The sequence below is a fragment of the Henckelia pumila genome, chromosome 3 (genome assembly GCF_033568475.1).
Source record: "Henckelia pumila isolate YLH828 chromosome 3, ASM3356847v2, whole genome shotgun sequence".
Classification (NCBI taxonomy): domain Eukaryota; kingdom Viridiplantae; phylum Streptophyta; class Magnoliopsida; order Lamiales; family Gesneriaceae; genus Henckelia; species Henckelia pumila.
The window spans coordinates 40,747,531-40,811,007 of NC_133122.1; the positions used below are offsets into that span (position 1 = coordinate 40,747,531).

Consider the following 63,477-nt stretch of genomic DNA (forward strand, 5'->3'; position numbering starts at 1 on the left):
GCGGCGGGTACAACGGTGGTGGAGGTGGATACGGGGGTAGAGATAGCGGCGGGTACGGAGGGAGCCGAGGTGGGAGTCGTGGAGGAGATCGTGGCGGAGGCGGAGGCGGTGGTTGCTACAAGTGTGGTGAGAGTGGGCATATGGCCAGAGACTGCTCGCAGGGAGGCGGCGGTGGAGGCGGCGGGGGTAGGTATGGAGGCGGTGGGGGAGGTGGAAGATATGGAGGAGGAGGCGGCGGCGGCGGAGGAGGAGGAGGTGCTGGTTGCTATTCCTGCGGTGAAGAAGGGCATTTTTCTCGTGAATGCCCCAACTCCAACCGTTGATCTCCCCCTTTTCTCTGTCATATCCACCATGGTTTAACTAGCTAGACTTGTGGTTAGGGATCTTTGCTATTTGTGTTCCTTTTCTTTTGCCCAAAACTATTATTAGATGCTTTAATCAGATTTATATACATCTGGTGACCTACATCTGCTATGGGATCGTTTTGTTTCATTTTTGGTTTCAATGTCTGGTTTGTTTTTGTTCTCATATGAATGAATACACATGTTGTTTGATTCGAATGATCGGTGTCTGGATCCTTTATTTTTGGTTTTGACTTATGATCCTCTTGCTGTGTTTTTACTTGGTGCGATTACATTACCTGAATTAAATATTTAATACACTGAAACAGTCGCCAACCAATACATTTGGTCTCCTCTCTAATTGATTTAGAGGAAGGGGATAAATCTGGTAACCTGGACCAATTACATGTGTACAAATCGTGTTATTTGGTTTGCCGAAAATTCGATGCTAGCACGCCGTCACTGCCTGTATGACATAGGGCCATTTGGTCTAACCCTGCGGTGTTACTACTACCCGAAGATAGCATCGAACAAACATTGATTTGTCTGCAGAACATGTTTAATCTTGGATTTGAACTTTGTTCTCCTTCGCCCATACAATTGATGGATGTTGATACTTGCATTATATATACACGAAATGAGTATAAAATATATGTCTATCCATTGATATCTATGGCGATAGTTGATGGACGATATAATATGATTGGTTATACATTTGAGAAACGTAATGTTATGTTAGTTGTGAAGCTATAATGGGCATAGCTGTTTTCTTTATTCGAAAAGAGGTCCCCAATGTGATTTGCAGCAATCCTCTGTTATGTATCCTATTCCCGATTCCTCACTTTTCGAGGAGGTGAGTCATAAATACTTTTGAACTTCCATTTCAAATTTCACTGGTCCGATGGTCATAGCTATGGTTACACAAAATACGCTTCTATTATAAATGAGCTGTGGTTACACAAAATAAACTTGTATAGTATAAATGAGAAATTCAAACTAATTAAGAGAGCTTCTTGGATTAAGAAGCTAATAGACAAATTTTATTATTGTACGTGTGTATGGATGGATATAAAGGGTTTTTTATATCACTTAATTAACTTTTATTTTATTTTACAAAAAAAAAAAACAGTTTTAAAAGTTAATTTAAAAAACACTGTTAGTACTTAGTTAGCAAAGTGCTTGTTTATCCAAGCGGGCTCTAGTTAGCTGACGAAAACATACTCATAATTTTTGAACTAGAATAATCAAAACACAATCTCTCTCAGCGTGAGACACACTCTCATTGGATCATGTTTGATGTAAAAATATTTTTTTTATTATAAATATGAGTAGAGTTATTCTTTTTATAAATGAAAATTGCAAGACCGTCTCACAAAAAACATGTTATAACTGAAATGACAAAAAAACGTTCTAAGTGTGTAATCATGAACCAAGACCTTGGAACAACGGTACTTGAATATATTGAGTCTATCTCAATGGTTTATTGAAAAAACTTAAATGTGTCTGAGATAAAGAATTTGTATAAAGCTTATGAAATATATTTTTTAAAAAGCGTTTTTAAGTAAAGTTTTTTTAAAAAGCATGAATATGTGTTTTTTTTGGTCATTACAAAAAAAAGTGTGTTAAACGAAAATTAAAATATTTTAACAAAATAGTTGTTTAAACGTCTTTTTAATTTTTTAATTATAATTTTTTTTAAAAAAAATCGTACAAACATTTATCCAGCTCTAAAGTTTTTATTGATAATTGTTCAAACATGTATTTATTTTAAACAACTTCTAAATTTTTTTTTATAGAAAACACTTTATAAAAATATTTTATAAATTCTTGTCCAAACTTATCATCACGATGAAACAAATATAAAATAATTTATAAATTATTTAAATTTTTTAAATATATGTTTTACATTTATGATAAATTTTAAAACTACTAATTCTATATGCATATTACTTTTTACAATATTTTCGTTATACTATTTTTGATAATTTTAACAATAAAAAGATATTATAATATCGTACAATAAAAAATCTGTGAGTTATTTAAAGAATTTACGACAATGATGAAAATAAAAAATTAATATTTTAAATATTAAAATATTTTTATAAAAACAATTGTCCAAACACTTATATTTTTAAAACATCTTATAAATTTTTTTTAACGCACATTTATGAAAATTGCTTACAAATACTTTCTGAAACACTGGCTTATTCAATTTACTTGTCCAATCGAATGCTAACAGTGTGTTTGGATGTCTAAAAAATGGAATTTGGAATTGGATTTGGATTTTAAAATCCATGGAATTGAAATTTCATTTTGTGTTTAACAAAAAGTTAAATATATTTTGGAATTTGATAGTATAAATTTTGAATAAATGATATTTTATAAAAAAAATTATAAAAAAAGTTAAAATTTATAAGTAAAGTATATAAATTTATTATTAAAAATAATTTTATTGCTTTATAAACTCAAATCCCATGAAATTCTGTGAAATCCGACCAATTTTGTCAAGATTTCACTTAACTAATTGAAATCCCACCAAATATCAATCACGTTTTAAAATCTCAAGTTGCCAAACATTAAAACGGTATTTCCAATTCCAAATCCCACCAAATCCCGTCCAATTTTCGTCATCCAAACACAGTGTAAATTTTTTGAAAAAAATTAATCAATTTCCATATCTAGCTAGCTGAACCCCTCAAATTCACGCCAAATCCCAAACCTAATTGGCCTTTGAAAATTTATTCGATTTACCCCTCTTCACTCCTCTGCCCCGAGAATTCTTCTTCGATGTTGGACAGATTTCTTCTGCATTCCAGATCCTACAATGTTTGGGTAGGCAATGTCTTCTCGTAATCACGGTATGTCTCTTGGCTTCGAAGCTGTTTGAGAAACTTCAATGTATGCATATTTTGTTCGACATGTTGCGTATATTTTGATAGGGACCATTTGATTCTTGCATTAAGCTTCGAACTTTTAATTTTGTTGCTCGTATTTAAGTACTGTTTTGGAAACTTTGTTGACTAATGTGATGAAATTCTGTAATTACATGATTATTTTTCCTCATGAAATCTTGATGACATACCTGAAGTCCTGAAACATTAATGAAGTACTAGTGAATTGCTTGGTTGTAAGAGTTCTGGTTATAAATGTTTTTTAAAATTTCGCAATGCAAGCATGCATAATTAAGCTAATGTATGTTTATAATGGAATTTTAGTGTAGTGGATACGGAAGATGTCAATTCTTGAGTTTGTAAACAGGGTAAAATCTTGCTATATTTATTGGAATTCTGATGATTCTTTTCTCGGCTTGATCGAGTGCAAATAAACACCAAGTATGTAGCTATAATCTAGATTCTATGGTGAATCAGAATAGTTCATCCAATTTAAATTCCCGGTCCCAAATCATGACTAATCAAGGTGAATTAATAACTTTGAGGGAAACAAAATTGGATTAGAGAAAAAGTTCAGCAAAGTGAAGTTTTTGATGAAAGATAAAAGCATTGAAAGTTCGAAAGTTACCTTGGAGTCGTCCAAGGAAAATGAGAGAAAATCGCTTTTAATCTTTTTTGGACTTGTCTTGGTGTTGTTCTGAAGACATCTTATCGACTATATTGTAAGATGGAATAGTGAGTTAGTGACTTGTTTGATTTGAAGTGATTATGTACTGAGGTTATTTTGAAATGCACCATTGACTTGTTTATTATCTTATATAATTGTTTTTCGAAATCATATCACCGGTTGAGAAAGAATTTTTTGTGGTATATTCTTATTTTTCCTATTTTAATTTCAAAGTTTCAATCATTCCAAATTCATTCAATTTTCTTGATTTTAGAAATTATTCAAAGAATAGTTTACAATAAATTAAGGACAATATAAATTCAATATTTGAATGAAATGGTGAATAATGGAGGGGTTTTGGTTGATTGGAGTTTAGGTTGAAACTTGAGGTTGAAATCGTTTGCTCATATAGTTCTCACTACACCTTCCTTAACTCAGTTGTGCGGTTGTTCCCTTAAAAAGTTGTCAATAACTCCCGAAACTTAATGGATTTTTTCAAAATATCAGAAGAGTTTGGAAGAAACTAACACAGAGCTGGAATACCTTGGAAGAAGCTGTAGCATTTGATTTCCTCCAACAATCTCCTACGAACGTTAATAGGCAAGTAATCCCCCCTTCAAATCAAATTGTATTTCCATATTTATTTGCATGAAATAGTGATTTTTAATCTTTTTGCTTTTCCTCTTAGATGTATATAAATTTGACAAGTACTTTTTATGGCTTGATCATCGACATTTATTTGCATTACTCATCTTGAAAGTGCTCTCAAATTGCTTGATGAAATGTGCCAGAGAAATCAGTTTATCATGTTAGCAAATTTGTAAGTAACAACTTTTATTTCATATCTTACATGTTTACAGTGGATTCTATCATCAAATTCTGCATTTTACTTTTTAGAAAAAAATTAGGCTTCATTTGTTGGATTTCTATCATCAAATTCTGCATTTAATATGCTAAACTTTTATGGTTACAAGCGGTTATTCTTTTGGTGTGTGTGTGAGTGGAGAGAGAGTCAATTTGTTACAATTTTTATTATTATGCAAATTATGCATTTTTTTTGTAGTTGATATTTGTCAACTTCTTTGTTTCACTGTCTTCTTTGTGATTTTTTTTAATCTTATCATTTCAGATAAGTATAAACTATTGCAAAATTTTAAAACAAAACAAATTAACCTACTTAATTTTTAAGATATGAAGTTAATAAAAAATGTTATATGCTAGCATATATATATATATGATCAAAGTTATAACTGGATTTGAATAATTTCTGCCTTTTATATTCAAATCGCTTTCTATGAATCATGGCTTAAAGGTGCATTTGTTGCCTACTTAACACACCGAGTGGTGGGGGGGTTCTTACACGCAGCGAGGCATGGCGGCCAGGCCGAGCAAAAGGAAGAGGAAGAGCGGTGGAGAGACGCGAGGTATTCACCCAAGAAACAAGTGCTCCAATAATCCACCAGATTTCTGCTTGTTGGCGTCTCTCTACCCCAGTTTCCAGCCCTATGTTTTCTACTCTCATGAAGGTAAACCCAAAATCGACTGGACGGATTTTAATGCCACCCGAGAGTTGACCAGGGTTTTACTACTACATGATCATGGACTCAACTGGTAAGCTGATTTATGTTTAGTTTGGGGAAAAGTTTGCCGCTATTCCTGTTTCTCTGTTTATGCATAGGGTCTTCAACGTCAGTATAGCGCCTTTCATGTTTTGCAACCCATCGAATCCTTTCTATTTATTTTCAAGTATTTTCAATTTATTTTCTCTGATTTTGACCATGTCTTTAGGTGAATAATAATCATTCAAATACACAAATCACTGCTTCGAGGGAACAATGTGATGCAATTTTGAAGATAGATAAAGGTTATAAGAAGGGAGACGATAGTTTCCCATGAGTTGGAAACGAACAATCCTTCAGATGATCACCATTCACCACATTCAATCAGATGCCTTGCGCTTTCGGATTTCGGTAATTTTATTCAGCCTGTGGCCCTGTGCATGCATTTTATTGTTATTCTTTTCTATAAAAAAAACAAAAAATTCATTTGCAAAATCTTGAATTTAACACTTATCAATTCCATTTGTAGGTATTTCAGCAAATCCCTGGAACACTTTTGATTAAGGGAACATTGCACGAAAAAGAGAGCTCCAACTCAGGTATTATCACATTGCTTGAAGTGAAGGAAGCCCTCTCCCAACTTCGGATTTCCTGCTCGAATTGTTACTTTTTCACCATTTCAGTTTCTACCACTCTTCAGTATCCATTTTACTCTCTTTCTCATGGAACGGATGCCATTTTCTGAAAATCTTATTTATTCAAAATTGAGAATCAGAAACATAAATCTATATTTTCTGGATGTAACCAATGACATACTTTACTTTTTTGATTAAAAAAAGTTAAAGCTCGACCCGATTATCTCTGTGTAACAAAAATGGACATACTTACATAAAACTTGTATGTGATGCTTTTTCCGGTGTAAAGTAGAATATAGATCATACATGCCAAATAAATCTTGGGTGAACAAATGAGTATGGTCACCGGCCTTTATTAATCAATAGCATCCTTTATTACCAAAACAATAGTGTAGAAGAGTGGAGTTGACCTTTGATGCGTGGAAGGTTATATATTTTTTTAAAAATAAAATTGTGGATTTTTTTTAATAGAAAAAGCATTTGTTTAGAATTTTTTTTAAATCGAATTGAGTATCGAGTTTATTGGTGGTATGTGTGTCGAAAAAAAAAAAAGAAAGATGTTTCTTGGCGTAAATTTTTTAGTATCAAAATATAGCGAGTCATAATTTCCCTAAAAAATATACACCTACATGAGAAATAACATGGAATAAACTACTAATTTCCAGAAAATATACATATAAGAGAAATATTGGTTTCAAGAATAATAAATTGGATGTCCCGAATATATTTTAATAATCTTCACAGATTAATCACACATGAATTAGTGGAAATCACGAAATCACGATTTTACAAACCCGGAATGGAAAAAACGAATGAAAACACCCGACCCGACCCGACCCATGATGTCATAATTTGTTGGGTATTCAAATTTCAAGCTTTGCCTTCAACCCTTGCATTGGTAAGCCCTACACATGCATCCACGAAATCTTCAGAAATGAAATCTGCGGAGAAAATCTGCAATCTGTCGGCCAACCCCCGCTCGAAACATTGGCGTATGAACATCCTCGCATACGGGTGGATCCTGTTCGTGACGGGTTTCACGCACAGGATCGGGTTATCCGCCTGAGGCGTCACCGTGTTCTCCACCCTGTAGAAGAATCTCCGGTCCGCCACCGGCTGCTGCTCCCCTAAATGCTTCATGTTGCTCTCGAATTTCGTCGACGGCAAATCCGTGTCGATCCAGTTATCCTTCAGGTACCCGGAGCTCCATAACGGGCTCCCGGGCTTGGGTTGCGGGCTTTTTCTTGGCTTCCAGACGCAGATGACCCGCTTCGGAAGCAGCTCCGATATCGTCTTCCCGAACACTTGTTCGTCTTGGTGGATCAGATACTCCCCCAGCTGTTCTTCCAAGTACTTGTCGAAATCAGGGGGATCTTCGTGCCCGAATTCTGTCCTGATCTCCAGGATCACCACCTCCGACTGTGTCTCCGACAGGAAATTCTTGAGGTCCCGGATCACGACATCGACGTTGTAGCTGAGGAGGATTCCGTGGCAGACCCGGCGATCTTCTTGGACCCGTATGTCCAGGACCCTGGCTCCTGTCGCCAGCTGCCGGTAGATTGAGAGGGATTGGCATTGGGCGAATGGGCGGCTGACGAATGGGATTCCGATCTTGTTGGTGGCGGAATCGTGTGTCCCCGGCCAGACTATCTGGTTGATCCGAAGCTTCTCCGGTCCGATGCACGACATCCAGTTCTTCCGGTCAGACGGGCAGTAGTCGTGGCATGGAAACTCGGTCCCGCCGGTTTGTTTCAGGTCTACCAGCACCTTCTTCTCCGATGAGATCGATTTTCGCCGCTCGACTTGCTTGGAGACGACGGCTCCCATGGCGGAGGTGGAGAAGGAGAAGGAGATGATATTTTTGTTTTGATGGTCTTTGTAATTATGGAAGTTATTAACACGTTATGTTAGTTCATTTTCGATCTCACCCATGCGTTACCATTGTATTCTTTTTATTATATTTATATATATATATATATGAATTTTGTATGAGGAAGATATCACCTACCGTGGAGTTTGTAGGCACCCACGTTATAAATAAATAAATAAAAATATATATGGAATACATGGAATAGAGTTCTTTTATGGTGCCCAACTCTATATGCCCAACTCCATGCCCACCATGTACAATATGTGATAAGTCAACTCATCAATTGTGTTGGTCAACTTACATATTGTACATGGTGGGCATGGAATTGGGCATATGAGTTGGGCACCATAAAAGAACTCACATGGAATATTCACATATTTTAGCTTATTATAAAATAAATTAATTTGTATTCCATGTACTAGCTAATGAAGTGATCAATTTTAAGATCATTAAATGTAATTGTAATTTTTACTTGTCTATATGAACACACGCGTATATATATGTGAGACAATATATAGGTTGAGAAATTAAACTAATCCGATATGGCCAAATTTTTAAAGAACGTACATTTTTTTGTCATCTTGTTGGATGAGCAACGGCAGACTCAGGATTTTCAGTCTACTCGAACTAAAGTTTTAAGCTCCCGCATCCATTAATATCTTAAATTGAATTACACAAGCTACCATCAAATTAAACCAAAATTTTAAAAAATTTTGGGCCGACCCGGACTTGGATCCGCTCTTGTGGACGAGAGGTTAATAGTTTTATAACATGCCACCAATTAGGAGCAGGAAAAATAATTAGTTGTGTTGAGGTTTGACTTTAATAATTATATTAGAGGCTTTTTTTTATTTATTACGATGACGTGAAAATACGCATTTGTTATTTTCAGTTTGGTAACCTCGAATAATAATACGATAGCCTGCAAACTGTATACAAACAAGTTTATAAATTATATACAAACTCAATTTTTTTTTTCCCTGTAAATGATTGAATTATGTCAAATTTTGTTTATATTAGGTTCATCTCTGTCGGCAACCAACTTTCGTCTCCATGTCTAAAATTATATGTAGTACTGATGATGATCATATCTTATTGGTTAAATTATTTAATTAATAAGATAAATATATGAACAATAAATCCAAGAAAAAAAAAGTCGTGTCATCTTCATTTTAATGAAGTGGTGGGACTTGTTTCCTTGAATTATTGAACATATGTTATTATTGTTATGGATAGATTTTTTTTTTTAAAAAAATCTAATATATTTCTAGGTCCACTTGCATGGCTGTCCAATGCCATACCACATGTGACTCGTTTCTTTAACGAGTTAGTTAATTAACATTCACACATTAGATATCGACATCATCTATATATTATTGGAACAAATAATTTCGTTTTGAAGATAAAAATGGGAAAATGAAATGATATTAATAGGAAAAATCACATTACAAACAGATATTTTCGAACTTAGGCAGACTGCCTTACAAAATAAGGAAAACAAAATATCAATGGAGCCTCTTCTTGATAGTATGATAACGACATTTTACTATATCATAATGATCAACTATTGTTTTCTTCGAATAATGAATTAGATTGATGAACAAATCAATGAAGATAAGTGCATGAACATTTTGGATTTTGTTAGAAATTAAAGTTAGGATATATATTTTTTCAATTACACAGATGATAAATCTGTATACATGGATAACATAATGATTTATAGCTCATTATTTGTAAAACTTGAACCAGACGTCATAAGACTAGCATCAAAATGTAAAATGCTTCGGCTCAAGTGTACCAGGAAAACAATACACTTGATATGGAATGCGAATCAGGCATGTGTAAATCATAAATGATAAATAGCATCAAGTTACCAAGAAAATGTAATACTGTGTCATTCAGATATGGAAGACCTTTCCCTGTCATCCTGAATCGTTAAAGAAACAAAATGCATCAAAAAAATTACTGCTTGAAGTTATATGCCAAGCTCTGATCATCTAATAGTTCCAAAACCGAGGTTCTTTCTTTCTCACAAGGAGGCAAATTATTAGCTATACTGTCAAAATGAAATTTTCTATCAATTTCTATCCAGCTAACCGCGGCGTCCTTTTCGATGTTTCCCTTGTTCATAAGCCGCCTCACTTCCTCGGCAGATTCCCATCTCCCAAGGGCAGAGTATATACTACACAACAGTAGGTATGCTACTGGGGACCGGGGCTCTAAATGCACAAGATGTTTTGCAGCTATTTTTGCCAACTCTAAATTTCCATGAATTCTACATACACCAAGCAAAGCATTCCAAACCCGATCATCTGGTACACATGGCATCTTCTTTAGATGATTCATCAATTCATCAAAACATCCTGATCGACCCAAAAGATCAATTACACAAGCATAATGCTCCTGATTGGGACTGACGTCATACTCTCGAGTCATGGACTCGAACAAAATAAGTCCTTCTTGGACAAGCCCCGAATGACTGCAAGCATTCAAAAGGGCAAGTAATGTGACACTGTCTGGTTTAACAGCCATTCTCGCCATATCTGCAAACAATTTTATTGCTTGTTTACCACAACCATGGCGTGCTAGTGCAGATATCATAGTGTTCCACAAGACAACATTTTGCTTGTTTTTCATAGAGTCAAAAACCCTTTTCCCGGCTTCCAAGATTCCACATTTCCAATACATGTTAATGAGAGAACTCAAAACTACAGCATTAAGCCTCAGGCCCGAGGTTATCATATGTGAATGAATTTGTCTACCGCACTCTGGTGAAATTATGCTAGCACAAGCTAACAAGCAACTGCTGAAAGTGAATTGATCAGCTTCGACATGATGCTTAATCATATCCATGAACACCTCAAGGGCTTCATTTCCCATTCCATTTTGGGCATACCCTGCGATCAAAGCAGTCCAAGAAACAGAATTTTTTTCTGGCATACTGGCAAAGAGTTCCTGAGCAGAATCCATATCACCGCGTTGAGCATAAGCAGATACCAAAGTGGTCCAAGCTAGAACATCCCTCTGTATCATCTCATCAAACAACCTCCTAGAATCCCCTAGCTCGCCACATTTTGCATATGCATCCAAAATAGAACTTGAAAGAACCAAATTTGACAAGAACCCAACAATAAGAACTTGACTGTGCAATTGCTTAGCAAGACACAACTCCCTTAACTTAACACATATTGTTACAACACCAGCAAAACTATACTCATTAAAGCCAATATCCAACCTCCTCAACTGCAAAAAAAGCTTTATAGCCTCGTGAAACTGCCCACTCTGCACATATGCCATCACCACTGTATTCCAACTGACATAATCCTTTGCAGGCATTTTGTCGAACAATCTTCTCGCCGGCTTCAGCATCCCCAATTTCGCATACCCGGAAAGCATGTTGTTCCAAGAATACAAATTTTTCACTCTCAATTTATCAAACACCTCACGAGCCATCTCATGATCACCGCATTTCGAGTACATGTTAATCAAATGGTTGGACAAAAAAGTACCGGGATGCTTTGAACCCGTCATCTTCAAATGAAGGTGAACCCATCTGCCCTCTCTCCCCAATTTCGCATTGGCGCATTGTTGAATGAGATTGGAAATAATCTTGGAGTTCAAACGGAATCCTTTGCGAGCTAAGAGAGGCAATGAATCAACTGCTTCTCGGATTTGACCCAGTGAGGTGAGATTGAGAAATTTCTGGAGAATACAAGGATGCTTGCCAGTTTTCTTGTGGGATTTTCCGAAGGAAGATGTTAATGTACGAGGTGTACGGGAAAGAGAGGGCATCGCAGTAAGGGCAACATGTGAGCTCCGGCGAGCAGCGCCGCCTGAGATCCGTCGCAGCTGTGCGGTGTGGACCGTTGAACATGAGATTCGATGGACCAAAATTGGGTACTATAGTCCATTGAAATGTAGAATAGTAACCTTTGGACTTCTTATTTGGGCTTCGACCCTGAAATCAATATCTAACTGACCTAAATTTTAATTCGGGTTGTTTGTTTTGGGCCCAAGGATAAAAGCCTCTTATTGATTTGACTGAGGCGCTTCTTCAAGCCATTTGACAAGGTATCTATATTTAAATTTTTTAAAAAAAAAACCCCAAAAAAATCAAACCAATAAACTCGTCTCACAGATAAATATTTACGATATTGTCGCAACCTATCCAATACATTTTGGATAAAATTATAGAATACAAATAAAATGTTAAAAATTTTAAATCATACAGTTTTTGAAAATGCACCTTATCCATTGCCAAGAGATATAATTTCTATTTGGATAAGCTATAAAAATAAATAGCATAAAGACGCACCAGAGATTAAAAGCCAAATAAATCCAGACTCGCACAGTACAAAAAAACATCAACTAAAACAAAGATTTTTAAATCGGATGTCTCTTTTTTAGTGTACAAGAATTGACATTGTGGCTTGGTGGAAGTTACAATCATTTTAAGTGGTTTTCTTTTTCCTATGCTTGCTTGCTATTGTATTTATTCATTTGTTGCACTTCATTGTTGGGGAAAAAAAATAAAGAAAGAAAGATAGAGAAAGAAAGAAAGTACATTAACCAAACTTTAGTCCTTGTCATATTTTAAGTTCTAATCAGTGTTGTACTTGATATTTCGAAGATGAATTAAAAAACCGAGCTTCTCAAATAATACTAATTTTTTATTATAATTTTTTTTCAAAGGATCACAATATCATCTCTTTTTGGATCATTTTTCAATAAAGAATGCCATAATATTTTATCAGCTTTTTTTTCCAATAATGCGGTCATGAATATTTAGAGAAAAATTTTCTTAATTCATTTTTTTCATATTAAACGTCTTAGGTAATATTATAATTATCTTCTTAATTCGATTTTTTCATATAGGAGTTTGATTAACTTTCTAATATCATTGTGATCATTTTAACATTGAGTTTTTTACTCACTATTTTATTATTGTTGTTACTGAAATGTTTATGTATATCTGATGTCTACTTCTCCTTGTTAGCTCTTTCCCTTTTTTACTCACTATTTTATTATTGTTCTCTCTCTAACAAAAATTTTAATTCTATCTATTATAGCTATAAAATGTATAATTTAAAATTTTGTAATGTATTTTTAAATTAATATGTATTTTTCACTTGTATAATTTATTATTCTTTTAGAAAATCTCAATATGTAATTTTAATAATTAAAAGAAAAGTATAATTTTAAAATTTAATTGCCTAAATTACCTATGAACATAAGATCATACCAAAGAAGGCGATGAACAAAGAATTCTATTAATATATATATATATATATATATATATATATATATATATGAAGGAGCTAATTGCATCCACACCCCCTGTAAAAAGTCTAAAAGGCATAAAACACCCTATGTAAAATTAATAGCATGTTAGGCCCTATGTTTTAAAAAAATTAGCATAAAAACCCCTATGATAGGGTATAAATGTGCCCGAGTTTGTATAACATAGGGGTGAAATGTGCTACATTTTAAAAAATTGAGGGATGCATTAGCCTATTAATATTTCTTAGAGGGTTTTATGACTTTTAAACTTTTCATAAGGGAGATTAATGCAATTAGCCCATATATGAAGTATGGGTAAGAAAAAAGAACTTTATTTTATTTGAAATTGTTGGTCTTATATAACACAATTAATATTGTTCTAGACATGCATGTATTATTATTATTATTATTATTATTATATATATATATATATATATATATATATATATATATATATATATATATATATATATAAAGGATTTCCCCCTTAAACATCATTTTTTCATTTATCGAAATTACCCTTATGTGATATAAATATTAACTCCCTATATATAAAGAATTTCCCCTTAGACACCATCTTTTTATTTACCGAAATTACGATATAAATATTACACTTTTCTTTTTATTTGTCTTTTTTAAATTTCGATATTTCAAATTACCATATTTTTCTCAATTAAATATTATAGATAAGATAAATTGATAAATAAATTTTAAATTTATTTTTACATTATTTTATAAATAAAAAAAATAAATTTAAATATTATCAAAAAAATAATATTTATACATAACATAAAATATTAAATATATTATATGATTTTATACACACGCAACGCGTGTGTGCGATGTCAGCAATTAATAAAATAATAAAGAAAAGAAGTGTTGACAGCATGTGGCAGGAGGTGGCAGCAAGTGTTGGCAAATGAGGCGGTAGATAACAATACATTAAAGCCAAATGTACGATAAATATTGAAAGAAAATTCAATATAGAATTTTCCTTCTGATGTTTGTGCGCGGAGGGGGCTCTATAAATAGAGCTCCCCACTTTCTGAAGAAAGCATCCCAACACAGAGTTCATTTCTCAGTTTAAAGCATTCAAGTAATTTTGAGTGTATTTCTATAATATTTGTGAGATAGGTTTTCTCCTGTATTAAGAGAGTGTGTCTCTTTGAAAACACAGAGAGAGGTTGTAATTCTCCAAATATTATAGTGGAATATTTTGGTCTTGCCCGTGGTTTTTATCCTAATAATTTTTGGGGGTTTTTCACGTAAATCTTGGTGTCTATTTTATTCTTCAATTTTCATAGTTTCTATCTCGTAATGCCGCACCTGGGACCAACATGCGATTATGCTAGTATATATAAAACTTTGTGTATTCTTATAGTATGGACCACGAGTCGACCGACTAATGACTAATAAGACTCATCTCAAATACGGACCTGCTCACAGAAATAGTTTTAAAATGTCACATTTTTTTTTATAAAATTCTTTAAATATAAATTCGGATTAGCGCAATAGTTTGTAAATCGTGTTCATCAAACAAGTCAGACAAAAATATCATCTATTTTATTCACATCTTGTAAATTTTGATGTACCAATATTTGAAAAAGTAGATAAAACAGAGACATTTATTTTTCCATGAGATTCGGTGTAATCTATTTCCTCATGAGGCTACACGAAACGTGCTAAGCATACTATAACAGCTAGGAAAGCGATGGAGGAGGAAAGACATCATGCATATATAGAAATTTGGTTTAATAATTTGAGAAAGTAATCTATTTTGTTATTGTATGTATCTATGTGAACTTATATAAAATTTTAAACATAATCAACGGTACTAGAAAAAAATAAAATATTCCATTTTTTTAATATAATAAATGAATAATTTTCTCCCAAAAAATCCTGAAATTTTCCAAATTACTCTAAAAAAATTTCAAAATACTTTTTAAAAGATAAAAAACTACAAGAGTAGGAGTCAATCTCATGAGATAATTGACCTGAATCGTATATACAATAAAAATTAATATTTTTTTAAATATGATATCGAATAAAAAATCATCTCACAAATTTGATTCCTAGCATGGGCAAAAACCAATTTTCGTGGAAATGCACACAAAGAATTTCCCTATCGTACGGTTCACGCTAGGCTATAGTGTTTAAAGCACGTGATTCTTGATTGGTAATTTCCACATCATCCTGTTCCGCGTCACACCCGATCCCTACCTCCTCTTAAGTCGACGTCACCATGTACATAGATCAGAAGTTTTCACGATAGAACCGAGGGGCAGATTCTCCGCCGTCAGATCAAAACAGAAAGCTCGTTTCAGCCGTCGATCTAGTCTTATCATCAGCTTCAGCAGCCAAAGTTAGTTTCTCAGCTATATATTCAAATACTCGGTAGGTGGAAAAAGCTCTTCCCCCTTCTCTACTGGCGGAGCCATACCCGAATTCTCCTTCTCTCCGAATTTCGAATCGTGTCTCCTGCCTCTGAAAGGCTGTATTTTTACAGCACTGAATCGAATATATCACCTGGTGAGTTTGTTTTATTTATTTATTTTTTTATGGCTCGGAATTTTTTTGATTATTTGGGCATTTTGTTTGCTTCCTCTTGAGTGATGAAAAACCCTAATTATGTTTTGGTCTTAAGATCTGATTTGGAATGCTCCTTTGTGTGCTTATGAACTGTTACAGTGATTATGGTTGAGCTGATGTGCAGAAGGGGTATTATGTTGATATTTTAGTCATTTCGAGTTACATAATAAATGGGTTTTTGATGCTTGTGGTTTTTGGTGTTTTCGGACAGATTTTTGTATCAATTTCACAACCTCGTGTTCAGTGTTTTTTTTTAATGGTGTTATCGATAATTCGGTTTTAAGGTTTTAGCTGTTGTGTTGCTTTTGATTTCTTGTTGATAATCTTTGTGAGTGTGAATACAATATGTTTTATATATGCCTGCATTATGATGGAAAATTACAGAAGCTGATACCTATCTTGTGCAAAACAAGTTCAAATCTGGGTTTATCAAGTTATGTGATCATATAGCCATTTCTGGTACGTGGAACGTAAAGTTCCAAAGATTGTTTCATCTCAATGGTAAAGCAAAAGATTTTGATTTGTATGGTAAACTCGACTGTATATCATATTAATATTTGACTTAAGGAACTCAATATTCTGATGGTATGGACGATTATGCTCTAAAAGGGATAAATTTATCTAGTGAAGAAAAACTGGTGCCCTGCGTTCATCTTGTGTCAAAAAATTATAAAAAAGATATATTTTTATTAAAAGTCACCTAACACGCATATATCGGATTTTACTCAGTGACTAGTGTTGCCTACTACATTAGCGGTTAGGGAGGTTGGCATATGTACCATGGCTATGACTGATTGTCACGTTCCTTTTAAAATTTTTGTCCAGCATTTTGGAGTTTGAGTTATGCTTTCTCAATTCTCACCATTATAAATCCTCTGTTTTGTCTAGGCGTTGGACATTGGTTATTGATGGAAAATGATAATGCTGTTGTTGATGTTGCTAAACCAGAGGAGGCGCTGGGTGTCAAGAGTGAAATATTTGAGCCAACAGTAAAGGACAACGTTGCCTTTAGTATGGACGGATCCAAGGAATCAGATGAGGATGAAGTATTTGAAGAGGCAGTCGAGGCGGAACCCACCATGGTTGATTCAGATAATAGTGTTATAACTGAAGATGAAAAAATTGAATCAAGTGGAATCATGGAAAGCAGCAAGGAAAATACTACTTTAGTCAGTGATGCAGAGGAGGCTGCAAATTTGATGAATGAGAATAATGGAACAATCGATGATGATGTGGTTGAGGATGGGAAAAATGATTCAATGGAAATTGCTGATTCAACTACTTCTGTTACTAAGTCTGACAGTTTGTTGCCTGAATCCCCACGAAATGTTGAGGATGCGGTACCGGATACTGCAATCTCTGTCAAAACTTTGGCTTCTGATGATGCAGAAGACATTGCGGATGCTGGTGCTAGAAAAGAGGGGATACATCAAATGTCAGAACCTCCAGAGGCCAAAGAGTTACAAGGGACTGAGATTGATCCAGAGAAGCCTGACACCAAAGGAAGTATTCACGAGATTTCTGAAATTCGAGATGCTAATGAAGTAAAAGGTGGTGATACTAGTTTGCAGGTTGCTGATAATGGTATACAGAGTGATGCTAGTTTGGTTGGCTCTTTGAATCATAAAGGCATAGAGATTCCCGATACTGATTCCGTGAAAGAACAGGGTAATGATACATCAGTAGAAACTATAGATGCCAATGGATCTATAGGAAGTGAAGTTTGCCCGACGCCAGAGTCGAATGGTGATATTTTACGAAATGACGAACCAAATCTTCTCATAAATGAGCCAGTTACTGTTCCAAGTTCAGATTATCAGGGTCAGCAGATTGAAAGGACTCCAACTAACTCGCTTAGTGGAAATGAAGAGGATCATGCTGGAGAACAAGAACATGGAGGGATGGTAATAGATTCTCAAAGTGTGGATGTTGCAAACTCTGATATTGTGGATGTTGTCCCGGAGGAAAGTAAAGGTATTTATGCTGTGGATGTAAGTCCTGGGGTCTCAACAGCAGTTGTGGAAGGCTCAGAAAAGGAAGGAGTGAAGGTTGGGAAAATGGAAGAATGCTCCTCAGGGAGTAGAGCACAGGAAGTTGGACCCAGTACTAGTATTTCAGCATCATCTGGTAACACATCCACCCCAAGTCTTTCTCCAGTTCTTCCTGCAGTCACCGAGCCACATGCCCTGGTGCAGGAACCTGTTTCCCAGGGTAATTCAGTCAAGGGAACGCAGGAAAACGGGTCTGAAGCAGCCGTTTCTTCTGCAAATTCCATAAGCCCCCAATCTTCTAGTCTCGGTCAAACTGCCTTGCCGGTAGAGCCCGCTCCTAGCAATTCTGGGAATAAAGAACACGGGTCTCGGTCTTCATCTGATATTCCACCAGCCAATAGTAACTTAGCTTCAACTCGTCCTGCTGGCCTTGGGCGTGCTGCACCTCTACTAGAGCCCACCTCGAGGGTTGTCCAGCAGCCTAGAGTGAATGGAGCGGTCTCCCCAATGCAGAATCAGCTTATTGAGGATCCTGCAAATGGAGAGGCTGAGGAATATGATGAGACCCGTGAAAAGCTCCAGATGATTCGGGTTAAATTTCTGCGTCTTGCTTATAGGCTTGGTCAAACTCCGCATAATGTAGTTGTGGCTCAAGTTTTGTATAGATTGGGTTTGGCGGAACAGCTACAAGGGAGAAGTGGTGGTCGTGTTGCGGCATTTAGCTTTGATCGTGCAAGTGCAGTGGCAGAGCAGCTTGAGGCAGCCGGACAAGAACCCTTAGATTTCACATGCACCATCATGGTTATTGGAAAAACAGGGGTTGGTAAAAGTGCAACTATTAATTCCATATTTGATGAAGTTATGTTTGGCACCGATGCATTTCAGTTTGGGACGAAAAAGGTTCAGGATATTGTTGGGACTGTGCAGGGTATAAGGGTACGCGTGATTGACACGCCTGGGCTTTTACCGTCTTGGTCAGACCAGTGCCAGAATGAAAAAATCCTTCGTTCTGTCAAAAAGTTTATAAAGAAAACACCTCCTGATATTGTTTTGTATCTTGATAGATTGGACATGCAGAGCAGAGATTTTGGAGACATGCCATTGCTGCGTACGATCACGGAAATCTTTGGACCATCGATATGGTTCAATGCTATTGTGGTTCTGACTCATGCTGCATCTGCCCCACCGGAAGGTCCTAACGGCACAGCCACTAGTTATGATACATTTGTGACCCAAAGGTCCCATGTCGTCCAGCAAGCAATTCGGCAGGCTGCTGGAGATATGCGGCTGATGAATCCTGTTTCTTTGGTGGAGAACCACTCAGCATGCAGGACTAATAGAGCTGGACAGAGAGTTTTGCCTAATGGTCAGGTTTGGAAGCCACACTTGTTGCTTCTGTCCTTCGCCTCGAAAATCTTGGCTGAAGCAAATACACTATTGAAGTTGCAAGATGGCCCTCCTGGAAAATCATTTGCTCCTAGAACAAGATCACCTCCTTTACCTTTCCTTCTTTCTTCTCTTCTTCAATCAAGACCTGAAGTGAAGCTTCCGTCGGAGCAATTTGGTGATGACGATGATATCATTGATGATCTGGATGATTCCTCAGACTCTGACTCAGAATCATCAGAATATGATGAATTACCGCCTTTCAAGTCATTGACTAAAGCACAGCTGGAAAAGCTGAATAAAGTGCAAAGGAAGGCATACTATGATGAACTTGAATATAGGGAAAGACTTTTCATGAAGAAGCATCTAAAGGAAGAGAAGCAGCGGCGGAAGATGGCAAAGAAAATTCAAGAAGAGGCTAAGAATCTACCTGCTGATTATGGTGAAAATGCAGAAGAAGAGGCCAGTGCTGCTGCATCAGTGCCAGTTCCCATGCCAGACATGGCTCTGCCAGCCTCTTTTGATTCTGATAATCCTACCCATCGATATCGTTCTCTTGATTCCTCCAACCCATGGCTTGTAAGAGCTGTCCTAGAACCCAATGGTTGGGACCATGATATTGGTTATGATGGCATAAATGTTGAAAGATTGTTTGTGGTAAAGGAGAAGGTACCAATATCTTTCTCTGGTCACCTTTCAAAGGACAAAAAAGATGGAAACCTTCAAATGGAACTTGCTAGCTCAGTGAAGCATGGTAAAGGGAAAGCAACCTCGCTAGGCTTTGACATGCAATCAGTTGGAAAAGACTTTGCTTATACTCTACGAACAGAGACGAGATTGAGCAATCACAGGTTAAATAAGGCTTCTGCTGGTCTTTCAGCAACTCTGCTGGGTGATGTTTTGACCGGTGGACTAAAATTAGAAGATAAAGTTCTTTTTGGCAAACGGGGTCAGTTAGTTGTTTCTGGTGGTGCCATGTATGGTCGTGGGGATGTGGCTTATGGTGGTAGCCTCGAAGCAACTCTGAGAGACAAAGACCACCCTTTAGGGAGGTTTTTGTCTACTTTGGGGATCTCTGTCATGGATTGGCATGGAGATCTTGCTATTGGTTGCAACTTTCAGACCCAGATCCCCATTGGACGACACGAAAATTTGGTTGGCCGAATCAATCTTAATAACAAGGGGTCTGGTCAAATGAGTGTCCGACTCAACAGCTCAGAGCAACTTCAAATAGTGTTGATTGGATTAATTCCTTTAGTCAAGAAAATTCTTAGTTTTTCTCAACCTGTGCAGTATGGATAATGATGAAAGTGGATAATCGTATCGACAGCCCTTATGTATTCCAAATTTTCTCTTTGCCTGCAATTCTTTGCAATTTCAGCAACCAACATAGGTATTTATGCCACCCCTTTTTTCTTTTACAGTTGAACATTCCTTAATTATTTCAACTTTCTCTATGTTGAGGAAATGCTAGTAATGTTTAAATTTTCTTCTAATCAGAGTTTATAAACCAGATGCTTTGAATGGATGATCGAATGCAATATGTCTCGTTTGCATCATAGAAAAGGCCCTTCTTATTACACCCGTATTTTCGTCAGTTTTGACTCCATTTCGGTATTTCTTTTCATGTCAGATATTCCCATCTTGTTCGTTGCATAGGTAGAAGCTAGCAGAATTGGCTTCTTCAGGGACGTTGGTCGTTTGGTAGGTCTTGGGAAGATTCAGATATTCAGATCGGAAAAGTCATTGATTACTCGTTAGAGTACTTTCAAGGACAGTTTCTTTCTTGTTTCTCCTCTTTTATCTTCCTTGTAGCTGGATTTTGAGTATGTAAGGTTTTTTACATGTGCTGGACAAAATTTTGGAAGTAGTAGTTATGTTAATTTCATATTTTGTCACATATTTAGACAAGCGATAAGTCTCCTTTTAAGTAATTTCTACATCTATTTTAATCGTTGGTCTACTTTCATGAAATCGGAGATGTGGCTGTTTTGTCTCCAATATTGCTGGCTTTTGTTGTTCTTAAAAAACCATTGTGCATTTGTCCGTGACACTGAGTCAATTTTACTCATATTTATAATGAGAAATGATACTTTTGGGATAAAAAAAAATATATTTTTTTATGGATGACTCAAATTAGAGATCCGTCTCATAAAATTAATATGTGTAATCGTTTCTCATGAATTTTTGTGTTTTATGAACGTTACATAAATAAATTACTATATAATTAACGGTTATATAAAATAGCAGTATACTATTAAGTTATTAAGGCACCGTTTGGTATACGGTATTACTAATATATGTATAACTTATATCATCTCATCCCACGTTTTTTTCGTCATATTATTTATCCATCTATTAATTATTAATTTTACATCACTCAAATCATTAATAATTTATCTTACATCAATCAAATCATTGAATTTAAATTACTATATTTTACCTCTTATAAATAATACTATTGTTTATATTTTATTTATTGTTAAAATGACAAAATGGTCATTAAACATTTTTATATAAAATTTAATCAATCAAATTAAACAAACTATAATCTATCAATCAAATCAAATAATATATTAACTATCATTTCTTATTTATTTTTTATTACATTATATTACTTATCTATTTATTACTTATCACATCACTCAAATCAAACGGTGTCTTTCTTTTGATTATGTTTGTTTGGGATAAAATCCGTAATAAATAAATTTCGAATGTAATTGGACCATTTACTAACAAATAATATAATATAAACTAAAAAAAGGTAGTTATGTATCCAAGAAAATTACGCAAAATTGACTATTTAATGCATACTTTTCATATTAATGTAATCAATATATATCGATAATTGACTGCAACTGATCCGAACCATACGATTTGATTCGGTTTAATAATTTGATTTTGTTGGGTTTGGGCCGTGCTCAATTTCTCAACATCCCTTCAGTGGATAAACCATAAATTGTTACATCTTGTGATACGTCTACTTACAGTAAAACCCGAACTTATCTCATGTGCATATAATAAGTCTGGCTGAGATCTTTGGGCCTTCGTCCGACCACCCCCAATTTTTGGAATCTGCCAAAGGCCCAACAAAGTATTTTCACAAATGTCAAGACCCAGCCCAATTTTCTTGCTCTCGAGTCGTTTCCACGTATCCTCCTCTTTTTTTTTGTTGAAAATTTTCCTCCAAAACATTTTTATCGCCGTTTTGTTGATTGCTAGTGTTCATATGTTAGATCTGAAGACTCTTCTTTTTCCGCACGCGAATTGTTCATGTCATGTGAATATCACTACCGGAATGGGGTAGCAATTAGGCTTCACAAATCCCTTTATCGCATGGAAACCTCCTCCAACTGGTGCTCTCAAAGTCAATGTAGATGCCATTGTAATTGCAAACAAGGATTACTTTGGTGTTGGGATAGTAGGCCGAGACACATCATGAATCGTTCACTTCGCAGAAAGACGTTGCTTCCCTGGAAATTTCACACCACATTTAGCCGAACTCATTGCGATAAAGGAAGGAGTGGCAAAAACTTTTAAATTCTTGAAACTGATGCTTTCAATGCCCTTGTTGCAATAACAAAACCAGCTCCGATCCATTCGGAATGGAAGAGCCCATATCAGAAGTTATTCGACTCAGCTGTTCTCAAAACACTCACATCATCTTTGCAGCATTATCCCAGAACCGCTAACGCTGTAGCTCATAAGCTAGCCCGTATGAGCATATCACCAGGGGAACCAACTTTGTGTATTCAAAAGCTAATTCCGTTGTTTTAGAAAAATGTTGTGAACATTGACTTGTTGACCGGTTAAATGAATATTATTTTATGTAAAAAAGAAAAGAAAAGAAAAGAAGATACCAGTCTTGTATAATTGACCAATGATAATCTCGTACTAGCATTTTGTGTTATTAAAAACAAAAGATAAAACATCACATTGAATCATTGATGCTAAAAAGGGTAGCAATTATTAGATTATTCGAAAGTATATATTCAAGAAAAGCGAATCGAAGAAAAGCAAAAGAATCCTAATAATGAAGCACCAAGACATTGTACTCCACCACAGCATTCCCCGATTCAGCATCGAACGCAGCCGTCTCCGCCGTAGCCACGCCGCGAGCCAGCCGGAAAACTCCGGAGCCACCGACCACCGACATTTCCCGATACCTGCGCTGGATGGGATTGTAGCCCACCACACTCAGACTACTCCCATTATACTTACCTCCGGTGAAAACAAAATTGATCGTCATCAGCATACCCATCTCCTCCATCGACGCGTAATTCATCACCCCCTTAGCTCTTCCCACGATCTTGGATTTGGGATCGGGCCCGGCCGTCAGCGGGTCGTCCACTATCATGACCAGCCCGAACATGGTCGGCGAATCGGAGGTGGAATTGGCCCGAGCCACCGAGACAACCGTCGGATTCTTCCCACCCACCACGTCGTGGAAGTAGAAATGGAGTTCGGTAACCTTTAATTTGGCGTGGGGAAGATTTTTGAACCATTTTTGTACTGATCTGTGGCCTTTCTGAGCGCTGCTGACACACATTAGCAAGCAAATTACGGCTGAAAACAACAAAATTGAAGCTGCGAGTGGCTTCGCCATCTTCTGTGCGTGTGTGAAAAGTGTGTGTGGGGACTTTGGAGGAAGAAAGTTGAAGACACAAGGGTGTTCAATTATCATCCATGAATTATTTTATCCCATTTGATTTGATTGATTGATTCTCTCTCGTAACGATTAGTATTTGTAATTAAACAAGTTGTGAATATTTTATAATAATAATATAAGATATGGTATGCGCATATAATCACATATTTGCTCGAATACACGTGTACATTAAGATTGGGTAATATTTGGAAAAATAGAAGTGAATGGTGTTTGGAAAAAAAAGGTGAAAAACTGAAAATTAAAATTGGGTAATATTTATCATTGATTTTTTAATAGAGTTTAGAAGCATGTTTGAAAAATCAAAATCATTATATGATTAGCTTTTAAATTTTAATTAAGTTAAGTAGAAGTTAAAACATAATTTGAATTTAATAAAGGCAAAATCTAATAATCATTTAAAAGCTTAAAAACAATAACTCGAAAGAAAAAAAGAAAAATTAATGAACATAAGACCCTCTAATCTAGTGACAAAGTTTAGATTTTGAAAATGTATTATTTACCACTATTAGTCTATTATTTATGTGCAAAACAACTAATTTGATCTCAAATAAACACAAAATTCACTTAGGATTCTTCTTCTAGCAGTTGGACAATACATTAAATTTGAATCATTTTATATGTAATCAATATCTAATTCGGTGGAGTTCAGTCGGTTTGAAGCCATACAAGTCGAGTACGAACATTGAATCAAACCAAAAATAACAAAAATAAATAAATAAATATCTCAATTCATCTATACACACTTACACACATATACGTTATCTTGAATTCAAATCAACCAATCAATCATCATTCACAACTTTTCAAAGAAACCGAAATCAACATACAAGAAAACAAAATTTGAAGAAAACAAGAACTCGAACACTCTCAAATCTGCAAATAAACACAAAAGATCGATAATATATATACCATCAATATGAAAGCATAATTTGACGAAAACATAGCATATAATCTCTGATACGATAAGAAATAGAGAAGATACATAAAAAAAAGAGAAACCGCCATACAAGAAGAAAAATCAAATATACCTAGACGATTGTGTGGAAGTTATAAAGAAGTTAGATGAAGTTAGTAGTTAGTTTAGTAGTTAGTAAAGTGGGTAGAGAAAATGTATAAATATAAGTATACCAATGTAATTCATTTACAAGATGAATATGAATAAACTTCTCATTCTTCTCTAAATTCTCTTTTTATCTTCTCTGTTCTTCTCTACTTTTCTAGGAGACCAGCCATCTCGAATCGGCTTCCTAACATTGGTGCTCTCGTTGATTTTTCATCCATCCATTTTTGCAATTGTGCTGTTTTCGGTGGGGATTTCTCAGTAGTGAGGCGTTGATTCCATCATTCAATCCTATGGAAGCAGACATGGGTCTTGCAAAATTGGATGAAATTCTTGTCAAACTCACGACACTACAAGAAAATCAAGCGAGATTGAAAATCAAGCTTCCTGCCAATCCATCGATTTCTCTCAAATCACTAGAATCAAGGCGACTAGAAGCACAACGATTCTCGGGCGACAATCCTTCGGTATGGATTTCACAAATGCACAGATATTTGGATGGAAACGCATTAGATTGGTACGAGGGGATGCACGACAAGCGATTATTTTTTAGTTGGAATGAATTTTGTTTGGCCATTGAGACACGATTTGGTCATAGAAAAATTGAGGAAGTTTTTGAACAATCAAGTAACTTTTCGGCAGCTGGTTCATTAGAATCCCACCATGTGTTTGATCAATTTTCTGACAAGATTATTGATGAGGAGTCAGGGAGCCTCAACCTCTCTGCCCTTGCACCACATTCCATACATTTCCTTCGAAATTTCAGTCACCTAAAGAAACAGTTGCTGCACAAGATTGTCAAGATTTTGAGCGAGTGAAAGAAGGAAGAAAATTATGGGATGTTCCAGATATTGAATTAAAAGGAGAGATTTATGAATTGTAATGTCATGAAGACACCGAGGAACAAAAGGGGCATTCTTTGCCTGCAATTGGTTCCAAATTAAGTGAAGGAACTTTTGTTTCGGACCTTCTCGATACCGATCGACAAGAAAGTTTTTTTTGGAAGTCCTATATGTTGAAACACGTGTCGTTCTCGCGATCAAAGATCTTGATACCCGATTTTAAACATTTTATATGGAACAATTCCATATTATGGGTATCAAATCCTAACGATTAAATTATATAAGTAAAATAATAATAATCACAATTAATAATATTTTACCTCTTCAAGAAAAAGCTTGATTATGAACTCCAACAGAATTTAATCTGCTCTTCTTGTAAATCCCGGGAACCGATGACTATCACGATCAATCTTTGGAATCAGGTCCACGAATAGAAAACAAAAACCCTCTGATTGATTGCACTAGAAATCAATCAGATGTTTATCGAAGAGAATAAACAGATTTGATCTGTTAATTCGAAATGTAATTTTTCACAAAAATCACAGACCGAATTTTCTCAAAAGAAGTAGGGGAATTTTCGAAAAATCCCCTTAGAAAATATACGTGTGTTTCAAAAATTGCAAGAGAGGAGAGCTTCTGATTTTCGAACACTACACATGTATTTATAGATAATTTCTAGACTAAATTAAGTTATAATTGTATTAGAACTCTAACTCCTTAGGGCTCACAATCCATAACTTAAGCCCAACAAGCCAAGCCTGTTAATATAGAAATTAATATAAAATTTATCGTGACTCCGATTGATAAACTGATCTTACCAATGTGCACAGAAACCATTTCTGCATATTTTAAAGTCAAGATAATTTTTTTGAATCCGAATTCAGTGATTTCCAAAAATGTCCATCCCTATGTCATTTTAGGAAATTTCACTCTCTTTAGTTAAGAAGTCCAACTTCTCTTTCATTAAATTTAACTCTTTAAATTTAACTATCTCAACGGGGTTTAGTAATCCATTACTTGTGTGACCCTCAATGGTTCAGGGATACAGCTAGCCGTGGGCTCACAACTCCTTGTGACTCGGAACAACGATTTCCGACTTGCCCAACGAATCATGGTAAGAGCGTCTAGCAACATCGCCCCATGATTTCCTAGGTATCACTGATAGTGCCTGCAAGAACCAGTAGATTTTTGTTAGCGTACAGTACGGTCCCTTCATCCATATATCCCGATCGAATCAACAACCATTGGTGCATCGAGAGTCGTTCGAGATTTGATAACTATGCATTACATCTTGGAGATCAAATAGTGACATCGCATGTATTACTAGGAAAACCGAGTAACCTAAAACACATCATGTACTCTGGCCAGAGATTCATCACACTAATATCTTCTCAGATCGCATAGGATATCCACACTCGCAAGTATGTGGTGAATCCTTGACAACAAAGCATCGACTCCTATATGTGTCGTAACTGTACCCAATCTCGACACCTGATGACCCCAATAGAGTCGGTAAACGAGTCAAAGTACAGTACTAGCATATAGAGTCTCAATGATGTTTCAAGTAGTAAGGACTAATAGTGTACAACCAAAACCACGGACTTTATCCACTCGATAAGTGATAACCACTTGGAAAATCCGAATAGGGTAGTTCGATCATTCATCATATGAATATCCATTTGCATGCTTTGAACATCTCCATGTTTATTACCAATGAAACGTGGTACTTGGCATCACAAATACTAGTCTCAATCTCGAGCGATCCTTATCCTTATTAGCGGACGACTCAATTGACTAGGAACTGTTTAGAATATACAGTGACTATAATATGTGTTTCATAATAGTGATATCTCTTTATTCACTATCTCATCTTACTTACACTATAGTATATTCAAGGTCTTTATCAAAACAACAATAGTATATCACAATATAACAATATGAACAAAGACAAAGAAAATGCCATTAATGAATGTAAATTATATTAAACAAAGATTGTTTATACAGAGAATCATAAAAGCCCTTAGCCACAAGTTGGCTAACCGGGCACCCACTCTTTCAATCTCCCATTTGCCTTAAAGCCAACTAGTCATACTACGTAATCCCATTGCTTCGCGATATTTTTCAAACAATGGTCCTGGCAAGGGCTTAGTAAGTGGATCATCGATATTGTCTGTAGGGGCCATTCTCTCGACAGTGATGTCTCCTCTTTCCACAATCTCCCGGATGATATGGTATTTCCTCAGTACGTATTTGGATCTTTGATGAGACCTTGGTTCCTTTGCCTGAGCAACGACACCAGTGTTGTCGCAGTATACCGGAACTGGACCAACAGCTTCAGAAATTACGCCCAACTCTTGGACGAAATTCCTCATCCAAACGGCCTCTTTAGCAGCAGCTGATGCTGCAATGTATTCTGCCTCAGTGGTGGAATCCGCTGTGGTATCCTGCTTGGAACTTTTCCAAGAGACAGCACCGCCATTGAGCATGAATACAAATCCAGAGGTTGACTTCGAATCATCCACGTCGCTTTGGAAGCTAGAGTCGGTGTAACCTTCCAATTTTAATTCTCTTCCTCCATAAACCATGAATATATTCTTAGTCCTTCTCAAGTACTTAAGAATATCCTTCACGGCTTTCCAATGCATTTGATCGGGGTTGGCCTGATATCTGCTCGTGACACTTAGAGCAAAGGCTACATCCGGTCTGGTAGATATCATCTCATACATAATACTACCTATGGCTGACGCATATGGTATGTGTGTCATTTTTTCTATCTTTTCATCAGTCTTGAGACACATAGACTTGGATAGAGAAACTCCATGACACATAGGTAGATGTCCTCTCTTGGACTCATCCATAGAAAACCTTTTCAATATAGTATCGATGTAGGTTGCTTGAGTGAGTCCTATCATTCTCTTAGATCTATCTCTATAGATCTGTATCCCTAGAATATAGGAGGCCTCACTAAAATCCTTCATCGAGAATCTACCTGATAACCATATCTTTGTTGACTGCAACATCCCTACGTCATTTCCAATGAGTAGGATGTCATCAACATAAAATACTAAGAACGTCACCGCATCCTTAACTACTTTCTTGTACACGCACGGTTCCTCCGGGTTTTTGATGAAACCAAAGTCATTTATTGTTTCATCAAATTTCTGGTTCCAACTTCTTGATGCTTGTTTGAGACCATAAATTGATCTCTGAAGCTTGCATACCTTATGCTCGCTTCCCATGGATGTGAATCCCTCGGGCTGCATCATATAGATTTCTTCCTTAATGTTTCCATTAAAAAATGCAGTCTTCACATCCATTTGCCATATCTCATAGTCATACCATGCTGCTATAGCAATAAGGATTCTTATGGACTTGAACATTGCGACTGGTGAAAAGGTTTCATCATAGTCAACTCCTTGTCTTTGAGTATAACCTTTTGCTACCATTCGTGCCTTGTAGGTTAGAACCTTTCCATCAGACCCAAGTTTTCTCTTGTAGATCCATTTACACCCTATTGGAACAATTCCATCGGGAGGATCTACTAAGGACCAAACTTGGTTTGTATGCATCGAGTCTATTTTCGACTGCATAGCATCAAGCCATAAATTCGAATCCGCATCAAAAATTGCTTCCTTGAAGTTTCTTGGATCACATCCAATGTCGGGTTCACTTTGATCCCCTTCAAGAAGAAGACCATATCGAATAGGAGGTCTAGGAGTCCTCTCGGATCTCCTAGGTGTTGGCGTGTTCACTGAAGGTTCTTGAGGTGTGGGATCGTTATTTTGTATCTCGGGTTCTTCTCGAATTTCTTCGAGTTCCATCATCTTGCCTTTCTTATCTAATAAGAACTCCTTCTCCATGAAGATGACATTCCTTGAAACAAACACTTTTGTTTCAGTAGAATGATAGAAATAATATCCGATTGAATTCTTCGGATATCCTACAAAATAACATAAGGTGGATCGACTATCCAACTTATCTCCCACTGTCTGCTTCACGTAAGCAGGACATCCCCAAATCCTTAAGTACGAATACTTAGGAGCTTTGCCATTCCATAACTCGTATGGAGTTTTATCTACTGCTTTAGTGTGGACATTGTTCAACAACAATACCGCTGTTTCAAGCGCATAGCCCCAAAACGAAGGTGGGAGCTCAGTGAAGCTCATCATAGATCGAACCATGTCCAACAAAGTTCGATTGCGACGCTCCGAGACACCATTCAGCTGAGGTGTCATAGGAGGAGTCCACTGAGAGAGAATCTCATTCTCTTTTAGATAGCTCAAAAACTCGGTACTTAAGTATTCTCCACCTCGATCCGATCGAAGTGCTTTAATACTTTTACCTTGTTTGTTTTCTACTTCAGCCTTGAATTCTTTGAACTTTTCAAATGATTCAGACTTATATTTCATTAAATATAAATACCCATACCTAGAATAATCATCAGTAAAGGTAATGAAGTAGGTGTGATCAAATTTAGTACCGATACTAAATGGTCCGCAAACATCTATATGGATCAAATCCAACAGATTTTGACTACGCTCAGGCTTCCCTTTGAAAGGAGATTTAGTCATTTTTCCTTTTAGGCAGGACTCACAAGTAGGTAGAGAGTTAATATCAGACATATCAAACATGCCCTCTCCCACTAGCTTGTTCATCCTCCTTAAAGAAATATGACATAGCCTAGCATGCCAAAGGTTTGCCGGGTTTTGACTATCGTTTTTCTTTTTATTTGTTGTTACCGGTTTATCAACATAATTAATTGGAACGTCTTTTAATTTTAAGTTATATAGATCGTTTTCAAGTTGTCCATTTCCAATCAAACATCCATTCTTGTAAATATTGCAAATCCCATTTACAAAATTACAAAAAAAACCATCTCTATCAAGCATAGAAACAGAAATAATGTTTTTAACTAAATCTGGCACAAATAAAACATCTCTCAATAATAACTTAAAATTTTTCTGCAAAACTAAATAAACGTCTCCAACTGCTTTGGCTTCAACTCTGGAACCATTTCCGAGCCTCAGCTGGGTCTCACCCATCCTAAGCTTACGACTTCTTGTCATCACCTGCAAATCATTGCAAATGTGAGATCCACATCCGGTATCCAATACCCAAGAAATAGTATTAAGTGAAACATTTATTTCAATGTAAAACATACCCTTTGCAGTTCGCAACTGCTCGAGGTATTCCTTACAGTTACGTTTCCAATGACCGGGTTTCTTGCAGTGATGGCAAACATCTCCAGATATGTTCACGTTTGAAGCTTTTGTCTTGGCCTTCTTTTGTGGTACAATTTTATTGGGTGGGGCAGAACGTTTCTTACCCTTTCCACTTGGCCCCTTCTTGGAATAAGAAGATGAGCCAACCAAGAGTACCGGTTTATCCTTCTTTAATGTGGCCTCATAAGACACAAGCATATTGACCATCTCTTCAAGGGTGACCTCTATCTTGTTGATATTGAAGTTCACCACAAATTCGTCAAACGAAGAAGGAAGGGAAAGAAGTAACAAGTCCGCGTTTAGTTCATGCTCCAAAGTCAAATCGAGTGTTACCAATTTTTCAATGAGCCCAATCATGTGTACCCCATGCTCACGGACCGAAGTCCCATCTCGCATGCGGCATGTCATGAGCTCTTTGATGGTGGCATACCTCTCCGACCTTGACTGAGCTCCAAAAAGTTCCTTGAGGTGCATGTGTATGTCAGCAGCATTCACGGCATCCTCAAATCACCTCTGGAGTTCATCAGACATTGAAGCTTGCATATAGCATTTAGCCTTGACATCATGGTTCCACCATTGATCAAGTTTTGCCAATTCTTCCGGACTTATATTAGCCGGTGCTTCCTTTGGAGGATTCTTTTCTAACACGTAGAAAATTTTCTCCGAGTTTAGAACAATCTTTAATTTTCGGAACCATTCCGTATAGTTTGCGCCAGTCAATTTGTTTTGTTCGAGAATTGAGTATAATGGATTGCGCGAATTCATTGTAATGAAATACTGAAAAGAAACAGACAATAATCAGTGATTGTTTAATTAATTTACTAAGACATAAAATATGGCGAGATTTAATTTTATGAATTTCACTCCCACTATTTTAACGATTTCACTACCCTCTAGTGAAAACGGGAAACTTGTTTTCTTAGTGGGAACATGGAGTCCAATTGACAAACTATAGTCCCGAATAATATCAGCCAACCATAATTTTCAAAAGGTAGAGCCCAATTGTTTCCAAAGCAACCCCCATGTTTTTACCTCATGTCCAATAAGGGCCCAATAATATGACGCCATTTAATGTGACATGTCAAGATGACCCATCAATATTAAGTTGTGATGGACGGTCGCCATGTGGATCCCCAATAATATGAGTCAATCCCATGGGAGTTCCACCCAACTTACAACATGCGTCGATCCAATGTACAGCTTTCCGACGAACGGCACCCCCCCAATAATATGAGCCGGACCGTGCCCACGGGTAGCATCTCATACATTGATCGTTGATGGAAGGTAGGAACATTTAAACAATATTTAAATTTCTTTTTGTTTATCTTGATATCAATTTTAAATCATATTTAAAATGAGGGATTTTTAATTTTGAAAATTGTCTCATCATGCAATATTTGTATGCTTGCGGGATTCATACAATTTAGTCTAAACATGCATACAACAATAATATCATATATTATTTAAAGGATGATCGATCCCAATCACTAATCGACCCGTGATTGCCAATCACGAGTCTAAGTCCAATCCTAGGTGATATGCAAGTATGCAATGCAATCCTATTACATTGAGCTTCCAATTTACATTTTTTCGGTCTTTATGGTCTGCTGGGCCCACCTTTATCTTCAAATCTTTATCTCCCACTAAGTCTAATAAATTTACAATAAATTTCGATGACAAGTAGGGGATACATATTTAAGGGTGGGAATGGGCCATAAACCAGGCCCACTTTTTTATTACAAATGACAATTCAAATTGGGCTATAAACCAAGCCCATTAATAAAACCCAACAACAATAAAACCAAATGTAAATAATCTAACATACACCTACCAAATTGGTCATGACAATCGATCATCCTTTTATCCAATAATTAATTCAATAATTAAATAATTGGATAACATGCAATGACATCATAATTAAAAAGATAAAATCAAATTTTATCTTATCCTTTCATAAGATCATATCTTATCATCAATTGTACCAAAATAATTAAACTCAAACAATTTGATCCGATGCCTCGTGGACCAATCAAAAACAATTTTCGATCGGACCAAAAACTAAAATTCCAAAATATTAAAATTTTAATTAAAAAATCAATTTTAATTTTTCCGGGCTGCCCAGGACAATCCCGGGCAGCCCGCGCCCCAAAATGGGTCCCGGGCAGGGCAGCGACGATCGCTGCGCTGCCCTGGGCAACGATGGGCTCGCTGCCCTTGGGCAGCGATCGGAAGCGATGGACTCGCTGTGTCGCTGCCCTGGGCAGCGACGATCGCTGCCCGATGTACCCATTAAAATTTAATTTTAAATTTTTGTTTTTGTTTCAAAAACCGGAGGCCAAAAATTTTGTACAATCGATTAATTTATTCGTTTGATCTGAGAGCAACCTGTCTCTGATACCGCTGTTGAAAAACGTGTCGTTCTCGCGATCAAAGATCTTGATACCCGGTGCAGCGGAAGTTTAAAAATTTTATATGGAACAATTTCATATTATGGGTATCAAATCCTAACGATTAAATTATATAAGTAAAATAATAATAATCACAATTAATAATATTTTACCTCTTCAAGCAAAAGCTTGATTATGGACTCCAATAGAATTTAATCTGCTCTTCTTGTAAATCCCGGGAACCGATGACTATCACGATCAATCTCCGGAATCAGGTCCACGAATAGAAAACAGAAACCCTCTGATTGATTGTACTAGAAATCAATCAGATATTTATCGAAGAGAATAAACAGATTTGATCTGTTAATTCGGAATGTAATTTTTCACAAAAATCACAGACCGAATTTCCTCAAAAGGAGTAGGGGAATTTTCGAAAAATCCCCTTAGAAAATATATGTGTGTTTCGAAAATTGCAAGAGAGGAGAGCTTCTGATTTTCGAACACTACACATGTATTTATAGATAATTTCTAGACTATATTAAGTTATAATTGTATTAAGACTCTAACTCCTTAGGGCCCACAATTCATAACTTAAGCCCAACAAGCCAAGCCTGTTAATATAAAAATTAATATAAAATTCATCGTGACTCCGATTGATAAACTGATCTTATCAATGTGCACAGAAACCATTTCTGCATATTTTAAAGTCAAGATAATTTTTTTGAATCCGAATTCAGTGATTTCCAAAAATGTCCATCCCTATGTCATTTTAGGAAATTCCACTCCCTTTAGTTAAGAAGTCCAACTTCTCTTTCATTAAATTTAACTCTTTAAATTTAACTATCTCAACGGGGTTTAGTAATCCATTACTTGTGTGACCCTCAATGGTTCAGGGATACAGCTAGCCGTGGGCTCACAACTCCTTGTGACTCGGAACAATGATTTTCGACTTGCCCAACGAATCATGGTAAGAGCGTCTAGCAACATTTCCCCATGATTCCCTAGGTATCACTGATAGTGCCTGCAAGAACCAGTAGATTTTTTTTAGCGTACAGTACGGTCCCTTCATCCATATATCCCGATCGAATCAACAACCATTGGTGCATCGAGAGTCGTTCGAGATTCGATAACTATGCATTACATCTTGGAGATCAAATAGTGACATCGCATATCATGTACTCTGGCCAAAGATTCGTCACACTAATATCTCCTCAGATCGCATAGGATATCCACACTCGCAAGTATGTGGTGAATCCTTGACAACAAAGCATCGACTCCTATATGTGTCATAACTGTACCCAATCCCGACACCTGATGACCCCAATAGAGTCGGTAAACGAGTCAAAGTACAGTACTAGCATATAGAGTCTCAATGATGTTTCAAGTAGTAAGGACTAATGTTGTACAACCAAAACCGCGGACTTTATCCACTCGATAAGTGATAACCACTTGGAAAATCCGAATAGGGTAGTTCGATCATTCATCATATGAATATCCATTTGCATGCTTTGAACATCTTCATGTCCATTACCAATGAAACGTGGTACTTGGCATCACAAATGCTAGTCTCAATCTCAAGCAATCCTTATCCTTATTAGCGGACGGCTCAATTGACTAGGAACTGTTTAGAATATACAGTGACTATAAGATGTGTTTCATAATAGTGATCTCTCTTTATTCACTATCTCATCTTACTTACACTATAGTATATTCAAGGTCTTTATCAAAACAACAATAGTATATCACAATATAACAATATGAAGAAAGACAAAAAAAATGCCATTAATGAATGTAAATTATATTAAATAAAGATTGTTTATACAGAGAGTCATAAAAGCCCTTAGCCACAAGTTGGCTAATCGGGCACCCACTCTTTCACTATAGGCCAACATGACAATAATAAGGGTGATGACATACGAGGGTTCTTGTCCAAGCAGGTGGTGGAAATTCTTGAGTATGAAAATAATGAGAAATGTCTCGACGAGCAAGTGCATATCATTGAAGGGAAACAAGAAAATATGTTGGGAAGTCCTATTAGAAAACCAAAAAATGTTAATGGTGACGAGAAACAAGGATTCTTGCTCAGTGAGGTGATGGCCGAAGTGCCAAAAGGGGACGAAGCGATGAGAAATTCATGCATGTTGTCCCTTCCAATGTTGCTTGCACTGTTTTCTCCAATTGTTGCAGAGAGTTTTGACATATTGCAATGCTTGTGGCTGCTGAAATGTTTGTCGAGAATATAGATGCCACTAATCAGAAAGCAATCAACCAGTTCAAAAACCGTGCAACTCCTACTGCATTTCCAGAGTCTGATTGTGGTATACCATTACTGGGACAAGTTTTTCTTGTTTCAGCTGATGCCGTTGAATTTAGTGGAAAACACCATGTTCTAATATTCTCCTTGTCAGTGGTTCTACTTGCAAATCAACCACTATCCACTTTTTCCACCGCTTTTGTCTTTCGGCAAATCAACACAAGGTGTGGCGGTAGATTGCTCCAATATTGGTGCAGCGGGACAGGTTGTCGGTGGAAGAAACTTATTGGGATGAACTTGTGCCTCTTGGAGAACTTCCCTAGACTTCCACCTTGAGGACAAGATGTTTCTTGACGGGTGGGTAATGATACGATAAGAAATAGAGAAGATACATAAAAGAAGAGAAACCGACATACAAGAAGAGAAACCAAATATAACTAGAAAATTGTGTGGAAGTTATAAACAAGTTAGATGGAGTTAGTAGTTAGTTTAGTAGTTAGTAAAGTGGGTAGAGAAAATGTATAAATACAAGTATACCAATGTAACTTATTTACAAGATGAAAATGAATAAACTTCTCATTCTTCTCTAAATTCTCTCTTTATCTTCTCTGTTCTTCTCTACTTCTCTAGGAGACCAGCCATCTCGAATCGGCTTCCTAACAGTCTCTGGACTTGCGAGAGATCAACGGAAACCTGTTGTCGACAGCTACATGTTTCCTAAGTTCCTTTTTTGAAACGTCCGAGATGAGGGCCGATACAAGATAAAGCGGGGATCATTTCAACCTAACTATAAAGACATTACCCCCTTGACAGATCTAAGGGTGATAATTTATCAATACATGCGGGGTCCACTAAAAAATAATGGACCTCACATTTATTGATAAATATCAACCGTTAGATACATGCCAAGGTAGTGCCTGTATAAGTAGAATCTTGGAAAAAAGCCACTTTTGGACGATAAAATAGTGATTTTTTTTTTTTGTTAATTGGGTCTCCTGAACTAAAATGGGCCAAAATATAACATATTAATTTTTTTTTAAAAAAAAAATTCAGCCCATTTGAACAATAAATACCAGATTTTCCCTTTTTCTTTTTATTCTTTTTAATCAGCCGCCTGTGAGCTCAAATATAACAAAACAAAATATTTTTAAAAAATGGGCCATCTGAGTGGGTTTTACTTGCCTCCGTCCTTGATTATATGTTACATTTGAGATAGTTTTGTAAATTAAACATAACGTGTAACTGTGTGTTTAATCATAATTGTGCATATAAAATTTTTCAAACAAGAAATTTGCACATGCAAGCTTATTAATATTTATCTTTTTTTTTTTAGTACAAGTACATTAGTAATATTTATCAATACCTTAAATGCATCAATTATTCATAATAATTATATCGCTCATTCTAATAGAAAGACAAAAATATCCCTTTTTCCATTTAATAAAAAATATTATTAGAACCCACTCTTTTTAATTCTAAAAATAATTTAATAATTAGTTAATCATAGTTAAGAACTAATCAAAAATTTAAAAATAATTAGTCAGATTAAAAATTTAGACACGCAAATTATTGCTCGCGTGAATAACTAAAGTTATTTATTATTTAAAAACGGTCGAGAGAAAAAGACTTTCGATACTATTCAACTAATTCAATTTTTTTTAAAAAAAAAGTATATTACATTTTATTTAAATATGAATCAGATCAACTAATAACACATATATAGCTCGGTTAGACCCTAATATATACCTACCCTACATATATGATATATCACTGATCCCCTTACATATCGGAAGAATTAATGAGAGTAAAGTCAAACTATTAGATCAAATATATGTTATTAATAACTGATAAATTAATAATGCTAGTCAAAATCTGACTCATAATTTCTCCAGTATATAAATTTAGTGTTGGCTAAAATGTTATCCATATGCCGAGTGAATAACACGATGATATATTCTTTTGTATTTAATATATCAATAATATATATCATTGTCACTCAAAATTTCAAATTATTTCTAACACACCAGCAAGGATTCTTATTCATTTAATTCTCATCAAAATCAAATGATGCACGTAGCGTGCAAGGAACTCTTGGAAATAATCTGAACAAGAGCTAGGCAATATTCAGCCTAAAACATATTTATTATCTCTGAAATGTCACATACTGACACACATAATAATTTATTTTTTTAACGGTATACAACAAACCACCAATGGAAGCTAAACATCGAGTAATCAGCCCGCGTGACATACATACATATACATATACATACATATATATATATATATATGTATGAATTATGATTGCATGCTGAATTAATAATGCAATATGTAAACATCGTACTGGAGAATAGCATCGCCCGAACTGTTAGACGACACGGTGTGAATCAAAGTAACACCTTGCGCCAACAAAAACGCGCCGGTACCACCAACTATTGGAACTCGGCGTAAATCTTCAAGGTACGGATTGTGCCCGACCAAATTAAGCGAGCTACCGTTGTATGGACCGCTCGTGAAAACGAGAGTGAGGGTCATATGGAGGCTTATCTTCTCTAAAGAGGAGAACACTATGAGTCCTTGTGCTTGACCTAAAACCGCGGAACCAGACTCCGGTCCAACCGTTATCGGATCGTCGAGAACCGAGACAAGACCGAAAAGGGTAGGTGATTTGAAAGTAGAGTCAGCAGTGGCCACCACTTGATTTGATTGAACAGGTGCACTAAAAATATCTCGAACGTAGAGCTGAAGTTTGGTGAGATTTTGTAGGGTAGAACAATGGGCCTTGAGCCAATTTTCAAGGGCTTGGGACTCAGTGGCAATGTCCTTGCCATTGGCGGAGATTGCCATTGAAAGAAGCACAAGAAGTATGCAATGTTGCAGCTTCTTGATATCCATGTTGATTGTTGCACTTTGTTAAGATTTGTGATTAATATATATAGTGGTAGATTGATGTCAAATTTGTTGCCAAAATTGCAAGGAAAAGGTCTCATCCAGCTATTTTATTTGTGAATATATATCAAGCAGAGTACTATACTATATATTTTAATCTTTGACCAAAATGGTGGCGTTCTAGAGCCGATATATATGGAGGTCACTTCTCTCTCTCTTCTTTTCCTATATATATAATTTTTTTTCAAGTTTTCAAATGTGATAATAATAGGATGATGTGTGTACTCTCAATGAAAAATTGACAAAAAATATTATTTCTCTTGTAAAAAAAAAATTTATTTCCCAATTATTAAAAAAAATTTAAGTCTTGAGTTGACAACTAAGCAAGTCGTGATCGAATTTTTTTTTTTATACAAAAAATTAAATTATATCCGATTGAGATCTTGCATAAGTATTGGCCAAATGAGATTTTATTAAATAGTTATTTAATAAGTTGGCATTACATTTTTACATCATTAACTCATCAATGATTTTTATATGTAGATTTTTTTTTTATTTTTTTTAAAAAAAACTTTAAATTAGACGCCCGGCCTTGATCCTTAAATTAAGGTACCACGCTGGATGACTTGAACTTCATGTTACTCTTTCCCAGTTAGTTGCATAGATTTTGAAAATATAGATAATAATAATTAAAAAAAGATATATATTTTATACATATTGATGCTATATACTTGTTTTCATCGCACTATTTAATCAAATTAGTCACCGTGACACATGCGTTGTGTGTGCACAAAATATAAAAATTGATGATTTTTTAACGAAGAAAGACGATTATATAAAGTTGAATGATTTATATATTGTGAACAGTTGAATTAATTCACATGTTTTTTCATTGACAAAAAAAAGTAATCGATTTTTTTTAAAAAAAATGAATGACATATATATTATAGATAAATACATTATATTAACTAATTTTAAATTAATTATTGATGTCTAAATAAAAATTACAATTAATGTTATATAATTTGCATTTCTTCGATGGTAAACACTGTTGACAAAATTTTTGGTTTTTGAAAAAACTTTAATTTTGATTTTAAAAAGTGTTTATTTAAGCATTTTTTTGTCAACCAAACACCTTGTTAACTGAAAATCACTTTAAAAGGTGTTTTTTTTTGCCTGACTTTTGAAACCAAACGGGGCCATAATTGACCTTTTTCTATTTAGGTTCTAGCCATAGTAATGCATTATTTCCCATTTAAATTTAAATTTTAAAATGTCAATGTTGATTATATTGCATCCCACTTTGAGTTAGTTTATCGCTCGAAAATTATTTTAGTTTATGAAGACAAATATAAAAACCTTAAAAATATTACTAGGAAATTGACAAATATTTTATTATTATTATTATTTAAATGGTGTGACATTTCGATGAATTTTAATTTGATTTAATATTTGTAGTTCTAGTGATAAATTTAGGGGCTTCAATGAATTATCGAACCACCTGAATATGAAGAAAGTTTTAAGGTTTGAATTTGGCTCTAATTAAATATGTTCGAGTTCGAGTTCGATTCAAAATATGCGAACATGTTGGTGGGATACTTAAAAATAAAGGCTCAAAATATATTAATTAATTTAATATATGTTATATTATATTAATAAAATATAAATTTTATTAATATAATTTGAGCCAAATTCGTGTTTACGCCTGAGCATCACGACGCATGGACAGTTCATTTGTTGAATTAAAATCGAAGGAAGGAGATCAGCATTATAAACCGAATTCCTAAGATTAATCAATCATGCATGTTTGAATTCTTGTTATATAATTTTAAACATATTTTATTAATTATTAACTAAACTACTTATTTTATCGGGGTCATGTCACATGTGATCATTTACAAAATCCTAAGATTTGAATATTAATAATTGATTGAATTGCTGAATTTTATGGGAGCATATATTTTATTGTCATAATAATTTCAAAAGTTGATAATCTTTGAATGACTTTTTATATGTTATAACCGAGATTAAGAGATGAAATATTATAACGCAACTGAATAATTTGTCATATATTTAAATTAAAATCGAAGAGTAAAATCATTTTATATTTTTGAATAATTCATCATTTTTGTGACATGGCAATGATGCGATATTGAAGACTGTCGAGAGATAGTGTTAATATCATTTTATATTTTTGAATAATTCATCATTTTTGTGACATGGCAATGATGCGATATTGAAGACTGTCGAGAGATAGTGTTAATATATATATATATATATATATATATATATATAGTCATGATCCACTGCACATCAGTGTGCAGAAATTTTGTGTGCACCGCGGGATGTTTGCGCGAACATCTAAAAAAAAATCAGATGTTCGCGAGAACATCTCAGATGTTCACGCGAACATCACAGGGTGCACACAAAATCCCTGCAGGGGAACAAAATTATATATATATATATATATATATATAATGTTTCGTGTTAAAAAAAAATTAAAACCCAAGAGGCCGTGTTCCCAATTTTTTTGAGAAGTCGGCGTTTGCAGCGGCCAACTCTAGACCACACTAATCCGATGATGGACCTTTTCTAGGTAACCCCTCCACTACGCTGATTCTCAATAAGAGCACCAATGTTAGGTTGTATAAATAAATGCAAAATGATTGATCAGCATCTGTAGCTGCATGCGTTTAAAATATAGTTGGTAATTACAATAAATTAAATTCAAAATGCATAGTCTATGTTAAAATAACTATATGTTTTTCGGTTGTCACACGATTTAAAAGATTGAGCTATATCATTACCGTATATAAGCGCATATATATAGTAATTAATAGTACCTATTGTCAAACTATTAGATCTAATAAATGTTATTAGTAAATAATAGATGGGAAATTAATCATATTATACAAAATTAAAGCTCACTCAACATTTCTCGAGCATATTTAGGGTTAGCTAAAAAAATATCCATATGCCGAGTAGTCGACGACTAATACACCATGATATATTCTTTTGTATTTAATATCTCAATAATATCATTGTCACTCAAATTTTCAAATAATTCCAACATTTCTACATGCTTTCTTATTAATTTCTCATCAAAATCAATAGATGCACGTATCCGGTATCTCTTTCTTGGAATGACTCTGAACAAGCATTCAGTGTTCAGTTTAATTAAAACATATTATTAATTATGAAACGTCACATACAATAATAGTTTCACTTTTTACCATATATAATGCAACAAAACCACACGCGGAAAAAAAAAACCCAAAAAAAAAACCCCACATGACGGAAGCTAAACATGGAGTAATTACCTCGAGTATGATGCATGTTCAATTAATAATGCAATATATAAACATTATATTGGAAAACATAATCTCCAGAACTGTTAGACGATACGGTGTGGATCAAAGTAACACCTTGCGCCAACAAAAATACGCCAGTACCACCAACTACGGGCACTCGGCGCAAATCTTCGAGGTACGGGTTGTGCCCAACCAAATTAAGCGAGCTACCGTTGTATGGCCCGCTCGTGAACACGAGAGTGAGGGACATATGGAGGCTTATCTTCTCTAACGAGGAGAACACTATGAGTCCTTGGGCTTGACCTAACACTTGGGAACCAAATCCTGGCCCAACCGTTATCGGATCATCGATCACCGCAACAAGACCGAAAAGCGTAGGTGATGTGAAGGTAGAGTTAGCACTGGCCACCACTTGATTTGATTTAATAGGTGCACTAAATATATCTCTAACGTAGAGCCGAAGTTTGGTGAGATTTTGTTGGGGAGAACAATGGGCTTTGAGCCAATTTTCAAGGGCTTGGGATTCAGTGGCAATGTCCTTGCCATTGGCGGAGATAGCCATTGAAAGAAGCACAAGAAGTATGCAATGCTGCAGCTTCTTGATCCCCATGTTTATTATTGCACTTTGTGAATATTTGTGCTTTATATATATATATATATATAGTGGAAGAATGTCAATTTTGTTGCCAAAAATTGCAAGAAAATGTCTCATCCAAGCAATAAGTGCATGCCTCCCACGCATGCAGTACTAGTCACTACTATTTTAATCTTTGACCAAAATTGTGGCTTTCTAGAGTTGATATAAATGCAGGTTACTTCTCTATCTTATTTTCCCCTAATATTTATAATACGGTGATGATATTATGTGTCCTATCATATTAACATTCTCGATGAAAAATAACTAAAATTTGTATAAAACAGAGGTCCAAATAAAAAATAAACAAACATAAATGACCAAAAATATTATTTCCCAATTAAAAAATAACTATTTGATTTGATATTTATAGTTATCTAGTCATTGAATTTAGGGGTGGCGTCAACGAACCGAATTAATCGACCTGAATACGATGGAAATTTTAAAACTCAAATTCCATTTAAATTAGATGTACTACATGAGATTGAGCATTTGCAGCTGCGTCTAATTTAAACTATAGTTGGTAATTACCAAACTCAAAATTTTGACCGTAGAGACAATTAATGCATATATTATATTTCGATTGTTGATCTGCCACTTGAACCAATTGATGTTCGATGACAATCTTCTTTCTCCCAATAGTTGAATCAACTCTGAATCCGTTGAACCCAAATGCATAGTCTATGTTAAAATAAGTATATGGTGCTTATTTGATGAGTGATTTAAAATATTGATTACCGGTTGTATATAAAAAAAAAATGTAAAAAGTGGAAAATTATTGTTTGACCCTTCAATATATATACAGAGCCAAAATCATTATTAATGTTCTTAAAAGAGTTCTTGAAAAATGAAATTTAAATTATATATATATTTGAACAATAATATATCGCTCTTACCGACGGGTTACGGCTCGGGAAAATGAGTAATTAGTCCCCTAGCCTAGCTATAGCCAAACTATTAGATCAAATAAATGTTATTAATAACCGAGTAATTAATGATGCTAGTCAAACTTTCACTCTAATAATATATACTTTTTGAAATGAAAAAAAAAGCATATTACATGTCTGTCTTAGTGATATAATCAATATAATTTTCGACACTGCAATTACTAATAAAAATATTTGCAACATTTTCGAACAATATAACACTTGCAGTTTCAATATTTGTATTATTTACGGTCATGATTATTTTACATTTACATTAACAGTTTAGAATAAGACATTATCAATAATTCATGTAAGATTATAAATATAAGTGTTATGTTTATTGTAGTTTTACATTAACACAATATTGATATTGAAACTCATGTAATTATTTATATTTTTTTATTAATCTTGAGAAATTATGACATTCTCCGTACCATGAATTCGTCTTATTTTCTATCTCATGTATGTATGATTTATTCTTTATTTGTTAATAAGTGAGATATGTTAATCAAATTATATTAAATATGATTTGTAATTTTCTATGTTATATGTTGATCAATATTGATTTATGGAAAAAAAAATTGGTATAGATAATGTAGTGAACCTGGATTGAATCACCTACTAACTGACAACTAATAGCATGCATTAAACTTAATAAAGCAAAATGCTTAACAGAGTAAAACATGCGGAAACATAATCCATAATTTACATATCAGCTTAGTATAACATATCCAGGCTTAATACTGTAGTAATACAACCATATCAAAAATCTCAAAAGTAAACATTATACAACTATATCGAATCCTGCTGTATAAAAACTTCTCAAGGTTCCTGCTCCCTAGTCCTGCCTCGAACTACCAGCTCTGTCCATCCTGCGACCTGCCCCGTGGAATAGGGTGTCCAAGATAATAACTAGGACGTGAGCGCTAACGCCCAGTACATAAACATGAGTAAACATATATATATATATATATATAATGCATGCAACATGATGACTGGTAAAAGGGTCATCTGAAAAGTCATGCTCAGTACCGGCGCCACATGAGTGCTGCCACCGCACGGATCAACCTCTGGGTGCAACCACACTCGTCTAGTACACCAGAGTAGTCAAATATACATGTTCCCGCCGTCGCGGTACTCTCAGTGACATACTATCGAGTATAGAGCTGAGCGGCTCTATAATCAAGTATAACAAGGTATAATCTCAACGTGTATGTGCACATGATATATAAATATAGAAAGCGGTAAAACATACATCATGCCACATAATAATGTCAAATAAATGCAACATATAAACATGTATACTCGCTGGAAATCTCAGTCAATGTGTACGTACCTCTAGGCTAGTTCGAGTCTAATAGGATCCTAGGTTCTAAGCCTATATTCAAAAGTTCACCGTATCACTACACAAATTATATAAGCCTTAACTAAGCTAATAAGTACTCCCAAAACTTAAATAGATTCTCGGACCATACCTTCGTCCGTAGTAAGCCCTTTGGAGTCGCTAGTCCCAGATAACTATAATCACACCTTGGTTATTACAGAACTTCTATTATAACCGATAGGGCCCTCAAGTCTATAACTCACACTATATAACTGAAGAAGAAAACTCGAAATTCGTAATTCAAAATGAATCCGAATGAGCCCTATTTATAGAAAAATTTCCGGTCAAGTTCGGACCCTCCAAACTCGGGTTCGAATCGTCCGATCCAGCTCAACGCCTGCATGCAGAACACGTCGAGTTCGGACCGTCCGATCGCCACTTCGGGCCGTCCGAAGTGTTCTAATTCCGACACTTGTCAAAATCCATGGCTGAGTAATCCTGCCTACTTGGCATAAAGGAGTTCGGACCGTCCGAACGTGCCTTAACTCCGAAGTCAACATGTCCTCTTCGGAGCCCCTGGCTTGCTGAGTTCGGATCATCCGAAGTCCTCTTCGGACCGTCCGAACTGGCCAAAAACTTTGGAAGCCAAATTCTTAATTCTGAAGTCCGATTAAACCCCGTAATTGGTTAATTATTAACCCTTAATCATGTTTAACATATTATTACCTCAAAATGGAATCTGGGTTACTACATATAATGTATTCTAAACCTTAATTTAAATTATTACATCAAATATTTTTTTATTTTATATTTGGGATTTTTCCCACTTTAACGATTTTTTAATAACAATTCTTGTGATACTATATGTATCAATCATTTGCATTTTTCTATCATTATTATTTAATCATACGGTCTCTTTTTTATGCTAAAAATATTTACCTGCAAAGAATAACAATAATTTCATTATTCTAATATGCATTCTGGTATGTTATCATCTTCCATTACTTGTATGTCAGTATCGTTAACGATCAATGTATTTGTTAAACATCCTCTTTTCTTTTTGATTTTTCGTTTTTCGAAATCTACTGATCTTTTTTGCTTACAGTGCTCTCATTGCTGAAATTTTTGATTGAATTTTGAATGTCTTTAATTACAAATGTTAACATTCCATATTTTATCTCAACCTTTTTGTTGTATATTTTTCTTTATCTATTCATTTGATTGAAAATTTGCATCAATGTAATTTTTACAAGATCTTTAATTTAATGTGAGACGTGTCATCCATAATTTTTCTACACTTCTTTTCTTGATTTATTAAGTAACCCGTAGTAGATTGATTAACATAAATATATTTACAGACTTCAATAATATTTAAATAATACCAGTCTTATAGTTTTGCTAGAAACAATTGAAGATATTCATCTCCAACTCTTGTAAAAATATTCCTAGTTAATTGTAGCATCATCTCATAAAATTATTGTTATAGTTTTTAGATTTTTTGAGGAGGAAAAATAGTTAATTTTTTTAAATTATAACTTTTACATATATGATATTTGTGTGTTGGTTTTTTTTTTATTTATTATTTTGGATTAAAACTTGACTCCACATAAATTGATTTATTTCAACACCGATGTGTAATTTAATTAATTTATATATATATATATATATATTAATAACGTTTAAAAATCTGATATTTTGTTATATTTATGAACTCATGATATAATTATTTAGTTCAATAGGTTCTTACGCAAATTAAAATACATAAGATTTTTTGTTGAAAAAATATGTCATTCCATCTACAAACAAATAAAAACTAAATTATTTTGGTGTTTCAATATTTTAGAAAACTGGATAAGTATTTAATTTAATTATTATTTTTGTGAAAAAAATATGTTCACTTTAGTTACAAGAAAATAAAAACTAAAATATTTTGGTATTTCAATATTTTTCAAAACTGGAAGCTTATCTAATATGTACACATTGTCAATTTTGACCTTATCACAATATTTTATTTTACAAAAGTATCCTCATAGAATTTATCAAGTGTGTACTAACAAGAAAAAAATTGAAAATACACAATGAAAAACTTTGACCTTGGTTCAAACTTTTATAATTGATATATGTATAGATAAGTAATATAATATATTATTTTTAAGTCCTAGCCAATATTTAACTTTTACATTTATATCCTTATATATATATATTTTTACATAAATTTGTGTAGAGTAAAAGGACAAAGTTGTAAATTCACAATTGTAAAACTTTACCTTTTTATTCAAACTTTTAGATAGGTAATATAATAGAAATAGATTTATTCACACTTTTATATAGGTAATAGATAGATAGATATGTAACACAATATATATATATATATCTCAATAATATCATCGTCATTATCTTCAGTAATAATAATAATAATAATATTTACTATATTATTAAGTGTGCGTTCCTTTGAAAAACTGCTTTTGGTGTCATGTTCAATTTTCTTAAATTTTTCGATTATACCACCATACTCCCAAAAAAAATATATCATATCTCATTTACGCCCAATTTCTCTTTGGTTTTTCTTCTAACCTCCTTCTTTCTCTTTCATTTTTTCTTCACTGTCAAATTAAAATTTTCTCTACCTACACTTTATCAAGTTGGAGTTTTTACCAAATTATATATTTATGGGACACGCATCGTGTGTTCTACGGTGACTTGTAATAATAATAATTCTCATCAAAATCACCAGATGGATGCACGTATCGTACGTGCAACTGCAAGGAACTCTCTTTCTTGGAAATAATCTGAACAAGGCAAGGCATTGATCAATCTAATTTTTGAAATGACGTCACATGCAATAATATTTTCATTTTTTACCATATTACAACACCACACAAGGAAGCCAAACATGAAGCAATTAGCGTGAGTATATATGATGCATGTTCACTTAATAATGCAATATATAAACATCATACTGGAAAACAGAATCGCCTGAGCTATTAGACGACACGGTATGGATCAAAGTAACACCTTGCGCCAACAAAAACACGCCAGTACCACCAACTACCGGAACTAGGCGTAAATCTTCAGGGTACGGATTGTGCCCGACCAAATTAAGCGAGCTACCATTGTATGGCCCTTTCGTGAATACGAGAGTGAGGGTCATATGGAGGCTTATCTTCTCTAAAGAGGAGAACACTATGAGTCCTTGGGATTGACCTAACACTTGGGAACCAAACCCCGGCCCAACCGTTATCGGATCATCGATGACTGCAACAAGACCGAAAAGCGTAGGTGATGTGAATGTAGAGTTAGCAGTGGCCACCACTTGATTTGATTTAATAGGTGCACTAAAAATATCTCGAACGTACAACTGAAGTTTGGTGAACTTTTGTAGGGGTGAGCAATGGGTCCTTAGCCAATTTTCAAGGGCCTGGGATTCGGTGGCAATGTCCTTTCCATTGGCCGAGATTGCCATTGAAAGAAGCACAAGAAGTATGCAATAATATTGCAGCTTCTTGATCCCCATGTTGAATGCATTTTGTGAATATTTGTGAATAATATATATAGTGGCAGAATGTCAAATTTGTTGGCAAATATTGCAAGAAAAATGTCACATTCTACAACGTTATACGTTTATCTGATCCAGCTATATATTTTATTTGCAAATATTAACGAGCAATTAAGAGCATGCCTTCCAATGCTATTTTAATATTTGACCAAAATGGTGGCGTTCAAGAGTGTGGAGAGCCGATTAATTTATACATAAGAATTAAGAGGTTGCTTCTCTCGTTCTCTTTTTCCCCTAAAAAAAAAATGTGTATATTATTAGTATATATGATTTAATTTGATATAGGGCTTCTTGAAATGAATTTTCATACTATATTAATTCAAGTCGTTATTTTTCGCCAAAATTCTTGAAAAGATTGTTGGTGACCCCTGGTTTTTGGGGTGTGGGCATCAATCGTTTCATCAAAAGAACAACGGCCAAGTTCCCTCAACTTTCCAAATTAAAACCATTTTTCTAATTTTAACGTTTAAAAAAATAATAATAAAAGTTAACCAAACTTGCAAAACGGAATTGATCCTTATTTCCATATCCATCTCAAAAGGGAAAAGTGTGTTTATAGGTCCGTGTATTTAATATTTTGGTTTTATATGTTATCAAATTTCGATATTCTTAGGTTACTAGTTATCTTTGTTGTTGTTGTTGATTTTTATTACTATTTTAGTAATTTTTCAATGGTATATTTGCAATGTACATTAGAACTTTGAAAAAAAAAAAAAAATTACATAACAAAAATATTATTTCCCCGATTTAAAAATTTATAAGCCTCAAGTTGATAACTAAGCGAGTTGTAACCTCAAGTTGATATAAGAAAGTTGTGATCGTATACTTTTTCGTTTTTTGAAAAAAAAAATAACAATAAAGTATATCCGATTGTGATGTTGAGTGAGTATTGGCCAAATGATATTTTGGCGGATAATTATTTAATAAGTTGGCATATATCATTAACTTATTAATGATTTTTGTATATAGTTTTTTCAACACCACAACTTTGTTACAAACTTACACGCTTATTTGATTTGACTCATGAAAAAGTATTACTTCTTATGCTAAAAATATTATTTTGTATCATAAATATATATTTGGTCAACTCATCCACGGATAAAAATTCGTGAGACCGTTTCATATATAAAAAATATACTATTTTATTTATATATGTTCTAGCCATAGCAATACATTCTTTCCCATTAAAATTTCAGTTTTAAAAGGGTAGCGTTAATTATATTGCACCCCACTTTATTTTATTTTAATTTGCGAAGACAAATATAAAAAACCTTCAAAACATTACTTGGAAATTGACATATACCTTTTTATTATTTAAATTGTGTGACACTTCGATGAGTTTTAATTTGATTTGATATTTATAGTTTTTTTAAAAGTAGAAAACGTCCATAAACATTAAAATAATAAATCTTGAGATACAACAAACTGAAGTCAACCGGAATAAAACTTAGTCGCTCTGAGCATTGAGCGATTTTTTAGAGCCACCATGTCTTCCGGACTCCTATGATGAAACCAAATCGACTTGAATAATATGATGAAACTTTTAAGCTCAATTAGTTCGAATCAAGTTAGATATATTTTTTGTTTGAGTTTGGTTTGAAATATTCAAATATGTCATTGAGCTACTCGAAATATATTTATTTAATATATATTATATTAATAAAATATGACGCTTGCGAGCAGCTCATGAACTGTCACTAAAAAATTTTAGGTTTTAGTTCGGCATGAATTCTATAATTTCTAATACAAATCAAATACTTTTCGAGATGGTTTGAAAGCTCGCAAACCAATCGACTCGATTTGGTTAGACTCATGATCATTGATGGCCTTTAGGAGACACAGAGAAATGGTTCGAAATACGGGGGGAAAAAGAATTGAGGAAGCAATTGAGTTATGTTTCAGGTGCCCTGGCGTCACGATGTAATGATATCAGTACAATTGTTGAAAATTGAAGAAATTAAGGATAACATTCACAAATAGAGATGCCAACGGGACGAGTTTGACAAACCCGAGATGTTATGGTATATTCTTGAAGATTTGTCTACTGATTTGCTATCTTGTATCATCCTGCATATATTAGGATAATATTATACTTATATTTAGATTATGGTAGGTGGTTGACACTTGTATCTTGTATATATTGTTGCACAAAGTAATCAATAAAATTTAGCCTTTATTCCTCAATATTATACGAAACTCATCTCGCCTTTTTTTGTAACCGGTCTCGTCCCGTGAACCCAGAGGATCTAATCCTGATTAAAATCGTTGGATCTTTCAAAATTTATAAAATCGTAAATTTATTCAATAAAAAATTTTTAAAAAAATAAATCCTGTTTATTTTCAACTTTATATTGATAATATTTAAGACAAAAAATATTATCCGAGTTATAATATATAACTTGTTTTCATTAATAATTAATAAAAAAGAATTTGTATTGATATTTTTTCATATTAAACATATAATAATAAAATCATTTTAATCTAAAAATATTATAAACTAAAATGATGGATGAGGTATTAATTATTTAATTAAAAAATATAATTATATCGTTAAAAATATATATACATGTACATATGAATTTTATATTTTATGTATATGAATATATTTTGGTTGGATGGGTTTAGCCAAACCTAGAATCCGCTTGGAACCCATTTGTAAATCCGTTTGATCCAGTCTAAACCCACCGCATTGTCATCCTATGCACAAAGAGATGGTAGCTCTTGAATCAAGATCGTGTTTTAGATTAGACAAGATAAGTAAGAAGGACGAACCCAGATTCCTAAACTTTTATCTTAAATTAATTAATTATGTTTGAATTGTTGTGATATACTTTTAAAAATATTTTATTGTTAGAACTATAAATAAATTTACTTTATATACATTATGTGATCATCATTTGTAAAAACCTGTGGTTCGACTACATGTTTTTTGACAGGACCTGTGATTTGACTATTCCGAAACACACTTGTAAAATTATTGAGAAATATAAATGTCCATCATTACAAGTTTGTTCAACTAAAATGGAAAGTTTCCTGAATGATGCCACGTAAATTGGAAAGAGGAAGAAATAACAAAAGCAGCTAAAGCATGAGCAACCGAATTTGCCGATCTCCGCACATGAATAAATTTTATGTCTCCTTGTTGCTCCAGGAAATATCGAACATCAGTCGCTATGGAGCCGACATAGCTACGATCTTCTTCCAGACAAGTGACTGCTTGCACTGCTAAAGAGAATCAGAAGAAATTATTTGCACCTAAAAATCATTTTCCCAAGCTATTCTCAATCCACCGTCAATGGCCAGTAACTCAGCCGCCGTAACTGAGATTGGTTTCACAAGAAAACGGCCAAATGCAAGTAAGGGTTGGCCCTCATGGTTCCTTATCACCCCTCCAAAGGCAAATGCATTTAATCTTTCATTATAGGCCGCATCTACATCCAACCTTAAACAATTTACAGGTGGAACGAACCATTTCTCTGGTGAGGCTGCTATACTAATCTCCTTGGCAGCAAAGAGGCTAGGGACACCATAGCGTGCTGAAACTCGCCAAGTAGCGTGTCGCACCAGTCAGCATTGAGCTCGGCCTTCTTGTTATTTTTAGCATGTATCACACCAAGCCTCTCGCTCCAAATTGCCCAAGACCGCATCGCAAAAGCTTCAAAGTCCTTTCTGTGTAAATTCTCCATCATCCACCCAAACATGTCCAAGCTCTCCAGATATCGAGCTTGCTTAATGAGCGCCCAGAACTTCGACCCTTTCCAACAGCCCCTAACCATTGGACAGAAGAAAAGAGCATGCATAGTAGTATCACAGCTTGATTGACAGAGGGGACATAACCCTGTAACCGGAACATGATGTTGGTGTAGATTCCTTTCCGTAGGGATTATATCATGTAAGACTCTCCACCAAAAAATTCAAACTTTCGGGGGAACCGACATTGCCCAGAGAAATTTCCACCAGTTTTTCAATCGGTTCTCAGAGCTGTGATTTGACTATTATTTGATTGAATTCTCGAAAGTTTTGGGCCCATATTTTATTGAATCAATAATTTCAAAATTTGATGATCTTGCAATGATTTTATATGTTATAATTAAGATTAGATGATGAAGTATTAGTGTATCTGAATAATGCATGTTATATATTTAGATGGAGATCAAGAAATAAATTAATTATGTCTCCAAGGGGTTGTCCAAATTGGCTGTGAACGCTTGACCAAATATCAGGAGTTTGATTCTCCTTACTAACACCTTCTTAGACTAGCCTAGTTTACTGGCTATTGCATTAGTTCGGGAGTTTACCCAATGAACACAAAAAAAGTAACGATCGTGGGTTCTCACGTCATAAAAAAATTAATTAATTACTTATATGTGTGATAGTAATAGATTATTTAGTTGAAAACTAGTGTTTTTTTTATTTATATTTAATGCAATATTAATTCATTAAAAAATTTAAAGAGATCATTTGATTGTTATATTTTAATTGAAATATTGTAGTTTTGATATTGTATGTTTGTTTTTTGTGAGTTTGGTCGTAATTTATGTTTTTAAATTTCAATTTTAATTACTATGTATTTTTTTTTTATTTAGTCATTTTTCAATGTGACATTGATGGTGTCTCAAATTCTCAATGTAACACTAACGTGATCCTGACGTATATTCACAACATCACCACTTCCACGGAAATAATGACTAAAATCACCGGAAATGGAAAAATATCGACTAAGATAAATTGAAAATATAGATTATCAAAATTGAAAATATACAACTATACTAGAGAAAGAACTATTTTTTCCTAAATTAATATTTGTTATAGTTCGAAAGAATGCATTGATCAAATAAGAAAACTCATCGTATCAGGAATATATATATATATATAATGCATATTTTTTTTAATTGATTATTATTTTATTTAAGATTTATAATTATTATAATATTTAACTATTATTTGGTCACAATTAATTTTTTAAGGTTGATAAGATATATTACTTATGACTAACTTTATGCTACTTAGAGGATATTTACATCTCATACACTAGATGAATGGCATCATTGGCATGCGTATTATTTCCAACAAAAAAAAGGGAAGTGATGTGATGAAAGTCCAATTTGTTAATTAATAAAATAAGCCCAAGTTTATGAGCCCAAGACACAAGGGCCCAAGCCTGCAAAGCACTACTAAAACATTTATAAATAGATGTGTCTCTCTTATATCCAAGGTACATTCTCAATTTTCTCTTTAACTTGAGCTTTCTGATTTTGGAAGATTATCATTGTGCTCTTGGCTGACTTGAGTGTCGGAGCGCCTATGCCGCGAAACCGCCCGGCGCCTCTGACATTTGTTTGTGACGCAGGTGACGATCCACAAAGTTTCAGTTTACGCTACGTGTTTACTTTACGCTACAGGATTTACTTTACGCTACGTGTTTACCTTACGTTGCGAGGTTCACCTTACGCTACGTGTTTACCTTACGCTACAGGGTTCACTCTACGCTACGTGTTTACCTTACGCTACGTGTTTACCTTACGCTACAGGGTTCACTCTACGCTACGTGTTTACCTTACGCTACAGGGTTCACTCTACGCTACGTGTTTACCTTACGTTGCGAGGTTCACCTTACGCTGCAAGGTTCACCTACGCTACGTGAGTGCTCTACCTTACAAGGTTCCGACTACAGATCTTATGTACCAGTACTTGTATTTTTTGGCTACATCATCTTGGCGCCGTATGTGAAAAACTGTTGACCTCGTCACTGAGAATGGATAATCAGCCTCACAACTCTCAAGATACTGAAAATGATGGACTACCACATCAATCGACAATGCAGATTACACAGGCAGAATTGAGAACCATGTTAGAGGAGACCGTCGCCCGCGCTGCGAGTGAAGCTTTGGCAAGATTCTTGGAGTCCCATCAAAATGACAAGGCCGAGAAGATAGCCGAAAAAAATAGTTTATCCACCGCTAACCCAAAAGAGGACGCACAAAAGAAAACAAAAAAATGAAGCAAAAACTCCACCACTTAATTCCAAGAAGAAGACAACCCATAGAGAGGATGAGGCTCAGAGTCAAGCTCAGAGCACCTCAATGAATGAAGAAGAAAAATCCTTGGCAATTCTACCTGCCAGACACAGCCCATTCACTACTGCTATCCTAGCTAAATCATTGCCCAGGGGAATGAAAATTGCCAATCTTCCAGAATATGAAGGAACGGGTGATCCACAAGATCACATCGACAAATTTTATGCGAAAGCGGATTTATATGACATAAGTGATGTTGCTTACTGCAAGATATTCCGAACCACTCTGTCAGGGCGTGCACTGTCTTGGTTTAACAAATTACCTTCCAGAACCATTGAAAACCTGGAACGGTTAACTCAATGTTTCTCCATCAATTTTTGATCAACAAAAAATATCCGAAAACCGCAGCATATTTGTTTACAATCATTCAAAAGGAAGGAGAAGTCTTACGAGACTATGTACAACAGTTCACACAAGCCGTCCATGAAGTTCCTCATGTTAACCATGACTTGCTAGCATGAATAATTCAACAGAACCTCCGACACAGAAATTTCAAAGAGTCGATTGCAGGGAAGCCCCCAACTAGCCTAGAAGAATTACTAGAAAGGGCAGAAAAATACATCTGCATAGAAGAGTCTATCGAGCCACGATACCTGGGGAAGAGAAGAAGGGAGGAAGAGAAACCAAAAAATAAGAGGAAAGATGATAGGAGAACGCCTCAAACCCCCAACTCCAGTTCACCCCATTGAATGCATGTCGGATAAACATAATGATTGTGGCTGAACAACAGGGGTTATTGCAGTCCCCACGCCCGATGAAGGAGAACCCTAAACAAAATCGATCGGAGAAGTATTGTCGTTTCTATAAGGATAAAGAGCACACTACTGAAGATTGTTTCAGCCTCCGTGCTAAGATAGAAAGGTTAATTTGTTAGATCAATGGAATCCGGATATCTCCACAACGGTATGATATTGTCCACTTTGGGCACAAGCCCTCATGGTTTTGATTTTGGGAACACACTCAAAAGGCTTCATACCAATGGAGATATCATTCCATATATTAATCCATGATCTTTCTCTTAAATTTCCAATGTGGGACTTTGGTTGATCATTCCTAACAATCCTCCCCTCAAACGAAGTCCCACCAGGCCTCCCCTCAATCCGTCCCTCCAATCGAGCCTACTCACCTTCAATGCGTTGCAGCACATGCCTTACATGAATTTCCGGGAGCATCCCTCGAGAGCTTTTTCACGGATCTTTAATCGGGGCCTCAAACTTCTTCTCCTTGAGTCTCCGAGGATTCCACCCACATTGGTTCCATCAGACCATGGCTCTGATACCACTTGTTAGATCAATGGAATCTAGATATCTCCACAATGGTATGATATTGTCCACTTTGGGCACAAGCCCTCATGGTTTTGATTTTGGGAACACACCCAAAAGGCCTCATATCAATGGAGATATCATTCCATATATTAATCCATGATCTTTCTCTTAAATTTCCAATGTGGGACTTTGGTTGATCATTCCTAACATAATTAAGCTAGGATACTTGGCCGATTACGTGGATAAGTCTCGCAGTCAACAACGAGATAACAAGAACCACGACGAAAACCGTCAGCGCGAACAACATAAAGAGCATGGGGATACAAGTAAAAAACCCAACCAGAGAGAAGTGAATATGCCCACAGGAGGCACAATATTTGTCATAGCCGGAGGGCTTGCTTGCGGTGATAAAAATCATGCTTGGAAAAATTTGTCACGTGCAACTAGAGGAGATCATCCATACTCACGCCCAGTCTTTACCCAAATAGTACATGAGATTTCAAGACCAAGTGAAGAGGTGTCATTTGGAAATGTAGACTTGGAAACCTATCGAGATGAACACAACGATGCCCTAATAATTTCTGCACAATTTCTAATATTTGGGTGAAAAAGATACTAGTGGACTCCAGAAGTTCAGCAGATATCATTTTTACAGGGCATTCCAGAAAATGAGAATAAGCAACACACAAATAATGCAAGTGAAAACTCCTCTCTTCGGTTTTGCGAGATAGACAGTTGAAGCAGCAGGGGAACTCACACTACCACTTTCTCTAGGATCATATCCTCGACGAACCACCAAAATGGTGAAATTCTTAGTTGTTAAGGCCCCTTCGCCTTAGAATGTCATAATTGGACGTCCAAGTCTGAATCTGTTTCAAGAAATAGCATCTACGTATCACATAAAATTGAAGTTTCAAATTTCTGACGAAATCATTGAGGCGATTGGAGATAGTCGGATTGCGATAATGCCATACATCTATCCTAAGGAACTCTACGGGAACTCGTAGACAGTGAGATCCTTGTGACAACTCATTTAAAAGAAAGAAGCAATAGCTTGACTATGATAAGGATGGAAACAACATACACCTTATCGAGGGAGAATCGAAAGAGCAAAGAGAATGAAAGCCACAGAAACCCTCAAATACATATAGATAGTGCAAGAACATCCAAAGAAAATCCTAAAGATCGGATCAGATTTTCCAGTCAAAGAGGAAAATGCTTTGAAAAACTTTTTTCAGCATAATGTCGATGTCTTTGCTTGGGGTGATGAGGCTTTACCAAGTATACCTCAAGAATTAGCACTTCATCATCTTAATGTGGATCACCGAATGAAACCAATCGAGCAGAGGAAAAGATCTTTCGGTCCAAACAAAAGCAAACATATTGTTGCAGAGGTTGAAAAGCTTTTAACAATGAAATATATCAGGCCGGATTTGTACCCAGAATGGCTAGAAAATGTCGTATTGATTCCAAAACCCAGAGAAATTGGCGTCTTTGCATAAATTATACCGATTTAAACAATGCTTGTACAAAAGATCTTTTTCTGTTGCCTCGCATAGATATCTTGGTCGATTCAACTGCAGGCTGCGAGCTGCTTAGCTTCCTTGATGCTTACCAATGGTACAATCAAATAGTCCTAGCCCCCAATGATCAAGAAAATCAAGTTTTATCACTGATCGCAGAATCTATTGCTATGATGTAATGCCATTTGGACTAAAGAATGTCGGAGCCACATATCAGCGATTGGTTAATAAAATGTTTGCATAATTAATTGAACGAAACATGGAGGTATACATAGATGACATGCTAGTTAAGAGCATCCAAGAAAACAAACATATGGAGAACTTTTCCGAGTGTTTTGAAATATTGGGAAAATATCAGATGAAGTTGAGCCCCGAAAAGTGCTCTTTCGGCGTGCGAGGTGCAAAGGTTACCCTGTTACATGGTTTCACAAAGAATAATAGAGACGAATCTCGAAAAGATTAAAGTTGTTATAGGCATGCAACCCCCAAGGAGCGTTAAAGGAATACAAGAGTTGACTGGAAAAATAACAGCCTTAAACCGCTTTTTTTCTCGTTCTGCAAACAAAGGTTTGTCATTTTTCAAAATATTACGACAAGAAAAGAGATTCCAATGGATCGAAGCATATCAACAAGCATTTGAAGATTTGAAGAGATATCTACCAACACTGCCACTCCTAACTAAATCTCGTGAATGAGATACTTTGCTACTGTATTTAGCAATATCATCCGAAGCAGTTAGTGATGTACTGCTAGTTGAAGAAGGAAGAGAGCACAAACCCGTGTATTACACAAGCCAAACATTGCAATGAGCAAAACTTCTGTACACCAACATAGAAAAACTAGCATATTCTTTAGTGACTACAACCAGAAAGTTACGTCCATACTTCCAATATCATCAAATGGTGGTACTGACCAATCATCCGCTCAAGCAAGTGCTCGCCAGACTGGAGGCGTCTGGTAGAATGGTTAAATGCGCCATCGAATTGAGTGAGTACAGAATTGAGTTCCAGCTTCACCCGACTATTAAAGTGCAAGTTTTTGCAGATTTTCTCGTTGAAATGACAACTGCTAACGCAGAATCCTCAGCCTCAACCTGGACACTGTATGTATACGGATCCTCTATATCGCATGGAAGTTGAGCCGGAATTGTGCTAGAAAGCCCTCAACAAGACAAGTTCCAATATGTTGTCAGATTTTAATTCAATGCATCAAACAATGAAGCTGAATACGAAGTGTTCATCATTGGCATCAAGGTGGCTCTCTTGATAGGAGAAACAACGTTTATAGTTCACAGTGATTCCCAGCTAATAGTGAATCAAGTCCATGACACTTATGAAACCAAAGAAGAAAAGTAGCGCACATACTTGACTCGAGTTAACGATCTCCTTGACATGCTAGAGAACTACGAGATAAAACAAGTACCCATGAATGAAAATGAAGAGGCTGACCATTTAGCGAAACTAGCAAGCTCCTTAGCCAAACATCGATAGTCAAAAGATAAAATTCCTGACGCTCAGTAAAGAAGAAGCTGAAGACCCTACCACTGCACGAAAGCTAAAAGTGCGAGCCGCCAGATTCGCCATCATTGATGGAGAATTATACAAGCGAGATTACTCCCAGTCATTCCTGAAATGTCTCACTCCAAGTAAAGCTGATTACATTATTCGTGAGATTCACGAAGGAATATGTGGAAATCATTTAGGGGGAAATCACTGGCTGCCAAAGCATTACGTCACGTAGGGGTGATATCATTTTTTCAAAAACCGCCCGAACCGACCACCCCGCACCGTCGTATCTTATTTTTTGAAATAACCACGGTTTTAAAAAAAAATGGAAACCGCACCGCCGCCATGGTTCGGTTATAATTTTTGGCCCAAACCGCCTCGCACCGCACCGCCATGCATAGTGGTATTTATCTAGAGTTATATTTATAGCACATTGTATATACATTATACACAATAGATTTGATCCTATGCCGCCTTCACTCTCTTCTATCCCAACACTTCTTCAAAAAAATTTCCCCTCTTTCTCTTTTCATAATCTATTTACTACTTCTTTATAAAAATATTAATCTTAAACCTTGCCTAAACATATTATAGTTGATTAACTTTATTTTTTCGTTTGATTTTTATTTTATTTAGTTTTATTTTGTTTATTATAGTTTTCATTCATTATTCTAATAATTTGAATAATTTTATTTTTTTTCCATTTTACCTATCATTAAAAAAAACTGCGAACCGACCGCAACCGCTTAAAACCGCCGAAAACCGCAAAAATGATTTTACATATAAAACCACAACAAAAAAAATAAAATATAACCGAACCGCAATTGGAAATTCGGTTTGATTTTCTTATGAAAAACTGCCAAACCGCACCGTGATCACCCCTAACGTCACGGATACTTTTGGCCTACCATGAAGAAAGATGATTTGGAACTCGTCCAACGTTGTCGGTCATGCCAAGAACATGCCAATCTTCACCACCAGCCCGCAACATTGCTACAACCATTGGATAGCCCACTACCTTTTGCCCAGTGAGGAATAGACCTTGTAGGCCATTTTCCTCCTGCTACAAGTCAAAGAAAATTCTTTATTGTGGCAGTAGATTATTTCACCAAATGGGCCGAGGCGGAGCCACTGACAAAAATCACCGAAAAAGATGTCATCGGTTTTCTTTGGAAAAACATAGTGTGAAAGTTCATAATTCCCCGAGCTTTGATCTCAGACAATGGAACCCAATTTTCCGGAGCAAAGATAAAAGAATGGTGCAAAGGCTTGTCTATCCATCAGTTTTTCACATCAGTCGGCAACCCATAGGCTAACGGTCAAACAGAAGTTACTAACCGAACAATGTTGCAGCATCTTAAAACCTGCTTGGGTAATGCTAAAGAAAAGTGGGCAGAAGAGTTACCAAGTGTACTATAGGTACTAAACAAAACCATGTTCATCAACAGGAGAATCACCATTCAATCTAGCTTACATCGTTGAGGATGTAGCTCCAGCAAAAATATGAGAGACCTCTTGGCAGGTCAAACAATATGAATCGTCCCAGAATGATCAAGCACTTCGAAAATCTTTGGATTTAATCGATGAACTACAAGAAAAAGCATCAGTCTAAAAGAGTTGATGCCCCGCTAGCCAAGTTGTGGCTAAGGGCTTTGAGAGTCTCTTATTGTAAACAATCTTTATTTAATATAATTTACATTCATTAATGGCATTTTCTTTATCTTTCTTCATAATGTTATATTGTGATATACTATTGTTGTTTTGATAAAGACCTTGAATATACTATAGTGTTAGTAAGATGAGATAGTGAATAAAGAGAGATCACTATCATGAAACCATCTTATAGTCACTGTATATTCTAAACAATTCCTAGTCAATTGAGTCGTCCGCAAATAAGGATAAGGATCGCTCGAGATTGAGACTAGCATTTGCGATGCCAATTACCACGGTTCATTGGTATGGAACATAGAGATGTTCAAAGCATGCAAATGGATATTCATATGATGAATGATCGAACTACCCTATTCGGACTTTCCAAGTGGTTATTATTAATTGAGTGGATAAGTCCGCGGTTTTGGTTGTACACCATTAGTCCTTAACTACTTGAAACATCATTGAGACTCTATATGCTAGTACTGTACTTTGACTCGTTCACCGATTCTATGAGGGTCATCAGGTGTCGGGATTGGGTACAGTTATGACACATATAGGAGTCGATGCTTTGTTGTCAAGGATTCACCACACGCTTGCGAGCGTGGATATCCTATGCGATCTGAGGAGATATTAGTGTGACAAATCTCTGGCCAGAGTACTCGATGTGATTTAGGTTACTTGGTTTCCTAGTAGCACATGCGATATCACTATTTGATCTTCAAGATGCATTGCATAGTTATCGAATCTCGAACGAGTCTCGATGTACCAATGGTTGTTGATTCGATCGGGATATTTGGATGAAGGGACCGTACTGTACGCTAACCAAAACCTACTGGTTCTTGCAGGCACTATCAGTGATACCCAGGGAATCATGGGGCGATGTTGCTAGGCGCTCTTACCATGATTCGATGGGTAAGTCGAAAATTGTTGTTCTGAGTCACAAGGAGTTGTGAGCCCACAACTAGCTATATCCCTGAACCATTGAGGGTCACACAAGTAATGGATTACTAATCCCCGTTGAGATAGTTAAATTTAGCAAAAGAGAAGTTGGACTTCTTAACTAAAGGGAGTGGAATTTCCTAAAATGACATAGGGATGAGCATTTTTGGAAATCACTGAATTCGGATTCAGAAAAGTTATCTTGACTTTAAAAGGTACAGAAATGATTTCTGTGCACATTGGTGAAATCGGTTTATCAATCGGAGTCAAGATGAATTGTATATTAATTTCTATAATAACAGGCTTGGCTTGTTGGGCTTAAGTTATGGATAATGGGCCCTAAGGAGTTAGTGTCCTATTAGACATATAACTTAATCCAGTACAGAAATTATATATAGTAGATGGTGCAGTTTTCGAAAATAATTAATTAATTGTCTTGCAATTTTCAAAAATACTGCAACACACACATCTACAGTTTTCGAAATATCCTAGAACAGTTCTAAGGAGATTTTCGAATTCTGTCTCCTTTTTGAGAGAAAATTCAGTTTGTGATTTTTGGAAAATTACATTATGAATTGACAGATAAAATCTGTAAATCTATTCGATAAACATCTGATTGATTTCTAGTGCAATCAATCAGAGGGTTTCAGTTTTCTGTTCGTGGACCTAATTCAGGAGATTGATCGAGCGAGTCATCAGTTCCTGGGATTTACAACAAGAGCAGATTAATCTGTTGGTGTCCATAATCAAGTCATAGCTTGAAGAGGTAAAATATTAATTGTTATTATTATTTTACATGTTGATTTTAATCGTTAGGATTTGATACTCATGATATGGAATTGTTCCATATAAGAAAATAAAAATTTTTAAACTTTCGTTGCTCCGGGTATCATATGACACTGATCTGAAAACGTGTTCCAACACAGTCCGCGCACAAAGTTATAGGGCTCGCATGGCTAAAGCTTACAATAATCGAGTAAAACCTCGATCTTTCCAAGTATGAAATCTCGTTATGAGAAGAGCGGATGTTCTGCACCCGGTCGGAAAGCTCGATCCAAAATGTGAAGACCCATATAAAGTGATTGAAATCATCAAGATGGGCACTTATCGGCTCCAACATACCGATGGAAGAATACTCCCTCGACCGCGGAATGTGGCAAATTTGAAAAGATTTTATTCTTAAGATTTGTTTTAAGCGAGTCGCAACTTTGTTCATATATTGTCATCTCCTCACCTTACGTTGTGCAGTTTCATCAATACCAGTTTCGTAAAGTTAACAGTTCTTTTATCAAACACATCTTGGTTTACTATGCGCCATAAAAATTTCTCTCGTTCTCCATGCTTAACGAAAACGTCACTGACCCAGGTAGTCGTTAAAGGTTAATAAACCCAAAAACAACGACTCCGTAAGAGGCCAATGACGAACACGAGTCCCGGGATACCTCACCACCTATAAGGTGGGTTTAGGACTTCCTCTTGAGAAAAAATCTTGAGAGACTGATCTCCTCTCAAGTACACTCCAGTTAAGAATTACAAAGCGCGACATACATCAACAAATACGCGAAAGATAATATTCATGCGAACTTTAGTTTCACGAGTATGTCATCCAACACCTCACGTAGATACCCGACATCATGCCAAGTCAAAGACCTATTATGGCTACACTTCACTCGATTCAAGATCGTCATCTAACGAGGGACTCTTAAGATAAATTCTACTATTTTCCCAAAAAATCTACTCTCGAACGTTTTCATTACATAAATTCACTCGAGAGTGGGGGCTTATGATGGGATGGAAGCCCAATTTGTTAATTAATAAAATAAGCCCAAGTTTATGAGCCCAAGACACAAGGGCCCAAGCCCGCGAAGCACTCCTAAAACATCTATAAATAGATGTGTCTCTCTTATATCCAAGGTACATTCTCAATTTTCTCTCTAACTTGAGCTTTCTGATTTTGGAAGATTATCATTGTGCTCTTGGCTGACTTGAGCGTCGGAGTGCCTACGCCGGCAAACCGCCCGGCGCCTCTGACATTTGTTTGTGACGCAGGTGACGATCCACGAAGTTTCAGTTTACGCTACGGTGTTTACTTTATGCTACAGGGTTCACTCTACGCTACGTGTTTACCTTACGTTGCGAGGTTCACCTTACGCTACGTGTTTTCCTTACGCTATAGGGTTCACTCTACGCTACGTGTTTACCTTACGCTACAGGGTTCACTCTACGCTATGT

General features: G+C 35.4%; 8 protein-coding genes across 8 annotated transcripts in view; 2 read left to right on the forward strand and 6 right to left on the reverse strand.

The window, feature by feature from the left end:
* The window catches only part of LOC140891243 (glycine-rich protein 2-like), a 922-nt gene extending 362 nt beyond the window's left edge, over nt 1-560 (forward strand). The window contains exon 1 of the mRNA XM_073299633.1: nt 1-560. This exon is cut by the window's left edge and continues 362 nt beyond it. Coding sequence (XP_073155734.1) covers nt 1-323 — 323 coding nt within the window. The 3' untranslated portion in view covers nt 324-560.
* Nucleotides 561-6,666: 6,106 nt separating this feature from the next.
* LOC140890671 (uncharacterized) lies at nt 6,667-8,026 on the reverse strand. Its single transcript, XM_073298627.1, has one exon. The coding sequence runs from the start codon at nt 7,918-7,920 to the stop codon at nt 6,964-6,966; it is 957 nt and encodes a 318-aa protein (XP_073154728.1). The 5' UTR covers nt 7,921-8,026; the 3' UTR covers nt 6,667-6,963.
* Nucleotides 8,027-9,846: 1,820 nt separating this feature from the next.
* LOC140892227 (pentatricopeptide repeat-containing protein At2g21090) lies at nt 9,847-11,826 on the reverse strand. The gene has a single exon (XM_073301045.1). It carries the CDS (start codon nt 11,753-11,755, stop codon nt 9,926-9,928), a length of 1,830 nt encoding a protein of 609 aa, XP_073157146.1. The 5' UTR covers nt 11,756-11,826; the 3' UTR covers nt 9,847-9,925.
* A 3,766-nt stretch (nt 11,827-15,592) lies between these two features.
* LOC140888881 (translocase of chloroplast 120, chloroplastic) lies at nt 15,593-21,185 on the forward strand. Its single transcript, XM_073296585.1, has 3 exons — nt 15,593-15,772; nt 16,721-20,602; nt 20,843-21,185. The coding sequence occupies exon 2, from the start codon at nt 16,741-16,743 to the stop codon at nt 20,509-20,511; it is 3,771 nt and encodes a 1,256-aa protein (XP_073152686.1). The 5' UTR covers nt 15,593-15,772; nt 16,721-16,740; the 3' UTR covers nt 20,512-20,602; nt 20,843-21,185.
* Nucleotides 21,186-23,103: 1,918 nt separating this feature from the next.
* LOC140893022 (dirigent protein 22-like) lies at nt 23,104-23,910 on the reverse strand. Its single transcript, XM_073302096.1, has one exon. The coding sequence runs from the start codon at nt 23,891-23,893 to the stop codon at nt 23,237-23,239; it is 657 nt and encodes a 218-aa protein (XP_073158197.1). The 5' UTR covers nt 23,894-23,910; the 3' UTR covers nt 23,104-23,236.
* Nucleotides 23,911-37,959: 14,049 nt separating this feature from the next.
* LOC140888541 (dirigent protein 21-like) lies at nt 37,960-38,538 on the reverse strand. Its single transcript, XM_073296233.1, has one exon. The coding sequence runs from the start codon at nt 38,536-38,538 to the stop codon at nt 37,960-37,962; it is 579 nt and encodes a 192-aa protein (XP_073152334.1).
* A 3,336-nt stretch (nt 38,539-41,874) lies between these two features.
* On the reverse strand, nt 41,875-42,453 carry LOC140888542 (dirigent protein 21-like). The gene has a single exon (XM_073296234.1). It carries the CDS (start codon nt 42,451-42,453, stop codon nt 41,875-41,877), a length of 579 nt encoding a protein of 192 aa, XP_073152335.1.
* Nucleotides 42,454-47,417: 4,964 nt separating this feature from the next.
* On the reverse strand, nt 47,418-48,241 carry LOC140888543 (dirigent protein 21-like). Its single transcript, XM_073296235.1, has 2 exons — nt 47,681-48,241; nt 47,418-47,516 (listed from the first exon to the last, which is right to left on the reverse strand). Exons 1-2 carry the CDS (start codon nt 48,239-48,241, stop codon nt 47,418-47,420), a joined length of 660 nt encoding a protein of 219 aa, XP_073152336.1.
* Nucleotides 48,242-63,477: the final 15,236 nt, after the last annotated feature.

Excerpts from the sequence above, each read along its gene's own strand:
- LOC140890671 (XM_073298627.1), bottom strand. The coding sequence starts at position 7,920 with ATGGGAGCCGTCGTCTCCAAGCAAGTCGAGCGGCGAAAATCGATCTCA.
- LOC140892227 (XM_073301045.1), bottom strand. The coding sequence starts at position 11,755 with ATGCCCTCTCTTTCCCGTACACCTCGTACATTAACATCTTCCTTCGGA.
- LOC140888881 (XM_073296585.1), top strand. The coding sequence starts at position 16,741 with ATGGAAAATGATAATGCTGTTGTTGATGTTGCTAAACCAGAGGAGGCG.
- LOC140893022 (XM_073302096.1), bottom strand. The coding sequence starts at position 23,893 with ATGATAATTGAACACCCTTGTGTCTTCAACTTTCTTCCTCCAAAGTCC.
- LOC140888541 (XM_073296233.1), bottom strand. The coding sequence starts at position 38,538 with ATGGATATCAAGAAGCTGCAACATTGCATACTTCTTGTGCTTCTTTCA.
- LOC140888542 (XM_073296234.1), bottom strand. The coding sequence starts at position 42,453 with ATGGGGATCAAGAAGCTGCAGCATTGCATACTTCTTGTGCTTCTTTCA.
- LOC140888543 (XM_073296235.1), bottom strand. The coding sequence starts at position 48,241 with ATGGGGATCAAGAAGCTGCAATATTATTGCATACTTCTTGTGCTTCTT. Across the intron at positions 47,517-47,680 it reads ATTCTGTTTTCCAGTATGAT|ATTATTTCCAAGAAAGAGAG; the intron begins GTTTATATATTG and ends TGCCTTGTTCAG.